Genomic DNA, 70,900 nt, shown 5'->3' with positions numbered 1-70,900 from the left:
AATATCTAGTCAAATATGATGTGCTGTCATCATGGCAAAGACAAAATAAATCAGTTATTAGAAATGAGTTATTAAAACTATTATGTTTAGAAATGTGTTCTCTTCTCTCCATAAAACTGAAATTGGGGAAAAAAATAAACAGGAGGGGCTAAAAATTCTGGCTTTAACTGTATCTATATGTATATATAGATTATTTAAATAAGGCAAATTAGTTGATTAGCCATTCCTAATAATGTACAAATATTTTGCAACCAGTATATTTTGTTTTCTCCCAGTACAACGTTTGTCGGAGTCGTTTATTAAAGCTGTACGCAAAAATGCATACAAATAATGGCAACTTTAGAAAGCGAAAGTAAGAACCAGCAGTAGGAAAGGTGCAGAGTGAGAGAAGATTTTACACTGGCTAATCGATAACAAATAGTCTGCTTTCTTGAACGAAACAAAAAAGTATTTAAAAGATGAAAATAATAGTATTTTTCATGCGTCAACACCAAATAGACTTGGGCAGCTGTTAATATAAAGTCTATAGCTTTAAGGTCTGTTAAAGTCTGTGAGGGAAGCACTGATTTACACAAACTATTTATAATCAATAATATTATAAATGCATTTATAAAGACATAACAAACCTTAGGCGGAAATATATACAGAAACACACAGACATACACACACACACACACACAATCATACCTGAATTGGGCAACCAGGTGAGACACAGGGTAACTAATCAGGGCAATTAGATTACAGAAACAATATCGTTGCCTATTCTTAATAGAAAAGTAGCCAAGCAACATCGCTCTGAAAAGTTGCCCAGTGTATCATCACTATCGCTGACATACACACTGAAAGACAGACACACTCACCTCTGGTCAGAAGTTGTCCTCTCTCTGGTTTTATCATTGTCCGTCTGCTCTCCGTCGATTACATTTGCAGCTGAAATCTTCGGCGGACACTGGAATTTGGGTTTGGGAAGCACTGAAGCAGGAAATAATGAGAGATAAGATGCTTTTCACATCCATCCATCCATCCATCCATCATCATCATCCTGTCTATCTATCTGTCTGTCTGTCTGTCCGTCCGTCCGTCCGTCCGTCCGTCCGTCCGTCCATCTATCTATCTATCTATCTATCTATCTATCTATCTATCTATCTATCTATCTATCTATCTATCTATCTATCTATCTATCTATCTATCTATCTATCTATCTATCTATCTATCTATCATCATCATCCTGTCTATCTATCTCTGTCTGTCTATCCATCCATCCATCCATCCATCCATCCATCCATCCATCCATCCATCCATCTATCCATCTATCATCCTGTCTATCTGTCCGTCCGTCCGTCCATCCATCCATCCATCCATCCATCCATCCATCCATCCATCCATCCATCTATCTATCTATCTATCTATCTATCTATCTATCTATCTATCTATCTATCTATCTATCTATCTATCTATCTATCTATCTATCTATCTATCTATCTATCTATCTATCTATCTATCTGTCCGTCTGTCTATCTATCTATCCAAAAATAAAACATTCTAATTGGAGTAAAGCATGAAGACATTGGTGTGATATTTCACCTTTAAACATGCAGAAACAACAAGATATGACGGCAGTTAGAGAGTGTGTGGTGAAGCCCACAGTGAAAACCTCGTGTTAAACAACCAACATGATTGACAGCCACACTTCCTGTTCACCACAGCTGCTGCTTCCCTCACAACATAACACTACTTATTCTCAAAGGCATATTGTTAAAGGCACAGCACACACAAAAATGCCAATTCTCTCATTCAGTGTATCTTCAATTGGGTAATTAATATATTTAAATTATTATACTTTTCAATAATTAATTCACATGCACTAAATAACTACTTAAAATAATTGCACATGATTGTAAATGCTAAACAATTAAAACAATTGTCACTTTAACTGGACCCTAAAAAAATTACACAATTTAAATAACTGTATGAAATTAATAATTGAACCATTCTCAATTATAAAATGAACCTTACAATCCATATTGCAAACAATTTATTTTAGTATTAAAACTGAATAATTAATGCAATCAAATGAGTAATACTTAATATTTTACATTAAATACATATGCTGGAATAGTAGGTGGTTCATTAAACAGTGGCGACCCCTGATAAATAATGGACTAAGCCGAAGGATAATGAATGAATCAATCAATGATTTACATGTAATTTCCCTGCACTAAATAACTAAAAGTGAGTACTATAGCCCTGCAGGAGTGGTTTCTCAGCCTGTGGTTTTCTCAATAGTGTCAGCGTGGTTTACTGTACATGCTTACCATGTTTTACTGTATGTGTTTACAGTGTTTCAGCAGTAGTTAATGTATACCTGCTGGAGGAGGCATTGCAGAAACGCTGTAAACCGCTGACTTTCTCAACACTGAACTTGCGTCTTTCAGAAAACTCGAAGCCGAATCTTCAACCTGAGCACCAGCAGATCCCTGGGATCCTGCTGACACAAAAACACGCACATTGACTGAATCATTTAAGACACATTTACATGCACTGTAGCCCAAGAAACAACCTGTTAAGTTGCACTTTTGCTCGTGTAGTTGTGTGTTTTATTGATAAATCAGTGTATAGTGAATGAGAATGTAAAGTGAAAGCTGGATCTGTCTGTGTGTTTGGTGAAAACTGAAGCTTCCTCTATTATTGTGCTCTTATAAACACATCCTCTTAAAAAAAAAAAAAAAAAAAATCACATGTCTATTATCTTTAGGAAGCCTTTATAATTAATGACCTTTGATTGATTGTGGTATGCAATTTATTTATGTGTAATAATAGACCAATTAAATAATTTAATCACTTATAAAATATTCGTTTAAACAAATTAAATTAATAGTTATTTCATTTACAAAAATAAATTTCAATTGGAAAATTGTGAGAATATTTTTGCAATTAATTGTATTTAATTTGTTTATATTAATACGCATATTTTAAAATAATTTAAATTAAACAACCTTAATAATAATAATAATAATAATAGTAGTAGAAGTAATAAATACATTTTAAAAATACATATACAATTATTAACATACATATTTTTCAATTTCATAAAACCTTTTATTTAATTAGAAATTTAAGCAGATTAGGGATATTTATATTTTTTATAATATTATTATATTTATATTTCATATTTTTAACTTATTGTGATTATTAGGCAAGGCATCATTATATTTATATAATAATTTGTGTGTGCATCAGCTATGATTTAGCTTCTCCTAATCTCCACTATCTGTTAAAAGACTGCAATAATGTCTGATTGATCAGTGCATGGTATTTTCCTCTTTGTAAATAACGCACTGAATATGCCGATGAGTGTGTTTTGTGTTTAGGTTTGTACTGCTGAACTTCCCATCCAGTTTCTCAGTTCCTCCGTTTCTCAGTTGTTCACAAAGGTTTCTGATTGTGCTGCTTTACACCAGAAGCAGAAGCTTACGAGGATCTACAGACAAACCTCAAACACTCAGAGAAAAACCTGTAAATACCTATAATTACATTAAAGGTCTTTCATTTTACACTAATAAGATGAGAATTGCCATTTAAAAAAGGTAAAACTACACTACAAACAAAAATAATACAATTTATACATACATAAATAACTTATACACACATTTATTTGTATGTCTGTATGCATATATATATATATATATATATATATATATATATAGATAGATAGATAGATAGATAGATAGATAGATAGATAGATAGATAGATAGATAGATAGATGATAGATAGATAGATAGATAGATAGATAGATAGATAGATAGATAGATAGATAGATAGATAGATAGATAGATAGATGATAGATAGATAGATAGATAGATAGATAGATAGATAGATAGATAGATAGATAGATAGATAGATAGATAGATAGATAGATAGATAGATAGATAGATAGATAGATAGATGATAGATAGATAGATAGAATTGCTGTTTAATGATTAATTGTACACAAGTCAGCGTTTTCATAATATAAGTGTGTACTGTTCATATTAATAATGTGTGTGTGTGTGTGTGTGTGTGTGTGTGTGTGTGTGTGTGTGTGTGTGTGTGTGTGTGTGTGTGTGTGTGTGTGTGTGTGTATAGACACAAATGCATGTACATTCTTCAAACATTTGCATATATAGTATTACGTTTATGAACATAATAAATATACAAGCATTTCTGAAATACAAGCAAACTACAATATAAGACAAAAATAATTAATATTATAAGATTATATACAAGACAACAATAAATAAATAAATAAATAAATAAATACAATTAAATAATGGGAAAACGAAAAACATAATTAGTAAAATTGGTTAAAAATGTAAACTACAAATTATGTTTGCTCAATGCTCAGTATAAAAAAAGTAATAATAAATGAAAAAGTAAATAAAAAACTTTAAAAAAAAAGGATTTTAAAAGTTGCTCAATAAACAAACCAACAAACAAAAAAAGAAACAAAATTAGTAAAATTGGTAAAAAAAAAAAATTTAAACAAATTATGTTTGCTTATTAAATAAATATGAATAATAATAATAAAAAATAAATAAATAAATAAATAAATAAATAAATAAATAAAAATAAATAATTTAAGGTGAAATAAGAAAAACATACATGCATACTTGAGCAAATACACAAACACACTAACCTGATGTCCGGCCACCCACTGCTCTCCTAAAGCGAGTTTTCTGCCAGTGCACATGATGTTTCAGATCGCTGCATGAATTCAATACATTTCCCTTTTTCTCTGCATCAATGCTTTTGTGTTTGACATTTTTACTTCTAGAAACTGCTGACATTCAGAGTCTATCAAACCACATCCACTTCATTTAACACAAGTTATCTGCAGCCAAAACTTAAGAACATTATTTTCCACACATTCGCTTTTATTCCTCGCTGGATGCTCATGTTGAGATTGCAGATAATATGAACTGCTTTTACTGAGTTACTATTATTATTTGAAACTGTGCACTGTTTTATGGGATATAATAGGTCAAATATTGAAGCCAGTATTCTTATAAGCAGGTGATTTGCTTGTAGAAGTGTTTTATATTTATGTATAATAAAGTGTTTCATTGCCATCTGCTGCCAGAAACAAACAAAAGTAAAAATAAACTAATACAAATAAATTAATAAATAAAATCTTGAGATCAACTAACTTCCATGAACTCGTGTTCATTAAGGAATTAAAAATTGTCTAATTAAATAAATACAAAATGTTTAGATACTACTGTACCATTCTGTTATTTAAATTAAAGTTTGAAATGCTATATTTATTTATATTTTCAGTTTTAGTCATTTTGTTTTTTACATAAAATTTAATATCTACGAAATGTATCTTATAAATATATATTTTTTTCAAAATGTATCTTATAAACAGATTTATTTTATATTTTATATTTCTTATTTTATTGTTCATAATATTTTATTATTTTGTAGCTCTATTTATTAATTTATCTTAATAGTTTTTATTCATTCATGTGTTACATTTTACTTTACTTAAATTATCTAAGTGTAAATCAGAAATATTCCTGTTGTAACGACCTAAAATATGTGCACATTTTCATTTTACAACATATTAATCCTATTAAATTAATACTTATGTAAATAGTAGGCTATAAAAATACAATTGAGGTAAAGGTGGTTTCATATTCACACATTCGTTCAGTGACAACTTGTTACACACTCTTTATAATGTTTATTTATAATATATATATATATATATATATATATATATATATATATATATATATATATATATATATATATATATATATATGAACTGAAATCACATGTACAGTAAGTGTCATTTCAAAACAACATGAGCACTATTTAATTGACTGTGAGCAATGTTGTACTTTGATAGCTGTTGGTTGCTAATATATAAGATTTCATTTATTATTATTATTATTTTATAACCTGTTTTAACACATTTTAAACTCTTTTAATCGATTTATTTTCTTGTTTCTGTTATTCTTGTTTATGTAAAGCACTTTGAATTACCACTGTGTATGAAATGCATATAAATAAACGTGCCTATTAGGACTTGGCAAAGAATACGTTTCTGAAATTATATTATCAAAGAGAAAGTCTGAATATGTGAATATTAAACCAACTTGACCTCATTAATACACGACTAAAATCTATACTTATATCTTATATCTATATATTAGATAACTAAACGTGCATCAAAACCATTAATATCTAGAATTATGTATTTATAATATGATAGCCTAAAAATTACAATGTTTATCAAATGTTGCAGCCAAACAGCTGTATACTTGTGTCAACACCAACTGCAAACATAATGACGCAAAGTAGCATACATACCAACTAATTTAAATACAAAACAATAATAAAAACAAAACACTGACACTTAATAACTCAAGACCAGTCGATGCTTGTCAATTTCTGATTAGTCCTCACAGACAATATACACAATGTTTGAAGGAGAAACCAAACCACAGACTATGTATAAAAACACACAGATTAAACTAATATTATCGCTGAAGTCTCACCGGGAACGGATCCGCGTCTGACCTTTTTCTTCTTCTCCACATTTAATCCAGCTGATCTTCTCCTGAACGCGGTTTTCCTGAACTCCTCCACATCATACGCGCTTTTCCGCACTTTCTCAAACATCTCTGAGCTCCTGAATAAACATCCACTAGAGGAAAATCACACTGAAATGTCTTTAAAACTGCTTTAAAGCTCGTGGTGTTGTGTTTGGATCTCTTCACGCCAAACAACCGCTACGCAGCAAGGTTGCCAGGTGTTCGCAACACAACGAGCCAATCAAGCCAGCCCAATAATTAAGATTCGTACACCTTTGCCAAACTTAATGTACATGATTGATTGTTGTTGTTAATTCTCAAGTATACTGTTTAATAAATAAATATATACTCCCCTGTTTAATCAATAAAAAATAAATGAAATGAAGTCAAATTTAAGCACTTTCCAGGTGCATTTCTATTTTCCAGCACTTTACAAGTGTCTTAATGGCATTATATCAGATGCTATTTGTTATAGTATAGCCTAATATAGACTAAAGTATAGTATAGCCTATAGTATAGTATAGTATAGTATAGTATAGTATGGTATAGTATAGTATAGTATGGTATTCCAGTTCATATTTCTGATGTTTTCCCAAAGCCCAACATTGAATTACTCTCATTTTACTCGTGTCATTTAGCCTGCTCACATTTGAAATGTGTCACCTTTTATCTTAAATGTGTTTATTTTAATGCCAGCCATTGTTTAGAGCGATCATCTCAATGCATTTAGTCCTTTTTCATGGCTTAATCAAAGGGCACACATACAAAAGGCAGACAGATTTCAAATTACGCAAAAAAAATTATTATCATTACCATTTTAGTAAGAATCATTATTATCATTACAGCAACACAATTACATTTTAAGCAGTTTCAAGCACTTTATCCAAAATCTAAGCACTATTCAATCCTTGAAAACACTATTAAATATCAAGCATTTTCAAGCATTTCCGTAAGAACTCTGAATATTAATAATAATATGCCATAAATCATAATAAATGAAAATCTTAATGATGAATACATTAAAGTTATAAAGATTCTCATTAAGTTTCCTTTGGCTTAGTCCCTTAATTTATCCATCAGGTGTCCACCAACTTATCCAGCATATGTTTTATACTGCGGATGCCCTTCCAGCTGCAACCCATACAGGGAAGCACCACATACACACTCAATCACACACTACAGCCAATTTAGTTTATTCAATTCTATAGCGAATGTGTTTAGACTGTGGTGGAAACCGGAGCACCCGGAGGAAACCCACGCCGACACAGGGAGAACATGCAAACTTTACACAGAAATGCCAACTGACCCAGCCGAGACTCGAACCAGCAACCGTCTTGCTGTGAGGCGACAGTGCTAACCACTGAGCCATCTGTAAAGATTCTGTTTTCCTAAATTAACTAATTTCACATATTTGACAGATATAAAGTCTGTGTGGAATCAAAATTAACAATGCTTATTTTGCTAGCACACATTGCTATTCATAATGTAAACTATTAATCCACGCAAGTTAATTCACACTTAAAAGAGTTTGTTTTGCTAATCTTCAATCAAAGTGTGATTGTTTGCTTCTGTGTTTGGATTGGCTGCTTCTCTGATGACGTCAATTTGATGGCTTAGTTTGCTATGAATATGGCTCATGATGGATGTGTATATATATATATATAGTTTATTAAATATAGTTTGTATATGTATATAGTTTATTAAATTCACCTATAGCGCATGTGTTTGGACTGTGGGGGAAACCGGAGCACCCGGAGAAAACCCACACCAATACGGGGAGAACATGCAAACTAAAAGAGAAATGCCAACTGACCCAGCCCAGGCTCAAACTAGCAACCTTCTTGCTGTAAGGCGATCGTGCTACCCTCTGCACCACCGTAATGTCCGGGATCAGAATATGACTCATGATATGCAGCACCTCTCAGAGACTTTTGCTTTTATTAAATCAATGTATTTGTATATTCAATAAACAGCAAAGATGATACACCAGGTATTAATGTAAAGCGGTATTGCTGTATGCCAGGAAGACTCTAATCAGCTAGTTAGATTATAAATGTGGCTTTTTGTTTGTATTTTATTTCATCCTATCACAATTTCATTATATATGTGATTTAGACACACATCACTTTCAAAAAAATGACGTGTTAATGGAAAACAACACACACGGTTAATACTTCACACGGCTTCTGATAGCCTACCTGATCCAGTCGGAAGTTCATCTGTCAAAATGAGCATTACGGCATTGTTCAAACCATTGAAGATGCAGAAATGTAAGAGAAAAGAGCAGGTTAAGACATGAGAGTGATCCGTCTACATTTTAGTACTGGCAGATCAAAAACTGTAGCCTGATTATGAGTATTTTAAGTATTCAAGTGCCTAATCTGAGTACATAATCCAGATTACATGTTTACATTATTACCCAGCTCTGAGTATTGCTTAACAGCAATCTGGTTTAGTGTGTGTTTGTGTGTATTTGTGCTTGCAGCTGCAAGAAATAATAATGAATAAGAGCACGGTTACACAATTCAACAGCGATGCAAATATAAACAGACGATTAGATAGTGATGTCTCAAGAACAAAATCATGCATGCAACATTCCCATCAGATGAGCCTATAGTCGATTTGAAATTAGTGTACGGGCGCTTTGGAGACAAGCATCTGCTAAATGAATAAATGTACAGAGAGGTAGTTCGATGAATGAATATGTGTTCAAGAGTAAGGCTTCAGGAAATAAGATCATCTTGCAGCCTGCATTAACATTTCGTTTCCTCTGGGTGTTAAAGGCTTTGGTAAAATTAGCCTGAATGTTCCTGATTTAAAACAAGTTAAACCTTATGTCATCTCTGATATCTATGCTGATTACTGCACTGCAAAACCCCAAAAGTTAAGGTAACTCAAACCATTTGAGGAAACCGATTGAACCAAAGCGTTTAAGTTCAAAACCTAATCCTAATGTGAATTTCATTTGAGTAAATGAAGTAATTTGAGCGCAGTAAAACCCAATAAATGAAGAGAACTAATACCAATTGAGTACTGTAAAACACAATACATTAAGGCAACTCAAACTGTTTGAGGAAACCAATTGCAATAAACTATTTGAGTTAAAAAGCTAATCTATATGAGTACTGTGAACTTGCTCCATTCAAGTTGAAGTAATGAGGTATTTAATTAACTTGTACCTTCAACACTGAGTTTTTCGAATGAGTTAACTTTCAGTCAATTGACTTCACTACACTCATTTCATTCGATAAAGTTGACTGTTGGGTTTTACAGTGAATTAGAGAAAATTATTTTAACCAATTTCTCAATACGTTTGTAAAGATCAGCTAAATTATAGTAATGCAAATTAAGTTTATGGCAAGACATCATTCATTTATTCTTTTTTTTTTTTTTTTTTGGCGTAGTCCCTTTATTAATCCAGGGTCACCACAGTGGAATGAACCGGCAACTTATCCAGCACGTTTGGTGCAGCGGATGCCCTTTCAGCTGCGACCCATCTCTGGGAAACATCCATACACACTCACGGACAATTTAGCCTACCCAATTCACCTGTACCACATACTGTATGTTTGGACTGTGGGGGAAACCGGAGCGCCCGGAGGAAACCCACACTAACACATGGAGAACATGCAAACTCCACACAGAAACGATAACTGACCCAGCCGAGGCTCAAACCAGCAACCTTTTTGCTGTGAGGCGATAGCATCACCTACTGCGCCACTGAAATAAGATCAGATTAATTCTAAATATTAAATAAAACACTATTAATATACATTTTTTTAAATATTAAATTTACAAAAGCAATCATGAACAGCAGAGATACAATTTACAAACTTCACAATTACAGACACAGAAGCTACAATTAAAATAAAAGACAATTTAATTTTTAAGCACTAAATCTAATAACACTTAGATTTATATATATTTAAATATATTTATATACTTTATATATATATTTATATACTTTTAAATATATATATTTACATAAATTGTAGCTATATATAACATAAAAAATACAAATAGATTATACAAAAGCTCATAAAAATATTCAAATTAAAATGAAAGCTAATATTTAAAAAAATTATTATAATTATAGTACAAATAATTATCTAAATACGTCATAAATAATTTGAATGTATTAATGAATTCTAAATTTTATTATTATATTATTCATTATTCATTTTTCTTCAGTCCTCAGTCCCTTATTGATCATGGGTTGCCATAGCGGAATGAACAGCCAACTTATCCAGCATGTGTTTTACACAGCGGACATTCTTCCAGCTGTAACCCAGTACTGGGAAACACCCATACACACTTACTCTCTCTCACACACACACTCATACACTACGGCTAATTTAGAGAGGGGAGAACATGCAAACTTCACACAGAAATGCCAACTGGCCCAGCTGGGACTCGTATCAGTGACCTTCTTGCTGTGAGGCGACAGTACTTACTGAGCCATTGTGCTGCCCATTTTTAAATTATATTTATATATATATTTTTATATTCAAATATAAATGCTATATAAGGTTGATTGTCTTGCCTTACAAACATTTTGAAGTGTATAATTGTAATTGAAATTCTATAATAAAGTGTCAGCATGATGTTGTATATCAATAAACCTTAACTTGTTTTAAATTCTGAACATTCATATTTGGTCTGTCATAGTTTTATTTAACATTGTAACTATCTACCTACCTACCTAACTAACTACTAGAACATATTTCGATGACTATTAATATTATTACTAGTGCGTTACAATTGTTATATATGTATAATATATGTAAAAACGTCTGCATTCGCATTATATTCAGGAGTCCACATTCTCTGAAAGCCCATCAGTGATTGTACAACAAGCAAATAGGTGTAAAAAACACAAGTGAAACTGGACAAGGATACAAACAAACACCTGCGATCACATGACCCATGATGTAATGATGATGTCATGTGATCATGCAGGCATTCCGGGCCTCGGGTTTACTTTGGCTTGTGTCTTTGCTTCAGTGTATAATATCTGTATTTCAGAAAGGATTGCACTTCGTTTAGTGTGTTAATGTCTCAAATGTTCATTATGGGATGCAGGAATCACAAATCGTTCAGGGTCCGGAGATGTGGGCATTTAAGAGGAAAAACTGAAAAGTCTCCTGCTGTTGCTGATGAATCCTGGAGAACCGCCATTAGAGTCCATCTGCTGCCGGACACACAGACCACACGCTCATATAACCTACTGAAAAACAGCATATCCACAGTACAAATGAGATTAAAATACATATTAGGAGGAAAAGGAACGCAGAAATGTAGCCTGGGATATGTTAGCAACATGTTAAATCACATTAACAGTGTGCTAAAAACATGGTACAAACAAACCGCAAGTGTTGAATTGTTAAAATGCAATAAAACATGCACTTTAACCAGCAATCAGCAATATTAAAAACGTTAGCATTGTTCTAAAATGTGCCAATAACATGTTTAAAACATCTTAGCACTTTGCTAAAACATTTTATTCACCTGTAACATGCCAAATAAACTAACCATAAGATTTTTAAACATGCTATTTTGAAACATGTTATTAACTTGGGTATGTTAGCATCATGTTAAATCATTCTAACAGTGTGCTAAAACATATTAGGACATGTAAGCAACATTGAAAAACACATTTCTGAAAGAAACTGCTAATGTTAAATAGTTAAAATGCGATAAAACATGCAAATTAGCCAGCAATCATCAATATTAAAAATGTTAGCATTGTTCTAAAACATGCCATTAACATGTTTAAAACATCTTAGCACTTAGCCAAAACATGCTACTAAACTTTAACATGATAAATACTGAATTGTTAACCCTAAAATTTTTAAAACATGCCACTGTGAAACATGCAATTATCTTTGATATGTTAGCATCATGTTAAATCATTCTAACAGTGTGCTAAAACATATTAGGATATGCTAGCAACATTGAAAATCACATTTCTGAAACAAACCGCTAGTGTTAAATTGTTCAAATGTGATAAAACATGCAAATTAGCCAGCAATCACCAATGTTAAAAACATTAGCATTGTTCTAAAATGTGCCATTAACATGTTTAAACATTAGTTCTTTGCTAAAACATGCTAGTGACCTGTATCATGCTAAATATGCTAACCATAATATTTTTAAACATGCTACTATGAAACATGTTATTAACTTGGATATGTTAGCATCACGTTAAACCATACTAACAGTGTGCTAAAAGATGGTAGGGCATTGAAAACACATTTCTGAAACAAACTGCTAGTGTTAAAGTGCTAAAATGTGATAAAACATGAAAACTATGTTAGCATTATTCAAAAACATGCCATTAACATGCTTAAAACATCTTAGCATTTTGCCAAAGTACCTTTAACATGGTAAATACTGTATTTAAACCCTAACATTTTTAAAACATACTACTATGAAACATGATATTAACTTAGATATGTTAGCATCACGTTAAACCATACTAACAGTGTGCTAAAAGATGGTAGGGCATGCTAGCAACACTAAAAAATACATTTCTAAAACAAAATGCTAGTGCCGAAGTATTGAAATGTGATACATTTTTAAAACATGTCACGTTACCAGCATTCAGCAATAAACATACATTTTTTAGCATTGTTTTAAAATGTGCAATTAACATGTTTTAAACATCTTAGCACTTTGCTAAAACATGCTAGTGACCTGTAACATGCTAAATATATTAACCATAGCATTTTTAAACAATTTTTAAACATACCTAACTTGCAAGTTTGCAACGACATATTAGCACTCTGCTAAAACATGCTACTTGCTTGTAATCAAACGTGATAACACATGTCAGTAATGTGCTGAAACACGCTACCTGAGAGATGTTAGCAATGTGAAGCAATCTACGATAAAAATTAAAATATTGCGGTATTTCTAAAAAAAAAAATATGTCAACAACATGCTAAAACATGCTAGCAACATGCTAACAATGTGCTAAAACATACTAGCAACATTATTATTGTGCTAAATTATAGCAATGTTCTAAAACATGCCAACTTTCTTCGTTAAATCATGCTAGGGATCTGTAACATGTTAAATATCTTAACCATAATATTTTTAAACATTCTATTATGAAACATGCTGTAAACTTGTAAGCAACAACATTAAAAATAAAAAAACAACATAGCAAATTTCTAAAGTATGTCTTCAACAAGCTAAATCATGGTAGCAACATAATGTTAATGTGGTAAATGATAACAATGTTCTAAAACATGCTAACATTTTAGCAGTAATATGCTAACACATCCTAACAATGTCATAAAACATGCCGCTAACATGATAGCGATGCTCTAAAACATTTTAGTGCTTTTAAAACATGATTCTAACATAGTAATTATATATTTAGGCTTGCTGAACTTTATTAATATAGGTTGAAAAAAAAAATATATATATATATACGAATCTCTAATCTAATATATAATCTTATATATATAATATATATATATAAGATTATAAATGCCATTACTGTCGCTTTTGATTACTTTGATACATCCTCTCTGATTATAGATATTATATCAATGACTTAATAGCTCAATTACACTCGTACATCAATGACTCGAGTACACTTGATTACCTGCAGGTGAAAAGGCGTGATGTGTTTAGTTCTTTGTAGCGCTGTGGCACTGAGGCAGGAGGAGGCTGCTGACTATCTAAAAGAAACTGACAGATTAGTCCTCCCACAGCTAGGGGGCAGAATACAGCAGCACAGACAATAAACATCGGCTGTGTCACAATGTGCAAAATTTTTTTCAATTCATCCTTATTTTATAGCGCGTTTTACATTGTACGTAGAATGTGTCAAAGCATACTTTTGAGTATGGGAGTATTGAGACATATACGGTCACCACAAATTCTTTGAACTATTTCAATATTGTAAGTGTAGACTTAAGATATGTCAATTGGGACACAGCCTTTACTTACCGCAGTGGTAGTAGTGATGAGAGAATGAAGCTTTTTAAAGATTCGAAACAGCTCAATTTTTTCCAAAATGATTCACTTTTTCGAAGCGTTCGAAACACCACATGCTCCTGACACCTGCTGGTCAAATCATGTAAATGCAACAAAATCCCAGGCAAAACAGAGATGGAAATTGGCTTTTTCTAACACTATCTAAATGTAAAATGTAATGTTTACCTTATCAAAAGCACTTAGCTTATCATTTAAAATCATTAAAGATTATGGGCACTATTTTGAAGGTCCATGAGCAAAGCGCAGGGCGCAAACGCATTAAGGGCGTGTCAGAATCCACTTTTGCTAATTTAAGGACGGGAAAATCCGCTTTGCGCCGTGGCGTATGGTCTAAAAGGGTTGAGCTTATTTTCTTAATGAGTTATAGGTGTGTTTTGAGAATAAACCAATCAGAGTCTCATCTCCCATTCCCTTTATGAGCCAGTTGTGTCGCGCCATAGAGCATTTGCTATTTACATGACGTAAAGTAAGTGTAAGTGGAAAAACTGAGCATTTCACTAGCAAGAAAACAGTTAAACAGAGCATCTACAGCGAAATAATGAGAGATGAGCCTCCTCATTATTTAATTTCACTTTCGCTCTCGTGGATAGGGAAACCTTGCACGCACAGACATCAATTAGCCTATAAATAATTAATTTTGTTTGTTAAGCGCAATGATTGTTTCAAAACTATTTCTAAATTCAGTTCTAATTTCCAGCAAACGAATAAATGAACAATAATAACGAAGTGTGTTCAAAGTTATATCCAAATACACATGCTGTGCCCCATATGGCAAATCTAAGCTTGTTTTTAATAAAACAAATATAAATATGGATATAATAAATAATTCTGCTAACAATAATACCATTATACAAAAGCAATTTGTCACTGAAAAAGCCCCCGAGATAAAGAAGGCATGAAAGTATGGTTTTTATATTTATGTAGGCTAGAAAATAATGTTTTGTAATATTTTAATCCTTTATATTTAGATCCTATATATATCCTTATTATATCCTATATATATATATATATATATATATATATATGTATATATATATATATTTATCCTTAATATTTTAATTACTTTTCATATGTAAAGATATTTGCGTATTGCTGTACATCTTGTGTGTATTAAGCAGTGTGTAAGCGAGACGCACAACTAACGCGCTCTGCACTGGACTTTAGACCACCTTTGTTCTGGTCTATTGAACAGTCTATTATAGTTTCTCAAAATAGCAATGCGCCAAAACACGCCTCTTTTTTAGTTCAGAACGCCTATGGGCGCACATATGAGCGCAAATGCATTTGCTATTTAAACACCATGGCGCAAAACATCAAAACGACTCTTGCGCCAAGCTGAAACTAGCAAACAACAATTGCGTCCACATTGCACCGGGTGCATGATAGGGCCCTATGTGTCTGCATAAAATTCTTTTATAAATTGTATTGTATTTTCCGTAGTAGGTTCTGCTAAACAGATCAACAAGAGACCAATTAGGTCATTCACTATCCTTCAGCTGACAGAGGTCGCAACAGCGGAATGAACCACCAATCACTGTGGCATATGTTTAACGCAGTGGATACCCAGCACTGGGAAATGAGTAACTAATATTATTAATTTAAATTTTCCAAATGTCTCATTAAAACATCTACAAACCTATAAAACTGATCTGAGTAAGTAAATATGAAAATACCATTCATCGATTCACCACTGGGAGGCGATCTGAGTGACCGTAGTGGAGAACTATCGATTTTCGAAATACTTCTCTGTATCTTTACTGTCGGGCAGCACGGTGGTGCAGTGGGTAGCACATTCACCTCACAGCAAGAAGGTCGCTGGTTTGAGCCCCGGCTGGGTCAGTTGGCATTTTTGAGTGGAGTTTGCAAGTTCTCCCCGCGTTTGCGTGTGTTTCCTCTGGGTGCTCTGGTTTCGACCACAGTACACATGCGGTAGGTGAATTGAATAAGTTAAATTGGTGTATGAGTGTGTGTGCAAGAGTGTATGTGTGTTTCCCAGTGATGGGTTACAGCTAGAAGGGCGTCCACTGCGTAAAACATTTGCTGGATAAGTTGGCGGTGTGGCGACCCCTGAATAATAAAGGGACTAAGCCGAAAAGAAAATGAATGAGTGAATCTTTACTGTTATAATTGTAATGTGCTACTATGCCATTCTTTAATATTGTAAACATTGTGTTAGAACTATGTCTTTAATGTTATCTTTATAGCAGGCACGCGCACACATAGGGCTCAACCTGTGCAGTGCACATGCCGTTTTTAGTCTTGGATAGAAAGTGCCCTTACAAAAAGATCAAAAGTGCCCCCGCGACCAACCCCCCACCGCCCTTCATTAGTCGCGCGACAACACTGTTCTTGAGTACGCACGCTACCCCCCCAACACCCCCCCCCCCCTTCACCCCCACACCCCGACCGCTTAACAGTACGCGCGCGACAACAACGCTGATCAGAACGCGCACGACAACAACGCTCTTCAGTACGCACGCAACAATAACAACAACCTCCCCCCCCCGCTCTTAAAAAAAAATGTATCCCGCACATGCCCTTTGGACAGTCTCTGCACGGGCCTGCTTTATAGATATTATGGTGTTAACGGGCCTTAACTATTGAATGTAACATGGCAATTTAATTTCATCAGGTTTGGCCACATGGTGGAGCTATAACAATAAAAAAAAAACATGTAAATTGCTGTAACTTTGCAACCTCAAGCCGGATTGACTTGAAGTTTGGCATACAGGGAACCCATTGTCTTATAAAGGAGGATGCAGACTCAGTCAGCGCATTTATACCAGTTATTATTTACAGTATCTACGAATAATATACAATTACGGTCCGGTTAACAACAGACATATACAGTGTTTTCCTGTAGGCCGTGTACTGTATACACATGCATAAGACAGCAGACAGAGACATTAGGTGACATGAATAACAGTCTGCCTTCAAAAAGGTGTGTGCTGCGTTTGCGCAAAGTGGCCGTCAGTTTACAGTAACACACAGTAGAAAACACATTCGTCTACGACTTCAGCTATAGTGCAGACATATCAGGTGATAATGAGAGAGAAATCAATGTGATGCGGGGAAGCATTTGACAGGTTTGCTCAGTGTGAATGAGATGTGGGCTTTCAGATTTTGGGGGGGGCATTTGTGATGTCATGATCATGTGATTTTATGATCATGTGCATGTGTGTTTCAGGCCTCAGGTGCAACAGAGAGAGGAGAATCACAAGGTTTCTGTCCTGAACTGAAAATTCATCCCATAAAAACCGCTTCGCCTGATCGCTCCGTGTGAACCGAATGCAAATCAATCTCGTCCATTTATTTTCGTCGCAGATTTAACCCAGCATTGACTACCACATACGATAATAAGAGAGCTAAACTAAAATTTACTCTCGATTTCATGCAATACTGAGGCCTGCATGAGGATTAACCCTTGTGTACTGTGTAAATTGAACCAACATAATAAAGGGGTAGTCAATTTGCACAGAGTTTTTAAAAATTTCCAAAGCATTTACCCAAAATAAGGGAAATTTCACTCAGAAATATATAATATTAATGTCAAAATAAGGTTTGTCAGCAAAAATCATGCCAATGTGGCCAACTTAAAACACAAAAATCACCCCAGCCCACCTGATTTCACCAAGTAGGACATGTTCCTGTATTAACATCCATGTTGATCCTGGAACAACATTCCAACCTGCCAATCAGAATTAAGGGATCATTCATATTAAGTTTAGGCTCACGGTTAGGTTTATGCACTGCTATTCTATTATTACCCTCTGATTGGGTTTAGGGGTAGGGAACATGTATGGATTACATTTTCAAACAAAAATGATGTTCCAGGATCAACATTGATGTTAATCCAGGATCACATCGTAGTTGACAAAATCATGATGTGCAAAGCACCCCAGAGTGGATGAAACCATCCCCAGCAGCACACAAGGGTTTAATGAATTAAACACTGAACTGGGATCAAAACAGAGTCATTCTACAATGTGCTGATTGCTTTTCTGTTAGAATATTTGTACATTTTCTGTTTAAGTTTCTTTAACTTTTTCGTGTAGTAAATCTGTTGAGAAATAAGAAAGTAAATTACAAAATCAAACAAAAAGTGCTCTGGGGTAGCTCAAATAATGTGTCGGTGCTCTTTGGGCAAGGGATTTATCAGAACAAACAGCAAAAATCAGTCATAGGCATTCAAAATATGTGGAAACAGTATTAAAAGTTTTGATTTTTAACATCTTTCGAGTACCTTGTACTGATTTTTGCTGTTTGTTCTAATAAAGTAAATTAATTTATTATTAAATACAAATTAATTTGTTTTTTTAATTATAAAGTAAGTTAATGTATTATCTAATATTTGCACAATTAAAATCGCACATATTTATCACACTACATTGCATTAATTCATCTTGAACTGTACATAGCCACTGCACATATGCATTCATATCTATCTGATTATTAATAGCAACCTGTTTATACTGTATATTCACCTATTGTTAATCTCTGTTCATAATTAATACAGCCTGTATGTAATATTTATAGCACATCCATCTGTAAATATTACCCATAGGTTTTCTATCATTGTCCTTTAAAACTTGTGCCTACAGTATATCTTGCACTTACTACTATTGCACTTCTGGTTAGACCTGTACTGCATTTCTTTTCCTTGAACTTGCACATTTGCTATGACAATAAAGTTGAATCTAATCTAATCGAATCTAATCTAATCTAAATAAATTAAATATATATATAAAAGTTTTTCAACACATTTCTAAGCATAACAGTTCTAATAACTAATTTCTTTTATCTTTGCCATGATGACAGCACATCATATTTGACTAGATATTTTTAGATACTAGTATTCAGCTTAAAGTGACATTTAAAGGCTTAACAAGGTTAATTAGGGTAAAAATAGTGTAATTAGGCAAGTCATTGTATAATAATGGTTTGCTCTGGAGGCAATCGGAAACAAATAGTGTTTAAGGGGGCTAATAATATTGACCTTAAAATAGTTTAAATAAAATCAAAAATTGTTTTTATTCTAGCCAAAATAAAACAAATAAGACTTTCTCCAGAAGAATAAATATTATCAGAAATACTGTGAAAAATTCTTGCCCAAACATCATTTGGGAAATATTTGAAAAAGAACAAACCAAAAATCACAGGAGGGCTCATAAGTTTGACTGTATATATGTATTACATCACTTTTAAAACTTTAGTTGTTTCTAATTGCAGCAATTGCAGAATGACTCATTTATTAAAATATATGTATTTTGAAGAAACCAGCAGATAATAACGGCATGCAGGGAAATCATGGCAGGGGTCGGGTTGAGGGTTTAATACCTGTCAAATGCTTCAAGCACTGTGTGATGTTGTTTTGTACGTCTGATATGGCTCTAGTGTGAGGACCTTCAGTGTTAACACAGAATATTTAATAATGCACAGCGATATTTGGACAGATGTTTGGGCCCATGCACGTCCCTCTCTAAGTGCATTTCAACACTTTCTGCTCTATTTGGCAGCATGTTATTTGGCTATGAGTTCTGTAGTATCGTGGTGTTTTGCCAAAATGTGAACGTGTAGGGGGGAAAACAACAAAGAGTGTTTAAAAACTTCAATGCGAATGATTAAATAACAACAAATGGACGAATGTTGATAGCCATCACATCTAGTTATACTGCTGCAGATCATATGTGCTGTAAATGAACAGTGCAGTGTTATGGATTGATGATATTCCCTGAGAATTTAGTCGTCTAGACATTTGCATCACTTTAACATACATTCAATGCAGCGTCACTATCCTAACTTCATTTCTGAAACAACCTCACATCACATCTGACCAAATCTGACCTTTACTGGAAATTAAAATAACGTGTTATTATATATCTTTAAGTGTGACTAGACAATTTTTGCACATTCACCTTTCCTTGGGCTGAACCAATTTATACTGTTTATCCACTGGATGGCACTGTGACAACATGTACTACGGCTATGTTTGGAATAGCATACTGCAGTATGCATACTGTGCACATGACGTAACTGTTATAGTAAACCCATACAGCCTACTACATTTGCCAGAATGTGTACAATCATAGCACAGCGAGTGAAACACTGTACCTCACAATGCATTGCATCTGACTTATAAAATTAAAGGGATAGTTCACCCCAAAATAACTATTCTGTCATTATTTATTCACTCTAAACTTGAGTTTCTTTCTTCCATTGAACACAAAAAGAAGATACTTTGAAGAATGTGCCAGCTATTGACTCACATAGTTTTTCTTTCCTACTATTGATGTTAACGACTATCAGTTTCCAACATTCATTCATTCGTTTTCTTTTCAGCTTAGTCCCTCTATTAATCAGTGGTTGTCACAGCGGAATGAACCGCCAACTTATCCAGCATATGTTTTATACAGCGGATGCCCTTCTAGCTGCAACCCAACACTGGGAAACATCCATACACACTCATTCACACAAATACACTATGGCCAATTAAATTTATTTGTTTTCTTTTCGGCTTAGTCTCTTTATTAATCAGGGGTCGCCACAGCGGAATGAACCGCCAACCTATTCAGCATATGTTTTATGCAGCGGATGTCCTTCCAGCTGCAACCCAGCACTGGGAAACACCCAAATACACTCAATCACACACATACACTATGGCCAATTGCATTCATTCATTTTCTTTTTGATTTAGTCCCTCTATTAATCTGGGGTCGACACAATGGAATGAACCGCCAACTTATCCAGCATATGTTTTACACAGCGGATGCCCTTCTAGCTGCAACCCAACACTGGGAAACACTCATACACACTCATTCACATACATACACTATGGCCAATTTTATTTATTTGTTTTCTTTTCACCTTAGTCCCTTTATTAATTAGGGGTTGCCACAGCAGAATGAACCGCCAACTTATCCAGCATATGTTTTACACAGCGGATGTCCTTACAGCTGCTACCCAACACTGGGAAACACCTATACATACTCATTCACACACATACACTATGGCAAATTTCATTCATTTGTTTTTTTTTTTGGCTTAGTCTCTTTGTTAATCAGCGGTCGCCACAGCAGAATGAACCGCCAACATATTCAGCACATGTTTTACACAGTGGATGTCCTTCCAGCTGCAACCCAACACTGGGAAACACCCATACACACTCATTCACACACATACACTATAGTCAATTAATCTTACTCAATGCACGTCTTTGGACTGTGGAGCACCCGGAGGAAACCCACGCCAACACGGGGAGAACATGCATACTCAACACAGAAATACCAACTGACCCAGCTGAGGCTGGAACCAGCGACCTTCTTGCTGTGAGACAATCGTGCAACCCACTGCGCCATCTTTTTTTGGTGTTCAGCTGACGTAAGAAACTCATAAATGTTACTCATTATTAACACTAACTAGAAGCAAGTCAAATGAAATGTACACACACACACACACTAATGTTTTATTAGTAGGCGGTGTGCATTATATACTACAGTATGCAGTACACACTAGTGTCCTATTCCCAACATAACCAACTTTCAAAGAATACACATCCTACCCAGATGATACTGAAATGCATTTCATACAAAATCGTGTTACAAATCAACCACTTAAAGGTGCAGTTCACACTAAAAATGAAAATGGTCATCATTTACCTCCCTCATGCGGTTTAAAACTTTCATGAGTTTGTTTATTTCTTCTGTTGAGCTCAAAAGAAGATGCTTTTAATAATGCTGGCTGCACCAATTGACTTACGCAGCAGAAAACATTACTAATGAAGTCAAAGCATTCTTCAGAATATCTCATTTTGCTTTCAACAGAGGAAAGAAACGATGAAGGGTGAGCAAATGATGACAGTTTTTTCATTTTTGTGTGAACTATCCCTTTAATTAAACCTCTGTTAGAATAATCAGACATTCACTCTAACACACACACCAAACAACCTGCGACAAAAGCCGATTCTGTCAACGTAAATGTCCTGTTGAATCTGTCCGTCAGACAGTCCTCAGATCGGGACAGAACACAGAGTCCTGAGAACTGATCAACAGTCTCTCGTTTTTGAAGAAGGCCGGGCCACTTGTGCTCCACTAAATCCCTGAGTTACAAAAACATTCAAACACAGAAACCAGTGTGTCCTCCTCTCTCATTAGGGCGGATGCTGAGAGCTGTAGCTTCTGGGGTAAAAAGGGCTATAGACCGACGAAGGGGGCGTGTAGCGGGACGTGGAGCGCTGGAAGTGGCTGGGAAGGGGGCGGGATTGGGACGAGCCCCACATCGAGCGGCGACTGGCCAATAAGGGCGAGCGGTAGGGCGAGGAAGGGGCGGAGCCTGAGGAATAATGCGACTCGCTTGCATATCTGCGGGCCAGGATAGAGGCATGTGTAGGTAAATGTGTGTAGGAGGAGTGTGGTTCAACCACATACGCCCGGACGCCCATTGTCCAATGGCGGTATGGTGTACTTGGGGGCGTCCAAGAGGACGAGGACACCACCGGAGACGAAGGAGCCTCCAAAGATGGTGGGCTGTTAGGGGCAGAAGGCTGGACGGGTGCAAAAGTAGGTGTTGTGGGTGAGGTGATTGCAGCGGCTGCTGTAAGGACTTCGGTAATTGTCAAAGGGGTGTCAGGAAGGGGCGGCACAGGTGCACTTACTTTGGGCGTGCTGCTCCTCATACGGGAGGGTTTTCCCACTCGGGTGCGGTGTGTCTGCTCCTGGTCGAACTCCAGGTCCTCCAGTTTCTGCGTGAGGGCCAGTTTTTGCTGGATGGCCATGCGGAGGAGCGAGTTGAGGGTCTTTTTCTCGTCCTCCGCCGCCGCCAGCTGTCTCTGCATCTCGTCCAGCTGTGACACGTACTCATCACACCTAATCAAAGAGAACAGAAATTAGTGTGAAATACTATATAAGTGAAATACCGATGTCTTTTGACATCATTTTTCATGGTGGCATACTATGTCGAGGAAGGCGAGACCCATGTAAACAAAAAAATATCGTATATATGCACACATAAGGCTCTATTTTGACGGTCCAAGCGCAGAGCGCAAAACGCAGGGCGCAAATGCTTTCAGGGCGTGTCAGAACGCATTTTTGCTAATTTACGTACGGGAAAACCTGCTTTGCGCCAAGGCGCATGGTCTAAAAGGGTTGAGTTTATTTTCTTAATGAGTTATAGGTGTGTTTTGAGAATAAACCAATTAGAGTCTCATCTCCCATTCCCTTTAAGAGCCAGCTGCGTTGCGCCAAGAGCGCATTCGCTATTTACAGGACGCAAAGTAAGTCTAAGTAGAAAAAAATGAGCATTTCACTAGCAAACAGTTAACAGATTTTTAACAGAAAACTGATAAACAGAGAATCTACTGCGTGAGAATGAGAGATAAATGATCTACTTTCACTTTCGCTCTTGGATAGGGAAACCTTTACGCACAGAGATCAATTAGCCTATTAATAATTAATTTAGTTTGTTAAGCGCAAAGATTTGTTTCAAAACTATTTCTAAATTCAGTTCTAATTTCCAGCAAACGAATAAATGAACAATAATGACCAAGAGTGGTAAAAATACTGAGTTATTTCCAAATACACCTGCCATGCCCCACATGGTCTAAAACCTGACAGGTGGGCAAATCTAAGCTTGTTTTAATAAAACAAATATAAATATGGATACATTAAATAATACTGCTAATAATAATAAAATTATACAAAAGCAAATTGTTATGAATGAACTGAAAAAGCCTCCCGAGATGAAGAAGATATAAAAGCAGTGGTTTTTCATATTTATGTAGGCTAGAAAATAATATGTTTTGTAATATTTTATTCCTTTATATTTATATCCTATATCTATTCCTATTGTATCCTATATATATCCTTAATATTTAATTTTTTTCATATGTAAAGATATTTGCCTATTGCTCTCTTGTGCGTATTAAGCAGTGCGTAAGAGAGGAGCAACTCTGCGCCGGAGTTTAGACCGGTTTAGTTTTGGTCTAATGAAAAATCTATTATAGTTTCTCAAAATAGCGACGCGTCAGCGGTCCGCCTCAGAACGCCTTTCTTTTCAGACCAGAACGCCTATGAGCGCACAAATGAGTGCTAATGCATTTGCTATTTAAACAGCGCAACGCCTTAAAACGACTCTTGCGCCAAGCTAAAACTACCAAAAGACTATTGCTTCGCGTCTTGCGCCGCACTGCGCCGGTTGTATGATAGGGCCCAGAGTTTTAATTTTTAGTCAGCCTGCCAGTGAACTCTTGCGCCGTTACAAAATTGCCACGTTTAAGATCTGTTTTCTTTAAAAATCAATGATCCTCACTGCCTGATTGATATACGATATAAAGTGGGTATAAGACTAGATAAGATGCACTGCGTTAAATTCCATTGTTCCCCAACATGCTTTTAAAATATGCGCATTTATTGCACCCCAGTATTTTCAATGGAGTTTCAGCACTAGCTTGCTGCTACTGACAGCACTTGTGTTTATATGGTCTTTCATCTATGCTTTCATTTACGCTTGAACAAGTAAATGAACGCTTTACTGTACGTTCACACCGAAAGCGATGAGAGAATCAAAGTAGCCGGAAGTCATTCGTTTTCAATGAGAGCCTCGTGGGATAAGCAACGAGGAGCAGCATGGCACGTCTTCACTGGTGTGGATGTTGAAGAGAGTTGAAATCAAGTCAACTTTATGGTAATGAACTATGACGTGGTTCGGCAGCAAGCAATCAGAATGTAGAAGTCAATCTCTTGAGTCCAGAGAACACAGTCGCTGTGAACTTTGGTTCCGATCACAGTTGTTCCCAAGGGTTTGATTTTTGCAGCCATCGGATTTCCAAAATATTTGCAATGCTTTCTTACAGGAACATACATTTAAAAAGTTACTGGTGAGTTACTGATGTGCATTAATGTTTTATATATATTTTTTTCTCATGCAACAATACAAAGCAGTATTGCTGCTTCAAGATATTTCAGACCTACTGTATGGACACACACTGGATAATTAACTGGAGCAAAGCCACACCACATCCAACTTGATCTTCCATAGTTAAATGAATTTGATAAAAAGTGTGCAACATTTCCATGCTAGATAGCATGTTTTATGCGGGAATGTAAGTGATTTGCTGATATGCTGCTACAGCTCCATTAAATATAAGATCAATGCAGGGCATTTTGACCAGAGCGACCACTGGTGCTCTCACCGCCTTCGGTGTGAGCGCACAGGAAGTCTATTTAATATTTCTCACCGTGTGGCGAACATGGCTCTGAGGGAAGAGAAGGTGGCCGCGTCCTCTTTCAAAGCCTTCAGCTCATTCCTCAACTTCATCATGGTCTCCGTCACCATAGTCTTCTCATTCTCATATTTACTCTTAAGGTTGGCCAGAGCCACTTCAGCCGTCTGTGAAAAAAAACATTGTGACATTGTGCCTAATAAACAACTGACAACAATTAGTTAACCCAATACGGATGTGATATAACAAAGCAAAAATTGATTTCTAAAAAGTCCAATTAGATGTTTCTGAGTCCACAGTTACACATGAGCTATACTGTAATAATAGCAGGCCTACTTAATGCTGTGTTCATTTTGATGTATGGGATGCATTTACCAAGCAATTGCCCAGGTTTAAAAACCAACTTTTATACAATGAACAGTTCATTCAACTGAATGCTTGTCTTTCCAGTAACTAAGAACTCCTCTTGTGTGTTTTTGCACATAATAATGGAGGTAGTAATTACTTTGCAGCCCATATAGCACAGCGCATTCTCTTGGGTCTGGGATCTATAAATTGTAATGTCCATTAATCATCTGCGGGCTGGAAGGGACATACAACATGCTTTACATCACACAGTGGCCAACAAGGAGAAAGAAATTATGTGTCGGACAGAAAATTCCCTTTTCTATCAACGTTTCATCTTGCAGGCTGTAAATTTAACACCTCAGTCTGGTGCACCAAGCAGTCTGAAACACCATGCTTACAAGTTACAGGATCTTTCGAGGAAGAACTGAAAAATAGCTCAGTAAAAATAAAATGAAACCCCAAACTAATTACTTCCACTTGTTACACATAAGAGAATTTTTATTTTTCCATCTTAATTTATTACAGCTCTGTTTATTCTTTTGTGTAGATATTAAAATTAGCCAATGGTGATTGAGGTTGGCACCACATCTTTGATAGACACTGGTTTAAGCATCACATCTTTGAAAGACATTGATTTAGGGCACAGGTCTTCACAAAACACAAGCGCTTAAAGGGAATAATTTATTTGTGGGTCATGTTAGATCCTTTGAATATGGTTTTTTGGTAAATTTACATGTTACAATAGTTAACCTTAAGAACAAACCCAGGTTTGTCTTAATCAATTATGTCAGTGGACATTTCTTGGTAGGAAGAAGCTGTGAAGTGGACCAGACTTGTTGGTAATTTGCAGATCTTGATGCACAAGACAAGTTACATGAAAACAACAATTCATGTAGAAGCAACTTGGGATTGTCGAAAATACCAACTTTGGTACCTTTCCTGAATATTAGTACCAATTGGTACCAAAATCTGCACTTTTGTCATCCCTAAAAAACTAAGTAAAAATAATAATAATAAGTTTGAATTGGTTGGTTGAAATGGAGACAATGTTACTTATGGTTTTACACAAGAGTACTGCAGGTGTAAAACACGAGTTCATGTAGAAACCACATAATGTACCCAGAAATTTAGAAGCATGATAAATGGGATTGCCAGAATAAGTTGCAATAAGATCAATATTAATATGCATGATCTTTAAAGAAAGTAACTTCACAAGGACAAACACCAACTACAGTGCAAGGTCAGCATAGGTTGGGAGCAATAAGTTAAGCTGTAATGTTGGATAGACATTATGCTGATAGAAATCGTGATAAGCTACTACACCTACTACTACTACTACTACTATTACTATAGGTGAAAGACAGCAACTCATGCTGAAATGTTGTGAAGTGAAAGATGATCAACACTGATATGCATGCCTTGGGTAAAAGAAAGTAACTTTGCAAGGACAACCACCAACTATAGTGCAAGGTCAGAATAGGTTGAAAGCAAATTAATCAATAATGAGATGCATGACTTTAAAGAAAGTAACTTTTGCAAGAAAAAACAGCAACTACAGGGCAAGGTCAGAATAGGTTGGGCGCAATAAGTAAAGTCGTAAAGTCGACCTGACGTTATGCAGATAGTTAAAAATCATGATACGCAACATTACTACTACTATAGGTGAAAAAATGTAACTCATGCTGAAATGTTGCAGAGTAAAAGTTGATCAACACTGATATGCATGCCTTGGGTAAAAGAAAGTAACTTTGCAAGGACAAACACCAACTACAGTGCAATGTCAGAATAGGTTGGGAGCAATAAGTCGTAAAGTTAATCTGACATTATGCAGATAGTTAAAAATCATGATACGCAACAGTACTATTACTATAGGTGAAAGACGGCAACTCATGCTGAAATGTTGCGAAGTGAAAGATGATCAACACTGATATGCATGCCTTGGGTAAAAGGAAGTAACTTTTGCAAGAAAAAACACCAACTACAGTGCAAGGTCAGAATGGGTTGGGCGCAATAAGTAAAGTCGTAAAGTCGACCTGACGTTATGCAGATAGTTAAAAATCATGATACGCAACATTACTACTACTATAGGTGAAAGACGGCAACTCATGCTGAAATGTTGCAAAGTAAAAGTTAATCAATACTGATATGCATGCCTTGTTTGAAAGAAAGTAACTTTACACGGACAAACAGCAACTACAGTGCAAGGTCAGAATTGGTTGGGAGCAAGTTGATCAACAGTGATATGCATGACTTTAAAGGATGCACCTTTACAAGAAAAAACACCAACTACAGGGCAAGGTCAGAATATGTTGGGAGCAATAAGTTAAGTTGTAAATTCAACCAGACGTTATGCTGATAGTTAAAAATCATGATACGCAACACTACAACTACTATAGGTGAAAGATGGCAACTCATGCTGAAATATTGCAAAGTAAAAGTTAATCAATACTAATATGCATGCCTTGTTTGAAAGAAAGTAACTTTACACGGACAAACAGCAACTACAGTGCAAGGTCAGAATTGGTTGGGAGCAAGTTGATCAATAGTGATATGCATGACTTTAAAGGAAGCAACTTTACAAGAAAAAACACCAACTACAGGGCAAGGTCAGAATAGGTTGAAAGCAATAAGTTAAGCCATAAAATCGGACAGACATTATGCCGATAGTTAAAAATCATGATACGCAACATTACTACTACTATAGGTGAAAGACAGCAACTCATGCTGAAGTGTAGCACTTTTGCCAAGAAACACAGCAAGCTTAATGAGAATCTCAGTCAATGTAAGGACTCCCATGGTTCAATACTCTCAGGCCAATCAATAGGGATGCTGGGTAATAAATAGAGCTGATTAGCCTACCTGCTTGTTGGCTTTGAGCACAAGACGCAAGGTTGCAATCTGCTCCCTCTTTGTGCTCAGGAGAGACTTGAGTTTGAGGATCTCCTCCATGCAGGCCTCCTTGTCTTTGTCCATCAGCGGGGCGAGTTCACTGGCGGCTGCTCTCTGGCGGGACAGCTGGAGCGAGCGGTCCACGGCTTTCTGCAAGTGCTTGATCTGATCGCGGATGATTGCGTTGAGGTGGTGGATGTTGGTGGGCTCCCGGCGGAGCTCTGAGCCTGTGGATGATTCTGGAGCTGGGGATGAAGATGATGATGAGGAAGAGGCACTAACATTGGGAGAACCCAAAGGGGTGCGGACCGGGCTCTGCTCTGAAGTGAGAGGGTCTTTGGATGGAGAGTCTGACGGGCTCCGGGACTCGTTAATCGCTGCTAATCGGCGTGCAAGTCGAGGGGTCAACAGTACACGGTGGTCGTCCTGCTGCCCCTTGTGGCCAGAAGTGGAAATGCGCGTCAGGGTCCGGCCCTGCCGGTAATAATCCAAAGTAACGCGATTTGGTGTCTCATTGTTGCACAGGCAGACGTGGTGGTATAATTGCGCCAACTCCTCACTGAATATCGCCAACTCATCTTGAGCATTTCCCAGAATTCCATGCGTCTCCAATGCTGTGTTATTGGCTGCCTGCAGCTCACGCTCCAGATTCACTGCTTTCTCCCGCCCTTCCCTGCAACTTCGTTCTAACTTTGCTACTTGTATCTCCAGCATCTGCATTTGTGCCTTTCCTTGTTCTTCAACCCGAGCTCTGGCTTCCACTGATTCGTTATATCTGTCTTTCACTTCCTTTAGCTCCGCCTTCAGTCCGACCACCTCCGTCACGGCCACCCTGTATTTACTCTGCAGCAGCTCCAGACTCGGACCCTCCTGGCCCACAGGCAGGAACAGAGGCTCGTCTTCTTCTTCCTCCTCCTCTTCCTCCTTGACTTTACTGCTACGCTGGCGGCGGAGTTTTCGGAAACGCTCCCCTAAGCGGCTGGCCTTCTCGTGCTGCTCTGTTAGAGCCCCCTGCGTATGACGGAGCACTGCCTGGGATTCCTGCAGGGTGTTGAGCAGAGACGCTTTTTCCCGTTCCACCTGCAGCAAATGAACAAGTAGACGAATTAATTTAGTCAACATTTGAAGTGGATCAATAAAGTTTGATGAAGTTTTAAGACGAGAATGGGTGTTGGTCAATAGTTTTAGGACAACTTTGATGAAACTTTGTGATCGGTTTCAAATGTTGACTACTGTATACTGGCTAGTGGTCCATCATGCAAATCACCAGTAAGATCAATACTGTGAAGCTGGTTAACTAAACTGTGGTCTCCTAAAGTGCTAGTGGGCCAATGAAATGTTTGAAGAAATTTTTTTTTTTCAAACAATATTTTAGAGCAGGCATGTCCAAACATGTCCTTGAGGGCCGGGGCTGGTGTCCTGCTGAGTTTAGCTCCAACACCCCTGCCAGAAACTTTCTAGTACATCTAGTAAGAGCTTGATTAGCTGGTTCAGGTGTGTTTGATTAGGGTTGGAGCTAAACTCTCCAGGACACCGGCCCTCCAGGACTGAGTTTGGACATCTCTGTTTTAGAGCCATTCGTAACTCAGTTAATGTATATTCATTGTTCGCCATAGACATACTCCAGAGCTTCACATGTATTTGACTCAAATGAACCTGCACTACAGGAACAGCGATCTCTTGTGACAGGAAGGATATAAATAAGCCAGTAGCATGGTCCATTAGTGTGTATGGTGGTCTCATATTTCATCCCACGACACTGCAGCATCCCATTGTAAACAGAACAACGCCTAAACCAATGCAGTAGCCACTCTTTAGAGACATGAGTTTTAAAAAAAGCTACTTATTGCATGCAACAAACAGCTTTGCTTTATAAAATGAGCTTATTCTAATAGAAATTTTGATGCAAATACATATTAATGATATGGGCGTGGTACAGGCAAAAGCTCCGCCTCCTTCTTACTGACCTGCTGAAGCTGTTGTCTGAGTTTCAGGATCTCTGGGCCATTGAGCTCACTAAACAGATCAGGGGTCAAAATCTCACTCTTCCTCAAACTGGACGCCCTGAAGTCTCCGTTCAGACGGTTCAACACTGAACCTGCTGCGCCCTGAAGCAGATGCCCGTTACATTTCCCGCCGTCTTCACTACTGGGCGATGTAGCAGTTGTTGGTGTTGCGCTGCCACTAGGGGGTGCTGAGCTCAATGCGATCAAGTGAGCACAGCCTGAGCTAAAATTCCCGTCGCACACGGTTAGATGGTGGGCTAATTCTTTACGCAAAATGTTTTTCTGCTCGCGCTCGTTTTTCAGGGCATCCAACGCCTCCTCTAATTGGCTCTCGGAGATGTCCTTCAGACGCAGCGCATCTTCTAATTGGCTGTTCAGCACAGCAGTTTCCTCCATCAGAACTTTAATTTCATGCTTCAGGCCTTCAAACTCCACCTGAAATAAACAAAACAACAGGTAAAGTCATGTATATTAATCGATTAATGTGCTATTTATGAATTTAATAATACCTATTTTTAATTAAACTTGTAAAATAGAATTTCTTTTAGCACTTTCTATATATTTCAACATATTTTACACTATATATTAAAATGGTCCTCATGAGCTACTTTAATCTAACTACTGTTATTTATATCAGTTATTTATTGGCTCATGTATTCAAAAATTTCTATAAATATCAGTGTATATGCTAGTTTATTGCATGTAAACAGATACAACACATAAGCAACGAGAAAAATTAATAATTGTAATATATAATATTATATATAAATAACAATGCACTTTATTAGGGTGGTTTATGAGGACATGCATTGTGTCCTTGTAATTTAAAACGCTTGACATTTAAATTTTGCCAAAGGTTTCCTGTAAGGGTTGTGTTTATGAGTAGGGCATCATATAATAACTGGTTTATCCTATATAAAATACATTACAGCTGTAGAAAGTCCTCATAAACCATGTATACAAGTATGTATGTATGTGTGTGTATGTCCACCTGGTTCTGTTTAAGTGTGGACACCAGTTTCTGCAGTGAGATGTTCTCCTCCTCCAGCTCGGTGTAGTCCTGCAGTAATCTGGCCTCTCTGAACTTATACTCTCTGACCTCCTCTCTCATCCGGCTCCTCTGCAGCTCCAGCATCTCATTACTCTGACAGAAACACACACACCAGGATACACACTCCATTACAACAGGGTGTAATAAACCACAAAATTGGCACCATATAATAATTCGTAGGTTAGTGTATGCTCCGTTCAGCCGTTTTTGTTTCTATCAGCTTTGCCTTTGATAAAATGAATGAAAAAAAAAAAATTATGGCTCAGAATTTGTTTGTGTGTGACTAATTTCTCTGTTTTGCAGCAAGTAGCCATGTAATAAGTGGGATAAAGTACATCCAGGCGGTTGTTTTTTACAGAATAAAGCCCTTCAGTCTTACACAGCAGTGCTCTGCTTCATGTTTTGTTGTTGATAAACCTGTCAGGCTTTATCCTGCAATAATAACCCGCTGGATGTAAGTTGTTCTGACCTCTCGGAGCTCCTGCAGAATGGAGGCGAGTCTCTCGTTTTCGGCTTGTGTGCAGGACGCCTGAGATCTGCTGCTCTGGAGCTCTGCTTGCTGCTCCAGAAGTCGGCTCATATAATACGCCTCTTTAGTTGCCGATTCCTGCAGCAGCGTCTCCTCGTTGGTCTCTCCATCTTCAGCCACCTTCCTCTGCGTGGTGTAAACCTGGCTGAAGGCCTGGGAGAAACAACAGCAAATGATGGATTACACAAAAGTAAACATCTGATTTGTCAAGTAGTCTATTTGTAATTGTTTTTTTATTTCTCATTTTTTTCATATTCTGTGAGGAGGGTCTTCCAGTACAGTGTTTGTTATTTCGAACCATTTAGTCATAAATGCAGTGTTTTTGATTCTGATCAATAATTGAGCAAATATGACATAAATGTCAAGGTTTTGAACGTTGCCATGCTTTTTTCATGTTATTTGCTATTTTTGTACTAATTAAAAGTTTTAAAAATACTTAGAAATGTAAATCTTTTCACTGAATAAAGCCCTTCAATCTTATATAACAGTGGTCTGCTTCATTTTTTGTAGTCGATAAACCTGTCAGAGTTTATTCTGTAATAACAACCTCTTAGATGTACTTTCTAGAATAACTATTCCCAGATAACAACCACTGAAACTAATAACACAGACTTTGAATAATCTTGACCATTAGTGAGTATGTTCTCATTTATATGTATATGTTTGTCTGTCTGACTGTTTGGTGCCATCTTGTGATTGAAATATTGCTCAGGTTAGTGTATGCTCCATTCAGCCGTTCAACTATTGATGACTGAATCCGTATTAATCCCACCGGAATTAAATACATCTTATTAAATATTTGCAATAATAATACAATAATACATATGCAATAATAAAACAAGTAGTACTCTGAAGCATAACTTTTCTAACTAAATTTATTTAATTATTTTAAATAAATTATTTATTAACTTAATTACTATAACTAGTAAACATTTTTTCATTTTTACGATAACAGTGTTTTTGTTTTATAATTTAAATGGTTTATTTAGTTAAAACTTGTTTTCAACCAGTATTAAATCAAAATTATTTATTAATTAATTCATACATTCATTTTCTTTTTGGCTTAGTCTCTTTATTAATTAGGGGTCGCCACAGCGTAATGAACCGTCAATTCATCCAGCATATGTTTTACGCAGCGGATGCCCTTCCAGCTGCAACCCAACAATGGGAAATACCCAAACACTCTTGCATTAACACTCGTATACACTACGGCCAATTTAGTTTATTCAATTCATTAATAGCGCATATCTTTGGACCAACCCAAGCTCATTCTGAAAACGTAGTCCCAGCCGCGTTAATTTTTTTCAAGCGAACGCTAAGGGGCGGTGTGACGCTGTTCCCTATCACGCTTGCCGGCCGGCCGGCCAACCGGCCGACCGCTTACCTCCTTGTGGAGGGCTTCCCCGCTGCAACCCGTTTGTCCACTCAGCTCACCGTGTACGTCGGCAGGCTCGAGATGCAGAGAGGAGTCCGGGGAAGAGCGGTTCCAGCAATAAGGTAAGACAAAAACAGAATCCCAAAAATTAAGTGAACAAGTTTTGTAACAGGGTGAGAACGCGGTGAAATCCGAAAACGTGGTAGAAAATAAAATCAGGGCTTTTATTTTTTTGGACGGCTTTTTGTAAACTGTTGCTTGGGTTTAGGGAAGTGAGCGGGCGGGCGGGTCGATCGGTAAAACTGGTTGGGTTCTGGGAAGGAGGAGGGCGGGTCGGCCGATTAGCCGGTCGTGCAGTCAATCATCCGGTCAGTCGGACAGCGGCCTCTGGTGGGTTCACGCGAGAACAGCGCGGGTGCGAACCGCACTCGCGAGAGGCGTCTGAGGTGCGAAAAAGCGCACAACAGCGGCCTCTTGCAGATTCGCAAAAACAAAAACTGCAGCCGTACGTACCCGCCGGGACGTATTCTGTGGTCTCCAGAAACGTCCGCGGGACTACGCTTCCACAATGAGCCTGGGATGTTTTGGACTGTGGGGGAGCACCCGGAGGAAACGCACGCAAACACAGGGAGAACATGCAAACTTCACACAGAAATGTCAACTGACCCAGCCAGGGCTCGAACCAGCGACCTTCTTGCTGTGAGGCGATCGTGCTACCCACTGTGCCACCATGACTATTATATACTATATTATATACTATAATAGCATTCATATATTTTTATGTAGCTTAATAAAATATCACTTCATAAAATTGAACATATGTTTTGTCTGGTCAACTTCATTTCATTTGAAAATATACACCCTGTCATTTAGACCTGCAACATTTTCCAAAAAGAGTTGGGACAGGAGCAGTTTAGGACTAGTTATCAGATAAACAGGTTAAAGAAAGGTCTAATCCTTTAGGAGCAAAGATGGGCTGAGGATCGCCACTTTGCCAACAAATACGTGAGAAAGCTATTGAAATGTTTCAAAAACAATGACCCTCAAAGAAAGATAAATTAGGTGTATAAATAAGTTAATGATCAATAATTAATTTGTTAGAAAAGTAACATTTCATTGCGCAGCAAATAATGCGTTCATTCTGCCCCATGATGCACTGCTCCATTAGCCTGTTCTGTGCTGTTCATCCCTCACTCCATTGATTTCTCACGCTATGAGCTTCTGCATTGATCTTCTCTGTGTTTTATGCGGGATCAGTGCTGTCCTCTATTCCACACACGCCTTCTGGATTATGGACAAAATGACTGAACTTCACCTCACACTATGAGGCCACTGAAACGCTTGTGCTTTTTGAGGATCTTTGGTAAAACGTGTGTTTTTCTGATCTAATACTAAATAGTTGAAGAGAGTATGGAAAGATTTGGGGTTTTAAAAAGGGAGCAAAGGGCAGCAGAGCTCAGGTCCAAAGGGAGGCAAAGAGGGTCTTTTCCATGTCGGGAGGTGTTTAATCAGTGTTTTAAATCTTGTGTTATTACACACGTTCATAGTTTTCATTTTAAATTGTTTCAGCTTATTTTAAAAATCTATTTTGCTTTCCATTTAAGTGTTTAATCAGTTTTTAATCAATATGTATTTAGTATTATTACACACTTTCAAAGATTTCATTTTGTCATTTAACTTTTTTATTATTTTGAACTTATACAATACCACACAACATAAAGTTCACAATACAAATTCAACATTCAGTAATGTAAACTAATTATAATAACAACAATAATAATAACTAAGCCACAATTATAACATAAATATTAAATATTAATAATACAACCGAAATGACAAACCTTCAACTTGTTTTCTTTACATGCTCTCCAGATAGCAGCTACGCCATTTCTGATTGAAAGTATGGGTGGAGTCCTGAAGTCTTGCCAACATACGATTGATTTCATTTTGAACTCCTTCTAGCTTTATATTGTTTTGTTTGTCTTTTTTATGTAGCTTTCTCTCTTAGTTTTTATTAATTTCCAGTCAATTTCATTGGGTTCAGTTTAAAGGAGACCTATTATGCAAAAATAAGGGATTTAAACATAGATGTGTGGTAACAGCCTGTAATTATAACTAGGTAAAAATTAATTAATTGTACATTGTTATAATCAAACTTGATAAAACAGTTTGCAGAAACACTTTGATTGCAATTTTCCTTTTATACATGTCATCAAAGCCCCGCCTACTAGAGACCATCTCTCCCTCATTAGCATATGAAGTTAGTCTTGTTGTTGAATCTGCCACTATGCTGACACACAGGCATTTGAAGCTCCGCCCTCTTCTGAAAAGAGCACAATCTCATTTGAATTAAAAGCGACAGTCACCAAAACTCCACAATTAGGATCAAAACCTAAACGGGGGCAGATTCAGAGAGATATAAACATTATCTGTGTGGTATTTTAAGCTGAAACTTTACTACACACACTCTAGGGACATCAGAGACTTATTTTAAATCTTGTAAAAAGTGGCATAATAGGTCTGCTTTAAACGTATTTCAGAGAACTGCCAACACTACACAGACAAAAGAAGCAGAAAAAGTGCAGTGCTTGCTGGATGTCTGCTTTTACAGTGTTCCCCTCTTCAACATTTGCTCTGCATGGATGGAGACGGAGGGAGCTCTACAAAGAGACGCCACTGGGGTTTTCCATTAGGCTGAAATTCAATCAAACTCTCCCTTGTGGTCATTCAGTCCTGCAGCAGTGCTGGAGAGCCCATAGTAGTGCTTGAGAAGTAGTTAGTGCTCTTTAAATTACCTTTTTTTAATGGTAATTACAAGTTGACTGACATAAAAAACAACAACCGCAACAAAACATGTGACCAGATAATAATTATATTTTTCCCACTTTCCCACTCACTTTCCCACTTTGTCATAGAGGGAGAAGGAAGCAATGCACACTGTGTAGGGAGCTGTGAATCGGAACACAGTTGCTGAATGGAGCTCTTCTTACGAGCTGGTCATGTGAATCAGGTGTGTTAAATAAGAGTCACATGCAAAATATACAGAGCGCCAGGGTGAGAGGACAGGGAAGGAGAAACAGCCTGCATATCATTCTACACTTAGTAAGAATGAACTGAGCTTCTACAAACCAGATGAACATCCATTCATCCATCATTTCATCCATGGGTCATTCCATTAGTCATTTCATCCATCAACCAGTCATTTCATCCCTCCATGCATCCTAACATCCATACATCCATACATCAGTCATTCCGTCCATCATAAATCCATGCATTCATACATTCCATTAGGTATTTCATCAATCCATCCATCCATCCATCCATCCATCAGTTATTCCATCCATCCAGCCAACCCATCCATCCACCATTAATTCCATCGATCCACCATCCATCCATCCATCCGTCCATCCATCCATCAGTCATTTCATCCATCCATGCATCCATCAGTCATTCCATCCATCCATCAATCCATCCATCCATCATGCACCATCCATCCATGCATTCATTCACCCATCCATCCATCAGTCATTCTATTCATACATCTGTCCATCTATCCACCCATCAGTCATTTCATCGATCCATGCATCCATCCACTCATCCATCCATTCAGCCATCCATCCATGCATCTATCCATCCATCCGTCCATCCATCCATCCATCCATCCATCCATTTACCCATCCATGCATCCATCCATCTGTCCGTGCATCCATCCATTTATCCATCCATCCATCCATCTATCCATCCATCTATGCATCCATCCATCCATTTGTCCATCCATCCATCCATCCATTCACCCATCCATCCATTCACCCATCCATCCATCCATCCATCCATTCACCCATCCATGCATCCATCCATCTGTCCGTCCATCCATCCATCCATCTATGCATCCATCCATCCATGTCATTTCATCCATCATTCATACATGCATCCATACATCCATTAACCCATGCATCCATTCACCCATCCATGCATCCATCCATTCATCCATCCATCTATCCATCTATCCATTCACCCATCCATGCATCCATCCATCCATCCATCCATCCACCCATCCATGCATCCATCCATCTGTCGATCCATCCATCCATCCATCCATCCATCCATCCATCCATCCATCCATCCATCCATCCATCCATCTATCTATTGCTCTGTCGATCAAACATTCTATTGTTCTATTATTCTCTCTCTCTCTCAGTCTGGGTGTGTTTCACAGTTGTCTGTGTGAGAGTAAGCTGAGCTGGAGTATTTTCTGGATTTCTCCACACAGACACTCGGATCGATATAAAGGCCTTTGGGCCGCAGTGAACCTTTATATGTGCTGTGAGCCGCTCTGCAGCAGAGCGCAGAACCTGCTCAAAGTCACTTCATTTATGCTCAAGAATCAGACCAGATGCTCCAGCAAATGTTAAATGCATGCTGCAATATCACGCCTCTGCGTCTGGCATGGTGTTGCTTTGTTGCATAATGCCTTTATAGTTACAATCATTAGTCATATTTCTCATGTTTTGTGGATACTGACAGCTTCAAGTCTAGCTTGCATTTGTCAAAGTATGCAGTATATATATCATCATTATATGCAATATGCCAAATAAAGCCTGTCAAACATTTATGAGTTATGATTAATGGTAAAATCAGCAGGAAAATAGGATTAAACCTGTAATTAATTGTTACGAAAATAATATCAACATGCAAACTGTATACAAACAAACAAATAAACTGTCATTAATTAGGCTGCTTTTTGAATGTTTGATGCATTAAGAGAGTAAGAGTAATTAATGGTCATGCAAATATCACAAAAATGCTCAATTCCAAATAAGCTCATGATCAGTGATCTCATTATTTTCATTATGCAAATCAATTTCTCACTATGGATATTAGGCTTACAGGTAGTCAGGGCTTGTGAGATTCACCCAGGTATTGTTTTAATGAAGGCAAACGTGTGACATCACTCGTCATGTGAATTATGCAGCGAATGTTTCTTTATGCGTATTATCCAACTTGACGTTCCCATGTCTTTCCCCCCTAAGTGCCAGGATCTGTCCGATCCATAATTCATAAGCAGAAGCAGACATGTCTCCAAGCACTTCAGGACCTCAATATGAACTCCAGAGATCTGTCGATGGATTATAAATACAAATACAAATAATACAAAGCATCCCAATATCTTTATTCTCAACGACTACATCTAATGTCTTCTATCTATCATTTTAAATAGCTATTCTATCATATTAAATGGCTATTTATATTGGGTGAAATATCATCAACATACTACCACACACTCACACAGGAATCTGTCTATGAATGAATCATTTGAGCCAGTGATTCTTTAATCCGTTCGTAAAGACAACCATTAACTTTGTTTCTAAATGAATCAGCCTTTTGAATGAATCATTTGAACGAATGACACAGTAAATCACTCGTTAAGACAATGATTCATTCATAAAGACTGACACTTGCTTCGTTTCTAAATGAATTAGTGATTTTGAAGGAATCACTTGAATAAATGATTCAGTGAAACACTCATCAAGCAGGGATTTGTTGCCATCTACTGGCGGTTTCAGTGCCATTTTTATTTAGCATTGACTAGCACTAAAGTACACTCAGAATTTATATATATTTTTTTTATTATCGCTATCGAAACACATACATTTTACACACCCACACACACACACTATATGAGCAGCTGATGCTTTTAGCTCAGCGCGGCTTCAGCTAATGCACCTCTGCATTTTTCATCTTTCCTCCTGCGCTGGCGCACATTACCAGACTCACACACTCACACACACCTCTAAAAACATTAAGCACAGTCAGAAATTACTGATTTTAACATCCAGAATAGCTCTTTAGCATGTTATAACAGTATATTAGCAGTAATTAGCAAATGTGAATCTATGAATCAAATCAAGGGTGTGCTATATTGACAACAATAAGAATAAAAAGACAGTGAGTGTTTTTGTGCTGGCCATTGCTAAATAAAAATAATACTAAAACCGAATGTAGCTGGGAACAAATCACGGTTTCAATAAGTCATTTATTTAATCATTCAAATGATTCGTTCAAAATGCCTGATTAATTTAGAAGTGAAGCAAGTACTGGTGTTTAACCTTAAAAAATAATAAATATAGTGACCTATATTTTTTATAGGTATAGGTTTATATATATATATATATATATATATATATATATATATATATATATATATATATATATATATATATATATATATATATATATATATATATATAAATAAATATATTAAATATTATAATATAATATAATATAATATAATATAATATAATATAATATAATATAATATAATATGATATAAATCAATAAAAATCTAAATTATGGAGTATAACAGAAAGTAAAAACACAAGACATAGATATATAGAAGTAGAAGTTATAGCTAAGGTAAATAAGACCATATATATATATATATATATATATATATATATATATATATATATATATATATATATATATATATATATATATATATATATATATATGAAAAACAAAGCTATAGAAAATAGAACAAAATATATATAAAAAATCTTAGCTTTACAAACAAACATAGAAAACATAGAAGAGTTTCTAATACTTGGTGTATATCTTTATATTAACATTATAGCCGATTTATTAATGGATATACATGTAAAAGATTTTACATGTTTTTCTAGATTTTCTGAACAAATCCTGTTTTCTTCCCCCAGAATACAATGAATAAGAAGAATAAGAAGATGATAACTTTATATTAACATTATAGCAGTTTTTTTCATGTTAAAGGTGAACAAATCTAATGTTTTCTTTGCCTTTAAAAAAATCCCTAAGCATTATCACTCTGAGACAGATTCAATCCTCAAAGCCTCACAAAAAACACTCACAACTCAGACTGAGGGCTGGCCATCTATCAGACGACACCAAACTTAGAGCACAATTAGAATAAGTGACATCCGAGTCTGTTTTGCTTGTGTTCGTGATATTAAAGAAACAACTGTTGACAATGTGATTCTATTGACAGCTTACAAGCCACAAAACAGAAACCGATATATTCAGCCAATATCCAAATGCAGTGAAGCAGCATACGCCAATAATCTGTCAGCTCTGCTTGTTTCATTATGAAAGACTGTGGGAAACGTGACTGGGATTTTGACAAATTCACTTTTTATGCTCTAAATAACTATTTAATTTATTAATTTAGAGGAAATGTCAAGAATAAAGACGGATAGATAGATAGATAGATAAATAGATAGATAGATAGATAGATAGATAGATAGATAGATAGATAGATAGATAGATAGATAGATAGATAGATAGATAGATAGATAGATAGATAGATAGATAGATAGATAGATAGATAGATAGATAGATAGATAGATAGATAGATAGATAGATAGATAGATAAGACAGACAGACAGACAGACAGACAGAGGCTACCCCTTTGAGTGATTGATATTAGCTGTGGAATTCAAGTAAACAACTATAAAGTAGCTTTTGAATGAGCCCTAACAGCTTTATGAATGGCTTTCTGTAATGGGAAGATTCTTGGGAAGGACATTTAAGGCTCCTGGAAGCATCTGGGTGTGCAGAAGAAAACAAAGACTCTCGCAAAGCCAAACTCTTTCCCTCGCTTACTCTCTCTTATTTAAAAATAAAAATGGTTGTCTAGTACCTTAAGTAGAACAAACAAGATATGACTTACTGTAGACCTATCTATCTATCTATCTATCTATCTATCTATCTATCTATCTATCTATCTATCTATCTATCTATCTATCTATCTATCTATCTATCTATCTATCTATCTATCTATCTATCTGTCTGTCTGTCTGTCTGTCTGTCTGTCTGTCTGTCTGTCTGTCTGTCTGTCTGTCTGTCTGTCTGTCTGTCTGTCTGTCTGTCTGTCTGTCTGTCTGTCTGTCTGTTTGTCTGTCTGTCTGTCTGTCTGTCTGTCTGTCTATCTATCCATCCATATATATAGTTGATACTTCTTCTGTTATTAGATATATAGTTGCAATTAAAGTAAAAAAATGTATAAACTGAATTATGTTTATCTGTATTTATATATATATATATATATATATATATATATATATATATATATATATATATATATATATAGTAATTTCCTTATTTTAACTGTTTTGTTTTTAGGTAAATATCGTCTATTTTCCACTTTCATGTTGTTTCAGCCAATCACAGCTGGGCAATGGGGAGTCTTGAATGTCAGAAATAGACATTTATGAATAATATATCAGCAGATGCCTTCATCATGTGCTATATGGCTCAGATTACCATTACTATTTCATACACCGGGGAAGACAGATGATTACTAATAAAATGCAGATTACAAGAAATCATGTAAATCAGTAAAAATATATAAATGTTACTGTAGGGTACCTTTATATCCCAAATATGTATATACAGTATAGCCCAAAATACAATACAATGTTTGTGTATGTGTGTGTCCCATTTCGGTATCTGCACCAAAATTAAACAAATTAATTATGCATAAATAAAAAGCATATTAAAGCTTATTACAATAAAATTAAGATTCCTCAATAAAGTTTTAAACAATGTTTGTAAGGGTAAAATGTAAAACATATGGTACAAACATACATGTAATAATGGTAGAATCATATATTCACAGTGATACTATTAAATTTGAATTCTGTCTGACAATAAAAACATATATAAACGATTTAAAAATGCCAATTAATGAATATTTTGGGTCTACACTGATCTTTAAATAGTATTTTTTATTATATAATCAAATGATTATATGTTTTAAATTTGACATTATATTTTTATTATAAAATATATGAACAAAACATAATTAAATAGGACGAACTTTAATGTATAAAATAATAAACAAAATTTAAAACTGTATTATACCATTATTACAGTAATGCTTGAAAAACAACAGACATATTCTGATCATTTCATGCGTGTATTCTCATGCAAAAGTGTCAGTAAATGCCAATTTTGAGTGATCGTTTCAAGCCCGGACCTCTGATCTGTTCGCCAGCGATCAATACAGTTCAATGAGATTTAATGGAGAACTTAAGCACATGATTAACGATGCACTGCATGTATAAGCAAAGACTGCAATTCCCATTCTCAAACACCGCTTAAATCACTTTGAATACAAGAAAACATCATCATAGCTCAAACTAGAGCTGGGCGACATATGGCAAAAATACTGTATACTGAAAACAAAATAACTCCTATCAAATTGGTATTATTTTTCAGCTATTTCCAATGTGCTGTTATTAAAACAATTACACACAATCACACACATTTTCACAGTGTTACTTATTATATTTGTCTTCAGAAAAGAAATCTTATTTCTTTTAGTTTGACTGGAATAAAAAAAAACTAGAACACTTACATATCTAAATAACTTAAATCAGGGGTGTCAAATTTTCTAGAAGGCCACTGCCCTGCACTGTTAAGTTCCAACCTTGCTTCAATACAATATATAGGTTTAAAACAAGCCTGAAGCACTCAATTACTTTCATTAGGTGTGTTTAATTAGGGTTGAAACTAAACTGTGCAGAGCTGCGGCCCTCCAGGAACTGAGTTTGACACATGTGACCTAATTAATTGTAAGCCTTTAAATTGCACTTAAAGCTAGTAATACTAATAATTTTTTTTATTATTATTAATTTTAAATTACAGTTTACGAACAAAAACATTTGTCCTTTTTATAAACATTTGTCCTTAAATAATTAAGACAATTTCTAAAAAATAAATCCAAAATAAAAAGTTGTGACTAAAGAAGCTAAATGAGTGTAAATATGCCAAAAACATCGAAAACATCATCTCTAATACAATTAAATAAAAAAGACAAGCCTGTCAGCCTGTTTATTTAAGAGATGAATTAAATGTACAAAATAACTACATATAGTATTATATTATATTATATTATATTATATTATATTATATTATATTATATTATATTATATTATATTATATTATATTTTATTATATTATATTATATTATATTACATTACATTACATTTTATTATATTATATTATATTATATTATATTCTATTATATTTTATTTTATTATATTATATTATATTATATTATATTATATTATATTATATTATATTTTATTTTATTATATTATATTATATTATATTTTATTATATTATATTATAATATATTACATTACATTACATTACATTACATTTTATTATATTATATTATATTATATTATATTATATTATAATATATTATATTATATTATATTATATTATATTATATTATATTATATTATATTATATTATATTATATCATATCATATCATATCATATCATATTATATTATATTATATTATATATTATTGCATACAATTTGTTAAACTTTTTTTCGACAGGAAGGGAATTCTTGCTTGAATATGTAAATTAAATGCATGCTGATTGGCTGTTGTTGTATTAGTCTACCATGTGATTGGGATTTAACACTAATTAAAAATGTCCAAAGCTTATCATTGTTACCCGTAGACAACACTTTTCTCTCCATATGCACCAGACACTTTACTAAAACTACATTTTACAAGAACTCAATAGGGTAAACAATGTTTACTTGGGAATTTACCAATAAATCACTTACTTTTTCATCCTTAAATACCTCTTTTGCACAATATGCAAATGTGAAATAAAACTATGCAAGCAAGGGCACAGGATTCGTTAAACCTTTTTGTTTTGACAAAAAGATAAGTCTTGCGTGAATATGTAAATTAAATGCATGCTGATTGGCTGTTGTTGCATTGTTCTAATTTATGATTGGCTCTCAAATTTACTCACACAAAGTAAAAATGTCCAAAGCTTATCATTGTTATCGACATAAATTATAGACCAGAATCATTATGATATCTTCAGATCTCATAACATCTTTAACACCTCATCTGTAATATCTTTAACTGATTAATAAATTATCATCAAATCATTATGATGTGGTTTATTGGCCCAGCCCTAACTTATTCCAAACATATAACTATAAATATGTAAATATCAATCATTCATTCATCTTTTCAGCTTAGTCCCTTTATTAATCCGGGGCCGCCACAGCGGAATGAACCGCCAACTTATCCAGCACGTTTTTACGCAGCGGATGTTCCTCCAGCCACGACCCATCTCTGGCAAACATCTACACACTGATTCCTACTCATACACTACGGACAATTTAGCCTACCCAATTCACCTGTATCGCATGTCTTTGGACTGTGGGGCAAACCGGAGCACCCAGAGGAAACCCACGTGAACGCAGGGAGAACATGCAAACTCTACACAGAAATGCCAACTGACCCAGCTGAGGCTCGAACCAGCAACCCAGTGACCTTCTTGCTGTGAGGCGACAGCACTACCAACTGCGCCACTGCATCGCCCCAATATGTTAATATATATTATATAAATATAAAAAACACACAGACAATACAAAATCCTCAAAACATTGTTCATTTCTGAAGTGAGTGGCTTGACAAACCACCTGTAGAAAACACTCTTCTCTCTATACGCACCAGACCCTTCACTAAAACTCCATCTTACAAGGACTCAATAAGGAAAACAATGTTTACTTGTGAATTTACCAAACAAATCACTTACTTCTTCTTCCTTAAATACATATTTTGCAAAATATCTCGCACAGTATTGTTTCTGTTTTTGTGTAAAAGTACTTGTACAGTCTGTTTTATTTGAATAGTTAACTATTTATAGCAGGCGTCACCAATCTCAGTCCTAGAGGGCCGGTGTCCCTGTAGGGTTTAGCTCCAACTTGCCTCAACGCACCTGCCTGGGTGTTTCAAGTATCCCTAGTAAGACCTTGATTAGCTTGTTCAGGTGTGTTTGATTAGGGTTGGAGCTAAAATCTGCAGGACACCGGCGCTCCAGGAACAAGTTTGGAGACTGTTTTATAGGATATGTATAGTCAGTTAGTTATGTATAGGTTTATAAATTGCTCTAATGTGCAGTGCTGTGTTTATATTTATATAAATAAAGCTCAACTTGATCTGACTTGACTCGAAATAGTCTTCAGCTTCAATTTTAATGGCAATTTTTTGCTCAATGTCAGCCTTTGTCCTGAAGTGCATATGAAGGACTGATGTCTCTGTCAATCTGATTATCATGTGATTGTGTTCTCTGGCAGCCGTCGTGAGCTAACCTTCAGCACTGCAGTCAGCAAGACCACACTAGATCTACTAATGAAGCTATGAATAAACTCAGACTGAGGGGAAAATATAGACGAAGAAGCAATATTAGATAAAATGCATCAGTCGGGAACATCATCTAGTCTGCTAAGATATAAACAACTGAGCTTTTCTCCTCATTTCTGCTGCACGCAGTCTTTGGGCACATTAGATGGGCGCAAAAAATAAAAAACAATATCAATTATTGAAGCTAGGTCAAAAAGAGGATTGACTGAAGATGTTAACGCCTTTATATGATTTTTATTTTGCTGTGCAAGGCTATCAGAATGAAATCAATGGCACTGGCTGCTTTATTTCAGCTGTCTGATAGACCATAACTGCAGTTTTAGCACAGCCTTTAGATCACTTAGATGTGCTCAATTGTAGAATAACATTAATTAGTAAAATGAAAGTAAACCAAGGTTCATTACAACACAACCAGGATTGCTTTTTAAAAATATTATTACCTGAAAATATTGTACTTTCAATAATATTCTCAATAATATTAACAATATTTACACACTTAGTATCAATATTCATTTCATAACATGACATGACCACATTTTTGGCAATATTCTATTCTATTCTATTCTATTCTATTCTATTCTATTCTATTCTATTCTATTCTATTCTATTCTATTCTTTCCAATATAACATCATCCTCTAATTCACTTTATTCTCAGTTCTATTCTATTCTTTATTTCCAATATAACATCTATCCTCTATATTCTGGTTATTCTATTTCATAATCGTCCATTCTAATCCATAATAGTAATAACATAATATTATTATAACACAACATAGCAACAAATCAAATCAATGTTCTATTCCACAACATAATTGTAGTTGCATTCTATTCCCCTTTGTTCTGTTCTATTCTATTCTATTCTATTATATTCTATTCTATTCTATTCTATTCTATTCTATTCTATTCTATAATATCATCACCAGGTTATTGTTTTATGTGGTCTTCTCCCCTTTTCTACAACATAACATAATATCATTGTTACCACAAGATTTTAGTAGCATTATATTCCACTTTGTTCTAGGTTCTATTCCATTTAATTTAATTTTATTCTATTCTATTTTATTCTATTCCATAATAGCATCACCAGATTATTTTTTATGTTGTCTTCTCCCCTTTTCTATAACAACACAACCAAACACAACATAACATAACATAACATAACAACATCAATGTTACAACAAAATTTAAGATGCATTCTATTCTATTCTATTCTATAACAGCATCACCAGATTATTGTTTCTTTTCTAACAACATTACATAACAGATACATCTGTTACAATGAGAATTTTGAATTTTAGAATTTTTATTCTATTCTATTCCATAATAGCATCACCAGATTATTGTTTCGTTGTCTTCTTTTCTATAACATAGCAACATATCATATCCAAGTTCAATTCTACAACATAGTATTCTATTCTGCTTTGTTCTATTCTATTCTATTCTATTCCATAATAGTATGCTGTCTTCTCCTCTTTTCTATAACAACATAACATAACAAAACATAACACAATACAACACAACACAACATCATTAGTACCACAAGATTTTAGAAGCCTTCTATTCCAGATTATTGTTTTGTTGTCTTCACTCTATTCCATAACAGCATAACATAACATAACAACATCAATGTTACAACAACATTTTAGAAGCATTGTATTCTATTCTATTCTATTCTATTCTATTCTATTCTATTCTATTCTATTCTATTCTATTCTATTCTATTCTATTCTATTCTATAATAGCATCACCAGATCATTGTTTTATGTTGTCATCTGTTCTAGAACAATGCAACATATCGTATAAATGTTCTATTCCACAACATAGTATTCTATTCCAAGTTGTTCTATTCTATTCTATTCTATTCTATTCTATTCTATTCTATTCTATTCTATTCTATTCTATTCTATTCTAGCATCACCAAATCATTGTTTTTATGTTGTCTACAGCTCTAGTACAACAATACACAACATCACTGTTCCCACTATATATCGGTAGCACTCTAGCCCTCTTTGTTCTCAGTTATTTAAACACAACCGGCGCTTATGTTGAAACCCAGTTGTGATTAAAACATGTGTACCTCCTGCAGCTGCTCGAGCTCCTTCCTCAGAGTGTCCTGCTCGGTCTCCAGCTCCCCATACTGCTGTTTTAGGGTCTGGTTCTCCTCCAGGACCACCAGCCCGCACTCCGCCGCCCGCACTTTCTCCCGGTTGGCCTCGGCAAGTTCGCGAGTCAGCCGCTCTACCTCCGCCCGGTAATGATCCACCGACTCCCCGAATCCTCCTCCACCGCCCCCTGCAGCCATCGGCCCGGCCCGTGCCCTCCACTGCGCTGGATGGATGAACAGATGAATGGATGAACGGATAAATGGATGGATGCACCGGCACCTTATCCAAACCTCAGAGTCAATGATCCGGACATATTAACACACAATAGGCTATGCGGGTGAATTGAAGATGAGCATCGGACATTTCTTTCCTTCTTTCCTTCCTCCTCTTCTTTTTCTGCTTGATCATGGGTGTAGCAGGGACGCCATCATCACTAGGATGGAGAAAGAAAAAAAATAAGTGGTCCAACTCACTTCTGCTCTCTCCTCCTCTGTGACGTCAGAGCTTCTTGCTGCAGCGCGTCCCAAAGGCGGAGCTGCTCATGAATATTAATTAGGTCGTAAAGATTTGTTTACTTTGGTACTATTTAAACGTTTTATAAGAGTTCAAATATATACAGAAGATATATAACATCTATAACAACAAAAAAAGACAACAGAACAAAACTAAATAAGAAATGAGAGATAAAGCCAGGGATAATCTAAATTGCAGTATAACATTTTAAAGTTATCTCAATACATGGTCAAAGTCATGTAGAAAAGGTCACAGGGAACACCGTCAACTGGATACTGTAGAAAAGAGACAATACTCACATGGGGTTATTGATTTTAAAGCTTTAACGGTAACTCATAAGGATGTTGCTTTGTAATCTTCCGGTAGCGCCCGTACACGTCACGTGATCTCATAAATATTCATGAGCGCCGCTTTAAAAAGGTGTAGTTCACTCAAAAAAATTGAATAATTTTTTTTTTTATTTACTCGATTTGTTTCTTATATCTGTTTAAATTTAATTTTTATGTTGAACAAAAAAGGAAGATATTATGAAGAGTGCTGTGGGGAAAACAGTAACTGACGTATTATTTTTATATATATTTCTATATTTTTATATGACTTCATTGAATATGTAAATTAAATGCATGCTTTATATGACGGTATTTTTTTACCGTAGTATTTTGTCGTTCTCTTGGTTTGTGTTGAACAGAAGAATGTAATTTATTCAATAAACCACTTAAGGATGAGTAAATGATGAGTAAGTTATCATTTTTAGATGAACTATATCTCTTTAACGACTGTGATTGCTAAAGCCCTAATATTAAGCCAGCCACTCAGGTAGACATACTGAAGAATGATCATTAATATTCACGAGTTTAGCGTAGGATCTACTTGTTTATATTAATAGTTTCTCTTATGCATTTCCAAGTAATTAATATTAATTAGTATTCATGAGTTTAGCGTTTATCGTAGCACTTCTCTCATGCATTTTCAGCTAATAACTAACTGCTAACTATCTATTCATTTTAATTTCTGTTTTCTAATCTGTTTTACCTTTATATAGCTAATAAAAATATTAAAGCATAAAAACATTTTAGCATATTATTATTATTATTATTATTATTTATACTGCTTTAGTTATATATATATTAGTTATAACTGAGAAATATCACACGGATAAATATTTTTATGTATGTATATTTGGTTTGTTGTTGCACTGATTATTGTTGCTTTTTATTGTTTTATTTATAAGTCGCTTGGATAAAAATAAAATAAATAAATAAACATCTTCCAAATGAATAATTGTGGGATAAATCTAAAATTTCAATTATTATTTTTAAAATTGTACTGAACAGTCAGTTATTTAGTTTGATGCAGTAATACTGTATATATCTCAGTCAAGTTTGAAATCTGAAATACCACAAGAGGGAAGCATTGTCTCCTAAATCAGTGGCTCTGTAGGACCAGCACATTTTCCTTGTCTCCTTTTGGGTGCACAAACTCGGTCCTGAGTGTCCGGTGTCCTGCAGATTGTATCTTCAACTTGCCTCAACACATCTGCATGGATGTTTCTAGAAAGCCTAGACCTGTTAGACCTGAATTGAAAACCACTGGATTAACCATCATTCATTCATTTTCTTTTGGCTTAGTCCCTTTATTCATCAGGGGTTGTCACAGCGGAATGAACTGCCAACTTATCCAGAATATGTTTTACACAGCTGATGCCCTTCCAGCTGCAACCCAGCACTGGGAAACACCCATACACACTCATACACTACGGCCAATATAGTTAATTTAATTGTATCAAACGCAGGGAGAACATGCAAACTCCACAATGAGATGTCAAGTGACCCAGCCGGGACTCAAACCAGTGACCTCCTTGCTGTGAGGCGACAGTGCTCACAGTAACCTGTTGTGTTTTATTAATGTCAACACCTTCCCCAACCCTAAACCCAACCTCACAGTAACCTGTTGTGTTATAACCAACCCACCTGTGATATAACTCCCTCCCACTTGGAGGTCTCAAAAAATAGGTCTACCTATTGGGCAAGTCCTGAAAAGAGCGTGGAAGAAAAAAGAGACGTGCAAAACGTGTTGTACTGGTGCTCCTCCAGGAACTTGAATATCGCTAATATCTGACATTAATCATAAATGCATGCGGGTCATTTGCACTCTTCACCATGTTAACATGTTTGCTGCACAGAGACCCGTCATCTGCGTGTGTCAGTCTGGAGATATTTATTAATCCAATTAAATACCGGGCTTTCTGCCGTAGTCAGAAGGGTAGTACACTGATAAAACGGAGATAATCTTCATTGCTCTGAGGCTGTAAAGCACTGATAGACACGGAGGTGAAGAGTTGAACTTTTGGAAAATGATGATGTCAAGGTGAGGCCAGGGCAGTAAAATAAACAAGTGTGTTAAGGTGCAGTGCTTAGAGAAAGTCGTGAACGCGCTACCACACAAACCATTATTTTATGGGATTTATTGGGTCAATAATATTTTCCTAAGCACTGATTTTGCTTACGTCAATGAACTTCAATTCATTGACAGTGTCGTGTCACCAACAAATCTTTCTTTAGAGGCGGATCTTTTCAACCCTCTGTTCAAACTATTTATTTAAAATGAGATGAAACAACACAATTGTTGAGGTTTTTAGTGGGAAAACTTAAATATTTTATGTTCAAACCACTTCAATTTGTAAAAACTAATAAATTAACTTAATTCCTTCAAGTTCTCCCAACACAAACAAATATCAACGTGTACCCTACTGAAAAAAACAGCTTAAACCAGCCTAGGCTGGTTGGCTGGCTTTAGCTGGTCAACCAGGCTGGTTTTAGAGAGGTTTTGGCCTTTTCCACACTGAAAAAAGTGTTGCATGCAGAACTGTTGCAAACCATTTATTTATGTTGAATTTCAACAAACAAATTAAGTTTAATAATGTTCAACTTAATTTTTTTGTTTAAATTCAGCCCAAATAAATTGTTTACAACCACTTAACGTAAAAAAAAATGAGTAAATGCAAGGAATTATCTTTAAATAATTTTTTTCAGTGCAGGCTGGTTTCCAGTCATTTCCAGCCTGGTCTTAGCTGGCCAGGCTGGAAGCCCAGCCAAAACCAGCTATGTCCAGCTTAAACCAGGCTGGTCAAGCTGGTTTTAGCTGAATTTAGCTGGTCATTTCCCAGCATGACTAGTTAAGATCAGGCTGGAAATGGCTGGAAATCAGCCTGGAAATTGCCAAAATCCCTCTAAAACCAGCCTGTTTGACCAGTTAAGACCAGCCAACCAGCTGGTATAAGCTGGATTTTTCAGCAGGGGCAACATTGTGAGCACGTTACCACTTTGACATCTATCAGATGTTGAATTTTGGTTGCCATACCCGATGAATAAATGTCCGTATTTGACGTCAATACACTCTCAGAAATAAAGGTACAGGAGCTGTCATTGGGGTAGTTCCTTTTTAAAGGATACATATTTGTACCCAAATAGTCCACAGTGGTACCTAAAGCTGCATATTAGCACCCAAATGTACCTAAAAAGTACCTTTGAGGTACCATTATGGACCCTTTAGGTAAAAACAGCTCCTGTACCTTTATTTCTGAGAGTGTATGATGTTGGTTTAAGATGATGGATCAAAGCTGGATTTTGGTCACTTTCCAACACAACCTAAAAGCAACAAAAAATCAACGTCACTTCACGTCATTATTGGACGGCAAAAAAACATTGTCCTTAGAAGCTGGCGACCTAAATCTAACATACACTCTCAGAAATAAAGGTACATGAGCTGTCACTGGGGTGGTAACTTTTCAAAAGGTACAGTTTGTACCCAAAAGGTCCATATTAATACCTCAAGGAAACAAATCAGTACCTAAAAAGTACAAAAGTGTTCCTCTTTAAATTTTTAGATACTAATATGTACTCTTGAGGTATTAATATGGACATTTTAGGTACAAATTTGTACCTTTTGAAAATGTACCACTCCAGTGACAGCTTGCACCTTTATTTATGAGTGTGTATTATTAACATCTTATGACATTGTGTGTCTTCACGGTAGTGTGTGTAGTGAAGTTCCAGCTCAAAATACCACACAAATAATGTTTTATAACTGTTTGAAACAGCACCTTTTAGGCTTTAATACTAATTGTGGAATTTTGGTGGCTGCCACTTTAAATTCAGATGAGATTATGCTCTTTTTTTTAAAGAGGGCGGAGCTACAAATGTCTGTGTGTCAGCATAGTGGCAGATTCAAAAACAAGACTAAGGGCGTACTCACACTATGTATAGTTGCTTTGAACCGTGCCGAAGAATGCTTGTCCCCCATCCCCTCTGCCCCAGCGGCCAGCACTCACATTGCATCCGAGCAGGAGCACGCTTACATCATCGATGATGCGCTGGTCAGTTTAACAGAAGAGAAAGCGCTCTCGCTGAGCACAATGGAGATTATACAGTTACATAATCAAATAATTTGCTGAACAGATCAGACATTTTTGACGCTCATAAAGTCCTCGTGCTGCAGATATTAGGAAGTTTGCTAAAGGTGCAGCTGTCGTGCAGTGAGGGGTTTGCATCTTTAATAAACTACGGCAGTTTGTATTCATTGAACAGTAAAGGTGCTTTCACACATGTGATCAATTCAGTTGTTCCGAAACAGAGATTACAATTGTTACATTGTTGCTCTTTGCTCTTGGAGCGGTTCGCGATTTAGAGTACTCACAAAGTTTCTAATCGGACCAAAAGAGCTAAAACAAGTCACATGCGAGTAAACTCTCCTCACATTGGTCAGAGTGTCAGGGTTTATTTTGCAGCGTCCCGCTAAACTGTCAGGAGAGGTGGTGGTTTGGTGGTGATTGACAGGGTGCGCGCGACGTGTCTGAGAAGAGATGCGGTGGGGAGGGGTGAAAAGGGTGCGCGACGATGAACTATTTGAGGACCGGGAGGGAGAAGCGAGATTACCGGGAGTTCATCACTCATTTGCGGGCATCCGGAGACTCGCAAAACTTTCCACCATACTCATAATTCTCTCTTTAGATAGCTGTAAGCCTTTACATATCCATAAAACACTGTGATGTAACCGCGCTCGGATTGGATCGCTTTCTCACTGCAATCGAACCGCTCCAGGGGAGCCCATCTCATTCAATCAATCTCGGAGCGATTACTTTGGCGCGGAACAAAGCGCGATTGCCCTGTTCACATATACCAAACGAACCGCGCTAACTGGGCAAACGAGATACGTTCTGAAACAAAAGTGTAGGTGTGAAAGCACCCTATATAAGAATGATTAATAAATTCATATGAAACAGTCCCTTAAAAGTCACGTCTCGTCTTCAGTTTCGGGCTTCCCACCTCTTCCATTTGGGGGCCAGGGCCAGCCAACTGAACCGCGCCTGAGCCCGATTTAGAGTACTCACACTTCTCAAACGAACCGGGAAACACGCCTGAGCACGGTTCAGATAGCATAGTGTGAGTACACCCTAACTTCTTATGCTGACGCAATCCACCTCTGATGACACGTACAAACAGAGATTGTCAAAGTTTTTCTGCAGACTGTTTTTATGAAGTGTGACTATAACAAAATTAACTCAATGCATTTTTACCATTATAAGCTGGTAATATTTACAGACTCTTGCCACACAACTGTATCTAAACACCTTATAAACGAGATGATTGCATAATACTGTAGATCCCCTTTTAAGACTGATGCTAACACCTTTAGATTTCATGGAAACTTCATAGTACACTTTTTAATCACCTATATTAGACCCAACATTGGGTTAAAACAGCCCAGCATATTTTTATGGTGTAGAAAATAAATTATATTAGTTTGAAACCTCCAGTTGAAAAGGTCTTGATAATTCTGTCCTCCAGCCTGGAAAACGTGTTCACTTCATTTAACGAATCAGCCCTGTCGGCCTGAGATAACTAAAGGTTAGGGTTCGTTTTCTGGTCATCTAGTGTTCTGTTATCAGTCATCAGTGTTTTCCTTCAGCATTGAACATGCAGTGGATCTTGCGTTTGCCCTGTCAACCCATCCTGACCCGCCTGCGAACTCAGTCAAATTAAGATAAGACACCGCTTTATGACTTAAGAGCCAATAAACCAATTCAGTGATAATTAGACATTTCGACAACAGAATCCATTTATGGCTCCATATCTATTCACTGATTATCTCTTTAAAATCACAAAGCTTAATACAACACTTGTGATCAACACTTAGATATAGTTAAATGCTGAATTATTAGCCCTCCTGTTGAATTAGTTATTATTTTAAAACATTTCCCATGTGCTGCTTAACAAAGCAAGGAGAATTTTCATAGTATTTCCTAGTATATTATTTCTTTTAGCTTGGCTGGAATTGGCTGGGAAAAAAGAAGGTCTGCTATGGTCAATATCATTAGCCCCCTTACGAAATATATTTTTTCTATTGGCTACAGAACAAACAACTGTTGTTCAATGATTTGCCTAATTAAAACAACCTAACCTTAACCTTTAAAAAAAACTTTTAATTGCACTTTTTATTTCTTTGACAATTAAAATGTATTTATTTTTGACAACAAGGGACAGTGCACAATAACAAAGTCCCTTTAAGGCAAGTAATTTCACTTGGTGGCCATCTTTGAAAATCCTCTCGGGCATTCTGTCTGAATGGGGAAACATCAAATTCTCCAAAAATGTTAGCCAGACTTGCGATTGAATTTTACATTAGGAATCATCAATAAAATTAAACAACAACTGTCTCTTTACTTCCATTTGCAATCGTCCAAATCACACAAAATCTGCAGAAAATCACGTCTGGTCCAAGTCCCTCTCTCAGAGTATTGTCAGTCTATAGCAATCGATGATTGGCTCCTGTACTAGAAGGCAGGCTTTTTGCACCATATAGGAACTGATGATTGGCTCCTGTACTAGTAGGCGGGGCTTTATTCACCATATTGACAGTTACACTTTTCCTGATTCAAAAAGATACGAGTGCCATGTCTTGTGTATTTTATAGTCTTTGACATTAATTAACATTCCCTAAGGATGCAAATGTACCCAAATTAGCCGACCCATGCTCATTCTGAAATATATACATTTATATAAGTTTCTGGAGAGCATCAATTAGGTCCCAGGAGCTGTTTTTTTGTAGTTTTTGTTTTCAGGAATCCACAAGAGGCCGCTGTGTATGCTTTTGGAGATTTCAAAAATTCTTTGGTGAGTGCCATTAGCCCAAAACTAGCTTTCATTAGTGGTCCCTTTGACAGATGTTATAGGCCAAATGGGTTTTATTGTGAAGTGGTGAGTTACTCCAAATAAGTAATCACGTTAATTACATCATTAAAACTGTATTTAATTTACTTTTATATTAATTACTACATCTGAAAAGTATTCAATCATTAAGTAATTTAGTTACTTGACTCAATGCTTCTGAAAATCCCTATAAATCTCAGTGAACAGATAGTAGAAATCAAAATAAGGTCTTTTTTCTTTATTAAAAAATAAGTGTTTTAATATCAAACATAAACACTTTAGTTAGCAAATATAATGACAAAAGTTACAATTATGAAACAATTCAAAACAATGACACATTAATTTAATTAATTTCTATTTGAATTCATTGTTTCTTAAGCACATTTAATCATCTTGTTAAACTTCTTTAGTTATAAAGAATAATATAATTATTATGCAAAATATAATAGTTTTAACAACAAAAATTATGATTGATATGCTTCTCTGAATTGATTTATAAAGAAGATTGAATTTCTGGGTTGTTTTAACCCAACATGTCAAAAATGGGGAAAAAAATGTTGGGTTTATTTTTTAAAATGACATTTAAATTAAATTTTTTTAACATTTGACCCAGCATTGGGTTAAAAGAACCCAGCATTTTTGTGCAGTATTAAGCGAGTACATTGTAAGTAATTGTTACATAAATATAAATAGTAATCCCATGCTTTCATTTTTTGTGCATAATTTAGTCTAAAGGACATTCTAGATTATTTTAACTCAAATTGGGTCAAATATGAACTAACCTAAATGTTGGGTTATATTTAGGCACATAAATAATAGAAAAGTTTGTTTTGTCCATAATTTACAAAAAAAAAAAATGGGTTGAATTTTTATAGAGCAGCTACTGCATACAGTTGCAGTATAATTTGAGAGGGGTCTGGATGCAGACCTGGTGCAGTGCAATCTGAGCTGCATCCAATGCTTTTTAATGAGCTCACCTAACCCCACCAATAACCCTACCCGTCACAGTGACATCACTCACTCCATTGAGTGCATTGTGTCTGACATTGCATCGCTGAGTGATGCAATCTCAGCTTGCATCATAAAGGCTGCATCCAAATACTATTGTATAATTTACGTAAACCTGACACTGGAAGCATAAAGGAAATTAGTTTACAACTGTGATTTTGTTTTTAAAATAAAAAATAAAGGAGTTTTTATATACAAAATGCATTATAGAGGCATGCTTATTTACACATGTTATGATGCAGAAGCACAGCAGAGATGCAGAAATACGTATCTTCCCAAGACTGTGCCTGAAAGTGTCTGTTTTTGAGCGGTCAGAAATGTGAATGTTGTGCTGCTGTTAATGAAGGAGAACTGAAGGCTGGACAGATGGAGTTCGGCAGCCAGAGCTTCTGTGCAAAACCCAAATACTGCAATCCACAAACAGGAGAAATGTCAGTCACTTGCAATAGTATTTGAATATGCAAATTACATAAATTTAGTGATTAATATTACAATAATCGTCCCTGAATTAAGACAATTGTAAAAATAATTAAAAGAAATAAAAAAACATGATATTAAGGAATACATAATGTGATTTATTTCAATTTATTTTAAATAAATCATGTTTGTTTAAGTGCATGTTATGTAATAAGCCTGTTATTCTATTCTATTCTATTCTATTCTATTCTATTCTATTCTATTCTATTCTATTCTATTCTATTCTAATATTACTTTATACCCACTATGTACTATATAATAATAACTTAATGTTCAAAATAATAATGTTATTAATAGTAATTGCCCACTAAATATTGAGTATTATGCAGAGCATTACATGCGGCCAATCAAAGTGTATATATGTATGTATGTATATGTCATCATTTTACATGTTATTATTACTATATTATTTTACGATACATGATTTTTTTTATAGCTTATCTCACCATGACAATAACATTAATTATTAACATTAATATTTAAATATGTAACATATTATTTAAGGATGATTAATGTTTACCGGCAGACAGAGTGGAGCAGTGTGTGTGTGTGGAGTGTGTTTCTGGTCTGTCGTCATTGTTAAAGGTCTGTGAGTGGCTTTAGCTTCACTGCGTCTCCACTTCGCTCTGCGGTTCTGGAACCAGATCTAAGAAAAAAAAAAATAGAATAAATAAATAAATAAATAAATAAATAAATAAATAAACAAACAAATAAATGTATTGATAATAATAAATACAGTTGGTTGAGTTACATGTCAACCTAATTATTATATTATATTTTTTATTATATTATATGTTTCAGTGTTTAGGTGTTTGAGTGTTAGTGTATGTTACTGTGTGTGTGCGTCTGTGTGTGTGTGTATTCGTGTGTGTTAGAATGTGTTAAAGTGTGTTAGTGTACCTGCACTCGTGCTTCAGTGAGCTGTGTGCGGCAGGCGAGAAGGTCTCGGGTCTGGACGTCTGGATAGTGTGTGTCCTGAAAAACTCTCTCCAGCTCCTGCAGTTGAGTTACAGTGAAGGTGGTCCGAATCCGGCGATGACCGGAGCCACGCCCCGACTCTTCACAGACACATTAATACACACATTATATTAGTAAATAAACATTATATATAAGCAAATAATAACAAACAATATATAATAATATGTAAATAAATAACATTATATAAGTAAATAATAATAAACAATATATAAGTGAATAATAGCAAACACTATATAATAATCCGTAAATAGCAAACATTATATAAGAAAATAATAACAAACAATAAATAATAATATGTAAATAAATAACAAACATTATACAAGTGAATAATAACTAACAATATATAATAATAAGTTACAGTAAATAACAAACAATATACAAGCAAATAATAATAAACAATATATAAGCAAATAATAACAAACAATATATAAGCAAATAATAACAAACAATATATAGGTTACAGTAAATAACAAACAATATACAAGCAAATAATAATAAACTATATTTAAGCAAATAATAACTAACAATATATATTAATGTGTAAATAACAAACAATATATAAGTAAATAATGACGAACAATTTATAATAGTTAGTTGCAGTGAATAACAAACATTATATAAGTAAATAATAATAAATAATATATAAGCAAATAATAACAAACAATAAATAATATGTTACAGTAAATAACAAACAATAAAGGCAAATAATAATAAACAACATATAAGCAAATAATAATAAACAATATATAAGTAAATGACAACAAACAATGTATAAAAATGTACAGTAAATAACAAACAACATCTAATAAATGATAGCAAACAATATATAAGCAAATAATAACAAACTATATAATAATATGTAAATAACAAACAGTAAATAAGTAAATATGTTAATAAATGATTGAATAAAATTTTATTAATATTAATGAATAAATAAATAAACAGCAACAATTGAATGTATAGAATTTTTAATTCATTCTTTGTTTATTAATGATACAATTACAATATTTACAATAATATTAATCTTGCTCTGTGTGTTTTAGTTAGTGACTATGAATTTGTTTTCAATTTAAATAATTAGTTTATTCATTCATTTTCTTGTCGGCTTAGTCGCTTTATTAATCCGCCGTTGCCACAGCGGAATGAACCGTCAACTTATCCAGCACGTTTTTACGCAGCCGATGCCCTTCTAGCCGCAAAACATCTCTGGGAAAAATTATATCTGATTTAAATTAACTTTAACTGGAATCGAATAAAATGCAATAAATATTTATACTTAGTTTTTTTAGCTGCATAATAAAAACACCAATAATAAGAAACAACAAACAAACATACATAATCAATGAAAAAATACACAGGAAAACTACCAAAAATGTAATTTAATTCAAATATAAATATATTTTTCACTATATATAGATTATTATTTGTTTTTGCCCACAAACATCTCAAAATTGAAAACCTGACACATGCACAAAGCTTTGCAGGAGAAATATACCTGTGCATTGGCTGGCTTTAGCAGTGTCCGTCTTCACTTTCCTCACTTTGCTTTCTGATTTGTCTTTCAGCACTGAAGGTTTTTTCAGTATCTCCTCAATGGAGTGCGAGAGACGTTTGGCTTCATTATTTGTCGTCTCTGTGTGTTCCTTCAGATCCACATCAATTAACTGCATTCTGGCTTTAAAGCTTTTCTGTAATCGAGTCCTAGTTAATATAAGTGTGTGTGATGGTAGGATTGAAGCCTTCATAGGAGGGGCAGCAGATTTATTACGTAACAAAACAGATCTGTCGTAAAAATGCACCGCCTTATCTGGTTAGCTGCTGAATGTTTTACATAATTTACAAGTTTATACAACAAATAAATATATGTTTTTTTATTTACTTTTCTTGACTTTGATAGTACCATTGATATATTTTGATACACTGTAAAATGTGCTGGTTTCCACACAATCTATGTGTGTTGGGACAGCATGAAAGAATTGAGTTAACTTATTAGTTTTCGTAATATTAAGTGGATCGAACATGAAATTATGCTGTCCCAAAATCAGCTTATTTTATATAAGTAGCTTGAACAAACAGCAGTGTAATTGATTTAAGTGTATTTAATGTTACATTATTATCAGTATTATTGTTTACAATTAAATGCTTTGTGAATATCTTGCATAATGTTTTATTTTTTTGTTAGATGTACGACCATATAGGTAGAATTAACTCAACATATTAAACAGTGGGTGTAGATTTGACCTTACAGGACAAAATAATCCTATTATCATTCTATATGGTAAATATATTGATTATATTAAAATTATTACCCTTATTATACTATTGTTATTATAATAGATTAAAATATTAGATATCATGTAACATGCACTTATCATAATATTGGCATTAATAACAATTTTAAAGTGCCATGAATATTTTATTTATCAATAATCAATCATTTGAGTAGCCTACATATGCTATTGTTCTTATTATATATTAAAATATTTAGATATTAGCATGCACTTATCATCATATTGTCATTAATAACAGTTTTGAAGTGCTATGAATATTTTATTTATCAATAATTCATAATTTTAGTAGCCTATATATGTTATTGTTCTTATAGATTAAGATATTTGATATTATGTAACATGCACTAATGATAATATTGTCATTAATAACTATTTTGAAGTGCTATGAATAGTTTATTTATCAATCCACAGTTGCCCTGTAGTATTTTAGGAGAGCATATTATATATATATATATATTTTATCTAAACACAAATCTAAATTAAAAACAAATACTGCGTTTTTATGGACTCGGCGCATTGCTTATTGTCATTTTATATAGCTGATATATCGATTATAACCATTTAATAGGCTATATATGTTATTATTCTCATAATAAATTAAGATATTAAATGTTATGTAGCATGCACTTACTATAATATTGTCATTAAAAAATATTTTGAAGTACTATAAATTTTTTTATCAATCCACAGTCAACCTGCAGTATTTTAAGAGACCAAAATAATATATATCTAAAAATCTAAATTAAAAACAAATACTGTGTTTGAGTGGGCTTAGTGTTGATTTTTGCATATAATTATATGCAAACTGCAACATTTGAAATGATTCTGTAAGTTCTAATGGAACATTTAGTCATTTTGAATGTTTTTTTAAATATACAATTATGCATTGAGTATTAACTTGCATGATGACTTTTTGAAACTATGTAAGTAGAATTTATTAAAATATTATAAATATTAAAATAAACAGTGGGCGTGTCTTGTACAAAAGCGCTAGAGGGGATACAGCTGTGGCCGGAAATTAACGTTAATTATTCATATAATTTATATAAAATTGCACAATAATTACATTTAATTCACGTCTACCCCACCCCAGCCCTAACCCCAATCCTCATCATAGTAACTCAAAAAACTGTTATTATACATAATATTATTCATATTATTAATTAAATGACTCATAAAAATGCGTTTTAGCAATGCCTACCTTACCCCAACTCTCACAGTATCATAAAATAACAATTATTGTTGTACAATATCGAAAAAAACAAAACAAAAGTACTGCTGTATTGAAACGTGATGCTCGACGACGCCATTTTGGAATTTCGATTCAACGGATGACATTCCGATAGTATTCGTTGACAACTTAAAAAGCAGTTAAAAGGTAAAACACCAATCTATAAACGATAAGGCAAAAAACTTTGATTTATTACCTTGCTGTACTTCTAATTTTAGTATGTACTCCTGGCGAGATTAGCTAGGTGATTTCGGATAGCAATTTTGCACACGTTTTCGGTCAACACTGTAACGTTGCGTAAAATAACGTCAGATCTGTAACGTGATCCACGAGGATTAAAGCATATGAGATAAAAATCTACCGACTATCTGCATTTTATTTAGTTATTTAGTTCGTTGTATGCAGATTTGATGCTCATTTTGACGTTCAGTAACGTTAAGTTAGCTATGTAACTTATTTTGATCAAAATGTTGAAGTCCCTGTAACGTTATGGCAACGAGATATACTTGTATCTTTCTAGCATCTGTTTGCACTTCCAAGTAGGCATATATATGGACTATAAAGTGGTGTAGCAACCATTATAGACGATAAAATAATTTAGAAGTGAATGGCTAACAGTTTTCAACATATATTCAACAAAAATACATTCAAAAAGCTCTGAAACCTATAAGTGTGTGAGTAAACTTTCATTTTTGGCTAAAACTATCCCTTTAAATGCGATCTGCCTGGTAATATTTGTTAATTCTTTGCATTAATAAGCTGTGAAAGGCTGTTTTTGCTTGTAGTGACTCGTTTTTATCGACAACAGCGCCATCAGGTTGTAAACTGCAGAGTTGCACTCGACAAGATGCTTTATATTTTGAATCACGTGACTTTTAGCTTTTATTTGAAACCACGCCCACCGAACGTAAGACAGCCAATCTTATGCCTGGGAATAGTCACACACACTTTAATTTATTAATATAGATTTTAAAATCATTAATAAACATCTATACTAGTGTAATAAAGAAGTTATCATTCATATTTCCCCTTTACCTGTGATATATAATAGTATATATTAGTACAATTTCCTTGCAGATAATATCAATTTAAAAATACTGCAGATAATATTAAGTAGGGTTTCATCATTAGCAAGTAAAAAACTATACCTGAAATAATATAAAATAAGAACATGCAAATGCAGCATTTCTCATTTTTAAATCATTTGTACTTAAGTAAAATAAGTAGTAAATGAAAAAAATAACAGTGAACTGAATATTTAAATACTATATAATAATAATTATAGTAATAAAAGTAAAAACTATTTTTAAAAACTTAAAAATATATATATTTAAAAAAACAAAAACCTAAATAAAAATATAAATTAAAGCTATAAAATTAACCCTGGTGTGTGTGAGAACAAAAAAGTCAGAATCAATAATTCCAGTAATTCACAGACACAAAACTATAAATCCACAAGCAGAGCTGAAAGTGTTGAGGATCTTCAGGACTAACATTAATCCATTTTTCAGGAGAAACTATTGGAGTCTGTCCACCCTGGAGACACCAGAGGGCAGTACAACATCAAGAGCCCAGTGGTTTATGGAGAGAAAATGGAGAAGTGACACTCAGGTGAGGCTGAAATGTGTAGAAATGAGCAGCATCGACATCTCATTATATTAAATCCTGTTCTGATACAGTATGTGGACATATTTATATCTTCAAATAAAGAAAAAACACTGTAGAAATATTCATTTATTAGTGTAATCATGTTCACTAAACAGAAATGTTTGTTGTCTAACTTATTTTAATTAACATAATAACAATTAAAACTATAATTATTCATTAGTATTATTCACAATAATTATAATAATATTTATTTTAATATAGAATAATATAATTTTTTAAAACAGAATACTACATAATGCATTAAATATCATTCTTTTTAATGGATATTATTAATGTCTTATATATTCTGTATATTTGTTAATGAGTAAAAGGTTCATGTTCAAAGTAGCTCTTAATTATTTAAATTATAATGTTATAAAACAATCATTAAAGCATTATGAATATAAAATCTAACAATTATTCACCTCCTTTCTAATTATTTTTATTTAGATTTAATAGTTTTAGATTATTCACCACAACATTTCTATTATTAGTTTTATTTTTATATATAAATTAGATTATTACAATTACAAAAATAAATTAGATAAAATTTACTCTAAAGTATTAAATGATAAAAAAAATCTATATTAGTAAATTATAAGATTTATGTAATATATAATTATACTTATGAATACAGTATATTATAATTTTGTGTTCATTTAAATATAAATATATATATATATATATATATATATATATATATATATATATATATATATATATATATATTCAAGCAAAACAAATATTCAAAGTATTTGAAATTTGTATTTTATTTGAATATTACAATTACAATATTTATTAAAATGTATAATAATTAAATATTACAATTATATATTACAATTATATATATATATATATATATATATATATATATATATATATATATATATATATATATATATATATATATATATATATATATCAATCATAAATTTAATTTTAGTATTTCTTTTACATTTGGTGTGGTCTAGTATATTTAATTAAATCATAATATTTTTCTGCATATACTTATGCTAAGAATATGCTATTATAATAACAACACAAATTATGCATTTAAAATATTGTCAAAAATTAATACTGCATGCAAAATATGTTTTTATTAGTCATCAAGCTGAATCAAAATGGTTTACATTATTCTTTATATAACATGCTTATTGTTTATAAAGGGTCTTTCTATTCCAGTCATACTGCACATTCTGCACAAAATGGATTATTGTAAGAAAATATGAGCATTTTCTTCCTCTGCTCTCATGTTTCTGCTGCTCTTTTGACAGTCGACCTTTTCTCCGCGACGGTAATCGGTGTCTCTGCTGCTTATTTCTGCAGACTGAAAAAACTGAATGCGTTTACACATTCAATTAACATACAATCCATTTTAAGCTTGAGCGAGAGCTTACCTGACAAAATAAACATATTATCATTCATTTTATAATAGGATGTCCGCGGGCTCTTAAATAGTATTAAAAGTTGATAATTCAATGTAGAGAAATTATAATATGAATGATAATAAAAGAATAAGGCCCTTAAAAAGTATTAAAAAGTCTTAAATGCTCTTTTGCAAGGATATTCAATCTGATATCATTTTTGATTATGCAGTGTATAGTTGTATTTTTCACGTTAACGCTAACTTAACTGCCCTTTTATGAATATAAACATCATTAATGCACAAAGATGATGGACAAATAGCGTTTGCAGCCCGTCTCTGCGATGTAGTTATCATTACTCACAACTGACGTTTAAATATACTCATTTCAAAGCATTTATTCAACAAAAAGTAATTTATTTAACAATTTGTGATGACACGATATATATTTTAAAGACACTGTAATACTGTGTTATGCAAAAATTAAATTCAAATGCATTTTTTTCTTGCTCTAAATGTCTCCCCTCCCAAACGACACTCTCACCTTAAGCTTGCCCACTGTTAAGTGCATTACGTGGACGTAGCAAACTTACAGGGTTTTTTTTTCTGAAACAATGGGTAGGAGAGTCTCTGATGTGATCGGGGATGAAAGAGTGAGACACAAAGATTACACAGATATATAGCTTGTCTACGACTCTCAAGTGTTTATTCAGAGGCCGGTGTTAAAAGGTAATCTGTACGGAACACCATTGTGTATGAAATATGGTTAGTCTATGTTAAATATTAAAAAATATCTTGTACTTTAAGCCACTTTTCACTCTTTTCAGTTCCAATGCATTGCAGTGTGAGATACTGCACAAATGCAATACTGTTACAAATTTCCATGCAACCTTTGCACAATAAACACTGAATACTGAAAAGTTAATGTCAGTGTCATTTGTTAACTGTTTGTGATTCAGCATTGGCTCATGACCACAGAGCTGTCAGTGCCTGTTGGCTCTTTCGCTAACAGTTGGCATGTCGATGGCAGTCGATTCAGCGAAGGTCGAACGCAAACAACTCAAGAGCTTTGACTTTGGCACAGCTTGATGGCATTGCATCTTCCAGGTGGAAGCATTTGAGCGAACGCATTTCATGCAACATTAAAGAGAGCCTGCAATCAGTCTAAAGTGCACAAAGTTCCTTCAGAATCTCAGAGACGTTCAGTCTGAGATCAATGTTCAGATGACTAATTCTACCTTCTCTCATTCCTCATCTCTTATACCTTTGTTCATTCATTGCATGCATGCAATCTTCTTAAAAATGCACATAAAGCTATTCTATATTTTTTTTAATTAATGTGTTGTGCAAAGAAAATGGTTAATTCAGACCATTTTCTGAAATATACTTTTAATATAACCAATATAATTTAATATAAAACATATTAAATAACCTCAAAACCATCAGAAACTACCTTTCAATTCCTTTCTGTCTTCATTTATGATTTAATTAATCTGTTTGTAAAAAAAAGCTCTGTTTGCACGATTTGATGAACCCTCGTATCCAAATACTTTATAAATACTATTTATTTTAAAATAATAAAGGTTCAATAAACTGTTGTTTATTGTTTTTAGAAAATATCTCAAATCTTTTTTTTCAGACAGGCCTTTGTAAAATTAAAGTTCTAAATGGCTTAAAACAGCTATTACTAATCTTATTGCAGACTACTAATCAAATCCCTGGCAACCACACACTAAACACAATACAACCCCACAATTCCTAAGCAACCATCTAGAACAGAAGATAACTATATAAGAAGGGCAGTGAGTTGCTGCTTTTACTGTACACACACACATTACAGTTATAAATATATATGGAGGACTAATATCAGACTGTTCATTATGCATCGCCTGTTTCTATTTTTGACCATCCTTCACTTGCCTAAAGGTTATACAGTATGATGCACAGATTTCTGTTTAACTAAACAAAACAGGCTAGAGATCAGTCTGCTGGGGGACCCGTTTCATTATTCCCTGGCTAATTGTCCTGTGTCTTTTTTCCATCATCAAATCCTAACGTGAAGTTCTTAATCTCAGTAAAGGCACTGCAGTGTCATTGTGCATTCTGTTCACAGTTCACAGAGGGAGACTCGCTTTGGTGCAGACTGGTGGAGTTCGATAGTCTCAAATGAAAAAATTACATTTTGTTTTTTGTGTCCTGGAGCTCTGGCTTGGCTGTATCATTGAACTACATAACCAGCATTACACTCTTCATCTTTTCTGTTGGACGACCATATTTAAGGGCATACATGCATTATCCCTAGCAACAACCACTCACCTTAGCAACCATATTACAACACAGATACATAATATACTAGAGGAGTACTTTATTAACCACCCAGAGTACCCTAACATACATTCATTTTCCTTCAGTTTGGTCCCTTTATTTAACTGGGGTCGCCACAGTGTAATGAACCGCCAACTTATCCAGCATATTTATATAAAAACACAGCGGATGCTCTTCCAGCTGCAAACCAGTACTGGGAAACATCCATACACATTCACACACATGCACTACTTACAATTTAGTTTATTGAATTCACTTGCACCGCATGTCTTTGGACTTTGGGGGAATTTGGACTCTCGGAATCTCACCCCCACCACCACCACCCCAACCTCCCTGGTCCCCAGCTTTTTGGTACAGTCCCCGGATCACAGACCTTGGAAGTACAGACCAGGCCCCCACCCCGTGCTGCTCAGTTTACCCCTTCCATACCCACCTCACCTCCACCCACACTGCTCACTTTGTATCCAACCTCCCCAACACCAACACCACCACCCCCAATCCCCCCACCAACCCACCGCCCATCTACAAACCCCCCCCCCCCCCCCCCCCCCCCCCCCCCCAAGCTCTTCAGTTCACAATACAACCACCACACCCCCTGGTCTCACAGATTTTCAGATACATATGTTGGCAGGTATGGAGGGAGCCCCGGGCTCGAGGATCTTATGAGCTTAGGGCTCTCTCCCGGGACAGCATGCCAAATACGCTTTATAGTAATTTATCAGCTAAGTGTGAACTCTTGAACCACCATTTTGTGCTTAAGCTCAAGATGCTATCCTCAAACCAACATTTTGACATTTTGCACAAATTCATGAGAGAATAATAATGTAATGCATTGTTATCTTCCAGAATATCCCACCGGAGGAAGTGACATCACATATCAACATATTGAGCACGATGACAGGAGTGAGGATCCAAAGGCAGCTTTATTGGCAAAGGGGAGGATTGAGACAGGCAGGGTCAACACAGGAACAAACAACAATATCCAAGGTAAGGCAAAGCAGTCATCCGGAAAACAGGCTGGCGTCAGAACAGGTAGGAAACATCTCAGAGCACAGGTAGGACACAAAATCACAAGACAGGTCCATGTCCAAACATAAAAACCGGCAAAGAAACTTCACAATGACTGTGTCAAATTGTGGGGTGTGTAGTCCATGAGAGAAGCAGGGACATGCCTTTTCTATCAGTTTTTATAACAAATGTAATTAACAGACACAAACTGCATTTTTACTAATAATAATATAAATAATACAGAAGATAAATGTTTGATGCAAAAGTTTTATAACTTAGTAGGTTAAGCACAGACGTAATTATTTTATGATAATTGAAGCTGTCTGTATAATTCAGGAGAGAAATATAGTCACAAATAGATATAATGGAAGTTAATATTTTCAGGACAAAATGTTATTCACATACAAGCATTATTTTATATACAGCTGAGGGCAAAACTATAGCCCTCATTTGAAATACATATTTTTTATTTAAATAATAATATATTTTCTTCTGGAGAAAGTCTTATTTGTTTAATTTTGGCTGGATTTATGGGTTTTATTTAAGCCATTCATTTGTGTTGCATACACACCGGACTTATTTCACACAACGTATTCTTGTGCTCAAATAAATCACTCATACTATACGTTTCTGCCTATTAAAAAAACTAAAATAGACTAAAATAGTTGTTGGAAACCTTCAAATCACAAGACATTGTCTCAGAAAAATAATTCCAGGAATTTCTTTTGCATTATATTGGTATCAAATTCAAAACATATACTCAGGAGATATTTGGCTTTTGACCTATTACTTTTCTGTATTGCTCCAGGACTGATTTTATATATTTGTTTATGAAATAATAAAATATTTAGTGTGGTGCAATTTTTAAAAGTTACTTAAGCATCAATAATTTATTTTCATTATAAACTCTAGATGATAGATAATATAGCCCAAAGTGTCTTTTTTTCAAAGATACATACTCCGTGAATGTAGCCCAAATTACTTTTAGTTTTTAGTTTTAGTTTCATTTTTGAGAAAATGTCTCTGATGGTGAGGGAAAACAGGACACCGATATAGCCTCGTAAAACGGTTTGCAGAAATCTCATTTTGCATGCTATCTTAATCAAAATTAAAATGTAAACTCGTGAAACTTTTGGCTCTTAAGGCATATTTTTTTACATCAATGTTTTCGTGTGTTTGTATATGGAAAAACAAATACTAAACACTACATTTTTTTTCTCAAGACTTCATAATGTATAACTTTTTAATATTTTAGAGCATGAAACTTTCCCTTACCACACTAAAGCCCAAAGTATCTTCTTTCCAATGATACCTAATGAACCTTGTGTTTGTAGCTTACTATTTAAAGTAAGGTAGGTGTAAGTCCCCAAAAGTGAGTGCTGGCTAACAGGTTAAGGTCAATATTATTAGCCCCTTTAAGCTTTTTTTTTTTTTTTTCAATTGGCAACAGAACAAACCATTGTAGTCCAATGACTTGACTAATTTCTCTAACCTGCCTAATGAACCTAGTAAAGCCTTTAAATGTCACTTTAAGCTGAATACTAGTATCTTGAAAAAACTGTTTCATTTAATTTCTTTAAATAAAAAAAGTTTGAATGTTCCCCCAATTTTGGAGTCACCAATTTTTTTGTAATATTTATGTAGCATAACCTATTATTTATAACTACTGGTAGATGATAAGCGCAGTGAGCCTTGCAGCTAAAGTCTGCTTTCTGATGGAGATCTGGGTGACTGTGTTGAATCCTCCAGCAAACTCCTCATGAATGAGGGTTCAGAGGAGACGCTGTCAGCTCACATTCACTCCGGCTCTGATCTCACACACACACAGTTTTTGGGCCCATTAGCCCTGAAATAAAAGCAGAGGTGAGTAAATCAGCTCTCCTCCGTTACCTTCTGTCTTTCAGAATGGAGACGCTAAAGGTTGAGGAAGGAGGGATTACAGATTTAAACGAAACCGCTGACGGCAGATACAAACACACTCGCTTAGTAAATACATTATATATGTACATATATACATTTCAAGTGAACATTCAGTTATTTCTGCTGCTACGTCTGTAAGCTGCTTGTTTACGGAGTACTTTATAACTAGAAGATGCTTAAAGTGTTAGAAAATTCATTCATTCATTTTTGGCTTAGTCCCTTTATTAATCCGGGGTCGCCACAGCGGAATGAACCGCCAACTTATCCAGCACGTTTTTACGCAGCGAATGCCCTTTCAGCCACAACCCGTCTCTGGGAAACATCCACGCACACTCATTCACTACGGACAATTTAGCCTACCCAATTCACCTGTACCGCATGTCTTTGGACTGTGGGGGGAACCAGAGCACCCGGAGGAAACCCATGTGAACGCAGGGAGAACATGCAAACTCCACACTGAAAAGCCATTTGACACAGCTGAGGCTTGAACCAGCGACCTAGCAACCTTTTTGCTGTGAGGCGACAGCACTACCTACTGCGCCACTGTGTCGCCCGTGTTAGGAAATAATATTATAAAATGTTGTAATTGTTAAGTAA

General features: G+C 35.0%; 3 protein-coding genes across 28 annotated transcripts in view; all 3 read right to left on the bottom strand.

Moving 5' to 3' along the window:
- Positions 1 to 6,812, bottom strand: part of fgd4b (FYVE, RhoGEF and PH domain containing 4b) — a 27,974-nt gene extending 21,162 nt beyond the window's left edge. For 3 of the 12 annotated variants that reach the window (XR_015482428.1, XR_015482427.1, XM_087247826.1), the window contains exons 1-3: positions 6,546 to 6,812; positions 2,366 to 2,488; positions 861 to 972 (exon numbers count right to left, since the gene is read on the bottom strand). Coding sequence is in view for 4 of the 12 variants with exons in the window: in XM_087247826.1 (XP_087103952.1) it covers positions 861 to 972; positions 2,366 to 2,488; positions 6,546 to 6,669 (359 nt within the window). In the remaining 8 variants the exon portion in view is untranslated. Of the gene's footprint in view, positions 1 to 860; positions 973 to 2,365; positions 2,489 to 4,675; positions 5,043 to 6,545 lie in introns of those variants that run through there. The other 9 variants (XR_015482430.1, XR_015482429.1, XM_087247827.1 and 6 more) reach the window with 4 other exon arrangements.
- A 4,206-nt stretch (positions 6,813 to 11,018) lies between these two features.
- LOC100330316 (protein bicaudal D homolog 1) lies at positions 11,019 to 49,224 on the bottom strand. 12 transcript variants are annotated; one of them, XR_015482422.2, is made up of 11 exons: positions 49,147 to 49,224; positions 48,307 to 48,767; positions 32,570 to 32,782; positions 32,041 to 32,193; positions 31,011 to 31,484; positions 29,014 to 30,123; positions 25,822 to 25,973; positions 23,242 to 23,452; positions 14,544 to 14,657; positions 14,197 to 14,268; positions 11,238 to 11,808 (listed from the first exon to the last, which is right to left on the bottom strand). XR_015482422.2 is itself a non-coding variant. In XM_087247821.2 (10 exons), the coding sequence occupies exons 2-9, from the start codon at positions 48,529 to 48,531 to the stop codon at positions 14,222 to 14,224; spliced, it is 2,589 nt and encodes an 862-aa protein (XP_087103947.1). In that variant the 5' UTR covers positions 48,532 to 48,767; positions 49,073 to 49,224; the 3' UTR covers positions 11,019 to 11,772; positions 14,197 to 14,221. The 12 variants fall into 12 exon arrangements, 8 of the variants coding, with proteins under 8 accessions (XP_087103947.1, XP_087103943.1, XP_087103946.1 ...); XR_015482419.2 differs by having other exon boundaries at positions 11,473 to 11,808; positions 14,544 to 14,660; XR_015482420.2 differs by having other exon boundaries at positions 11,627 to 11,808; positions 14,544 to 14,660; positions 49,073 to 49,224.
- Positions 49,225 to 55,309: 6,085 nt separating this feature from the next.
- LOC103910251 (intestine-specific homeobox) lies at positions 55,310 to 62,321 on the bottom strand. Of its 4 annotated transcripts, none has more exons than XM_087247810.1 (5): positions 62,237 to 62,321; positions 60,014 to 60,219; positions 58,441 to 58,598; positions 58,061 to 58,186; positions 55,310 to 57,470 (listed from the first exon to the last, which is right to left on the bottom strand). In XM_087247810.1, exons 2-5 carry the CDS (start codon positions 60,186 to 60,188, stop codon positions 57,375 to 57,377), a joined length of 555 nt encoding a protein of 184 aa, XP_087103936.1. In that variant the 5' UTR covers positions 60,189 to 60,219; positions 62,237 to 62,321; the 3' UTR covers positions 55,310 to 57,374. The 4 variants fall into 4 exon arrangements, with proteins under 4 accessions (XP_087103936.1, XP_087103937.1, XP_087103938.1 ...); XM_087247811.1 differs by lacking the exon at positions 62,237 to 62,321 and adding an exon at positions 62,011 to 62,145 and having other exon boundaries at positions 60,014 to 60,206; XM_087247812.1 differs by lacking the exon at positions 62,237 to 62,321 and adding an exon at positions 62,016 to 62,145 and having other exon boundaries at positions 60,014 to 60,206.
- Positions 62,322 to 70,900: the final 8,579 nt, after the last annotated feature.

Source organism: Danio rerio, chromosome 4, assembly GCF_052040795.2.
Source record: "Danio rerio strain M-AB ecotype USA chromosome 4, GRCz13ab, whole genome shotgun sequence".
NCBI lineage: Eukaryota > Metazoa > Chordata > Actinopteri > Cypriniformes > Danionidae > Danio > Danio rerio.
The sequence above is the reverse complement of the archived record's forward strand: the minus strand, read 5'-3'. Positions and strand labels throughout refer to the sequence as shown.

Coding starts and splice junctions, on each gene's coding strand:
- LOC103910251 (XM_087247810.1), bottom strand. CDS start 60,188: ATGCAGTTAATTGATGTGGATCTGAAGGAACACACAGAGACGACAAAT. Junction 58,599..60,013: donor TAAAGCCAGCCAATGCACAG/GTATATTTCTCC, acceptor GTGTCTGTGAAG/AGTCGGGGCGTGGCTCCGGT. Junction 57,471..58,060: donor CTGCTCCACTCTGTCTGCCG/GTAAACATTAAT, acceptor TGTGGATTGCAG/TATTTGGGTTTTGCACAGAA.
- LOC100330316 (XM_087247815.2), bottom strand. CDS start 48,531: ATGGCTGCAGGGGGCGGTGGAGGAGGATTCGGGGAGTCGGTGGATCAT. Junction 31,485..32,040: donor CCACACTTAAACAGAACCAG/GTGGACATACAC, acceptor TGTTTATTTCAG/GTGGAGTTTGAAGGCCTGAA. Junction 23,453..25,821: donor AGAGCCATGTTCGCCACACG/GTGAGAAATATT, acceptor CTCTTTGATTAG/GTGTGATGAGTACGTGTCAC.